Raw genomic sequence first — 72,089 nt, 5'->3', positions numbered from 1 at the left:
GCTGAAAACAGTTGAGCTCTTTAGAGAAGCTATAAAACTGACCTTCCTTTGAGCAGATTGAGTTTCTGGAGCATCACATTTGTGGGGTCGATTAAATGCTCAAAATGGCCAGAAAAATGTCTTGACTATATTTTCTATTCATTTTACAACTTATGGTGGTAAATAAAAGTGTGACTTTTCATGGAAAACACAAAATTGTCTGGGTGACCCCAAACTTTTGAATGGTAGCGTACATAACTTTACTAAAATGTAATTTTTTTTTTTTACTTGACATAATCTATGTTAGCTTAATTTAGTATCAGGACAGTAACTATGTTAACTTAAAATAAGGATAACTTATTGCCATATAAAATTTATTACCTACATAATAGTAAAATACTCTAAATAACTTCACACCTGTGAACTGTTATTCCCTGTTGTTTGGTTTTAACATTTCATTAGAACACCCAAAAGGAGAACAAAAGTCTGGCATTTTCTACTATTTGAACGTGCCTGAACACCTCCTGCAAGATGGCGGAGGCAGAGACGCATCTCACAAACCCCCATGCAGCATTTGCTGTATATATCTGTATATATCAGGTGACATTGGGCATACCTAACAACCTGTGCTTTCTTTCCCTCCCTTCCCCCACCCCAAATCTGTCCCTCTGAGTTACATGGAGTCAACAGGAAATCTTTTGGTGGAGAGGGTGGAGACCTCGACTGGCTATTGTAGCCTGCAGGGAATCAGCCGTCAGACTTTCTGTCACATGTCCCAGACCTGGTGAAATGTCACTGAATTGTCTTGGCCAGCCCTAAGGGTCCCATCTGCATCTCATCATTGCTGAGGAGTGTGTTCCCATCACCCAATCAAGCATCCAGCCAGAGCAGGTCATGATATATTTTTTACCATATTAACATGCCATTGTTGTGTGTTATGCCTGATGTAAAGACTCTCGTCTCTGCGAGCCTACCACACAGATTTAATACTTGTCATTTTTAGGGCATACCTAACATGTGGTTTTCTTTCTCTCTCTCTTCCCCCCCCCCCCCCCCCCCCCCCAATCTGTCCCTCTGAGTTACATGTCGGTCCTGGGATTGAGATGCTGGCCTCTTCTGCCCCTCGGACCTGCTTGATCCATCCTGGTGCCCTGTGTCTGGTCGGAGTTTTATCGCACCGCTCCTGTGAAGGACGGCCCCATGAGGACAGTTGAGGGTTATACCTGGAGGATGCTCTGGATTCTTACAGTAATGCTTTTATGGCTGAGGACTACAGTTGTCTTGCTAACTTTAGGACTGCAGTTATCATGAACAGTTTTGCACTCAAGTTTCCATCAATGAAGAGTTACAACATCAACGAAACTGTCCTCATGTTAAAACTGTTAATATTATAGTCAGGCTGTCTGTTATTGCCCAAATGAGGATGGGTTCCCTTTTGAGTCTGGTTCCTCTCGAGGTTTCTTCCTCATGTCGTCTGAGGGAGTTTTTCCTTGCCACCGTCGCCACAGGCTTGCTCATTGGGGATAGATTAGGGATAAATTAGCTCATGTTTTAAGTCGTTCAAATTCTGTAAAGCTGCTTTGCGACAATGTTTATTGTTAAAAGCGCTATACAAATAAACTTGACTTGACTATATCTATGTTCAAACACAGTCAAAGCAGCTAACGATAGCTAACAAGCCAACAATAATCTATTAGGCTAGTCACCTGACAAAATCACTGCCACTAGTCTAAGTGTTAGTCGCAGATTCCAAACCTGAAACATCTTTCCATGGTTCACTGATCAGTGTTGATGCTGCTGAACCTGAACCACTTTCTGTGGATGGTGTCTGAGGGGAAATGCTACAAAATTTAAGTTATTTTATTTTTTCATTTATTTTCATTTATGGCGGCACGGTGGTGTAGTGGTTAGCGCTGTCGCCTCACAGCAAGAAGGTCCTGGGTTCGAGCCCCGGGGCCGGCGAGGGCCTTTCTGTGCGGAGTTTGCATGTTCTCCCCGTGTCCGCGTGGGTTTCCTCCGGGTGCTCCGGTTTCCCCCCACAGTCCAAAGACATGCAGGTTAGGTTAACTGGTGACTCTAAATTGACCGTAGGTGTGAATGTGAGTGTGAATGGTTGTCTGTGTCTATGTGTCAGCCCTGTGATGACCTGGCGACTTGTCCAGGGTGTACCCCGCCTTTCGCCCGTAGTCAGCTGGGATAGGCTCCAGCTTGCCTGCGACCCTGTAGAAGGATAAAGCGGCTAGAGATAATGAGATGAGATGAGATTTTCATTTATTTATTCATTCATCATCAACAGACCCTGCAGATCCAGTTACAGCGATGATAACAATAAAAACATAAAACCAACACTAAAAAGTAACAGATGTAAAACAGTAACTATCCATCCATTATCTGTAGCCGCTTTATCCTGTTCTACAGGGTCGCGGGCAAGCTGGAGCCTATCCCAGCTGACTACGGGCGAAAGGCGAGGTACACCCTGGACAAGTCGCCAGGTCATCACAGGGCTGACACATAGACACAGACAACCATTCACACTCACATTCACACCTACGGTCAATTTAGAGTCACCAGTTAACCTAACCTGCACGTCTTTGGACTGTGGGGGAAACCGGAGCACCCGGAGGAAACCCACGCGGACACGGGGAGAACATGCAAACTCCATGCAAAAAGGTGACAGTGCTAACCACTACACCACCATGCCGCCAAAACAGTAACTATAAAATACATAATGTAAAACAAATGATGAGACCAAACAATTATACATAACTTAAAACATGAAAATATACCAAATAAAATTAAACCATGTACATAGTGGTTTCAGGTAAATATATATAGAAAACATACTTGTCCATATCAGACTAAAAAAATTTTTTTTTCATTAATTATTTTACATTTCATCTTAAAACAAGTCAAAGAAGTAAATAAATCAATATCATTATATTTCTGGAGATAATTAAAATTTATCTGCACCCTAACCATTATATTCTCTTCTCTTCTTTCTTCTTCTTCTTTCTTTTTTATCTTATTCTTTTTTAATATTTGTATATGTAAATACTTAATTTAATTTATCTAGAAGTTTTCTCTATTTTCTATTCTCTGTTTATCCTGTAATGATGCTGCTGAAATTTTAATTTCCCTGAGGGAACACTCCCAAAGGGATCAATAAAGTGTGAAGCAAGAAAAAATAGCAGAGAATTTAGGGCCACATGACCCTAAATTCATTAAAAGTAGACTGTCTTTCAGATTTTTCAACTTTAGGTCATAAAAAGAATTTTCCCTGGCACCCAATTATTTTTGTTTAGTGGACTGAAAGCTACTGAATTCAAATCACAGACTTCCAATTTTATTAGTTTTTTTTAAATAGAACAATTAATTAATTTAGGGCCACATGGCCCTAAACTCTCTGCTATTTTTCTTGCTTCACTATGACCCAATTCAAGATCCTACATCATGCATCACATGGTGGGCTTTCCCCATCACACAAGGCATTGTGGGATACAAATTTGAAACAGGAGAGGAAAATGGAGGACGCGAATGAAACGTGAAAGACCGACTACAGTAACGGAAAGCGAGAAGAAAAGACGTTATGTTGCGAAGGAAAGGAAATGCAGGACCAAACTAATAAATATCGGTGGTCAGCGAGCACCTCGGTGTGATCAGCTGTTCGTTTAGTGACAGAATGATGTATCTGTCAGTACATGGTCAAGGTAAACCTGTAGATGGCAGTAATGCAACACTGTGGATGCCAGCTGCTGTAAAACCCAAAAGATGAAGAAAAAGGAGAAAATAGTAAACCTGCGCATGCGCACACAGACTTCCTCCGTCTGCTTGACTGCGTGAAGCAAGCAATTTGATGCACATTATTTGCTTGGGAATCTCCTCAAATTAAATAACTTCCCAGCCACAGAATGTCCTGATATGTTTAGATATTACAGAAATAAACATATATCATTCTCATCTCATCTCATTATCTCTAGCCGCTTTATCCTTCTACAGGGTCGCAGGCAAGCTGGAGCCTATCCCAGCTGACTATGGGCGAAAGGCGGGGTACACCCTGGACAAGTCGCCAGGTCATCACAGGGCTGACACATAGACACAGACAACCATTCACACTCACATTCACACCTACGGTCAATTTAGAGTCACCAGTTAACCTAACCTGCATGTCTTTGGACTGTGGGGGAAACCGGAGCACCCGGAGGAAACCCACGCGGACACGGGGAGAACATGCAAACTCCGCACAGAAAGGCCCTCGCCGGCCCCGGGGCTCGAACCCAGGACCTTCTTGCTGTGAGGCGACAGTGCTAACCACTACACCACCGTGCCGCCCTAAACATATATCACAATGACCAAATTTCAGAGGGAACTAAATTTCACCGATTTTATGAAATCGAAAGGCCGTTGTCCTATTCACAACAACAACAAAAAAAAAAAAAAAAATGAATAAAATTGGAAGTCTGTGACTCGAATTCAGTAGCTTTCGGTCCACTAAACAAAAATAACTGGGTGTCAGGGAAAATTCTTTTTATGACTTAAACTTGAAAAATCTGACAGGCAGTCTACCTTTAACAATGGACTGCCCACCAACCAATGGAAGATTCATTCCCGTCTTCTTTTTCTATCATCTCATGCTTTCCTGTCATCACAATGCAACTTTTGTAAAAAAAAAGTGCTCTAGGGAAGCAAAATGGATGTTTTTTTGTTTCATGACTCTTTTTACATTGTTAATTATTTGGAGTCATTTTGTCACCACGGCCCTCTCACATGCCGCACAGGCTTATCAGTTCTGCAAGTCACTGATTTTCAAAAAAACTTCCTGCAAGAATAAGAAGATTTTTATCGAGGCAACAGACATTGAAGGAGGAATTCACAGCTTTACTCACTGACGACAATTCACGGTCATCAATTATGTAAGAACCAGGCCCGTTATTAACCCAAATTCTCAAATTAATTGAAAAGTACAAAATGCTTGTTTCTGTCAATTACTTTTGATGTCACAGCATTCAAGTTCTGTGCTTGGGCGTGGTTAGTGATCACACTGTGCACGAGCCTAAGTGAACCATGCCCAAGCGCACCCCTTCTAAGCGGTGCAAATGAACTCCACTAGAGCGTGCTACACAACAATCACACTAGTCAAACAAATTGGACTTTGAGGATCAAATGTGCTCGAGCACAGTATTATGAGTACAAGCTTAGAGAATATAAATGGAGCAATACAACCTCTGGCAGACCCTCCAGGATTCCAGGCACAGGCAGAAATGGTTAAAGACTATTTTAGAAAACAAGAAAAGAAAAGAAACACCTGAACAGGCTGCAGAAAAGATTACAGATATATTTTAATCATGGTTTTGATTTTAGTGAAGAGAGAGAGTGAAAGTAGAAATGCCAGTCTTAGCAGAAATACAAAGCAAAGGGGGTAATTATAAGAAGTAGAGAAAGATGTCAAAGAAGGAGAGAAATGCATCGGTACATTTTTAAGAAAATAACAGCAAGGGGAGAGGCAACCACCAGTATAAACCAAGATGGGATAGATGTTAACAACACAACAGAAAAAAATGAGGATAAGGATACTCGAGGGCTCCAGACTCCAAATTACAGCCCGTGGGCAGGGTCTGGCCCGCACCAACCCCTTGGCACTAAAACACCTGTCATAACGTTATATAAAGTGTGCACTGCTCTACTTTGACCTCATCCCACGGCATACACTTAACCTTCAACCTACTCCATAAAATACACGTAGACGTCAGAAGACATGCACGCTCACTATGGGTCTCAACAAGCTAGCTAAAGCCTCCTGTCATATTTACCTGTTATTACCATTAAGTCACAGATAATTATTAATTGTTCTAAACCAAGAACAATATGGCCTGCATATAACAAGTGTAAAGTTGACCAGGAATACTGTTAGTCCAAATCTGACTGGCTAGTTTTTGTTTTATTTGACTAGACGACACCAACGCTAAACTGACATGCTTGATACGCATGCAGACCGTAGCTATCTGTATAAAAGCAGATTACAGTATACTGTTTGCCACAGGAAATGCAAATAATACAATTTGATAGTTATAGCCTGATATTATTTGGTAAGCACATATCTTTAAAGGCAAACTAATAATAATGTGTTGGTGTTTTATAGTATTTAACCTCATATTTTAAAAGTTACAAATTGAAAATCTCTCTCTCTGTCTTCCTCTCTCTTTCTCTTTCTTTGTGTAAATGTCCTCGAGCCTGACTCTCACTTGCCTCTACTTCAGGGGAATATGGTTGTAGAGGAGCGGCTTATAGCTGTTTATGTGGAAAGCTGTTTGGACATTTTGCAGATGTTTGCACTGTTTAATAATCAGCACTAAAGCTGTTGGTATTCATAAATATGTCAGACAATTGTAGAAATGTGGACACAGTAATCTTTGCCTCAAGATATTCAGTCCTTTCCCGCTGTGTGCCACTCGTTGTAGTGCCATTGTTGATCACTGTTTTTGCTATCTGAAGTGAGTAAATAAAATTGTTTTTTGTTTTCACTAAACACGGGGGCCCCCCAAGGATGTGTGCTAAGCCCCCTCCTCTTCACTTTGCTGACCCACGACTGCACACCAACATCCAGCTCAAATCTCTTCATTAAGTTTGCGGATGACACGACTGTGGTGGGTCTCATCAACAATGGCGATGAGACAATCTACAGGAGTGAGGTGAGCCGCTTGGCCATGTGGTGCAAGGACAACAATCTCCGCCTGAACGTGGAGAAGACGAAGGAGATTGTTGTGGACTTCAGGAGAGCGCACACCCAGCATGCTCCACTATCTATCGACGGTGCTGCAGTGGAGAGGGTGAGCAGCACCAAGTTTCTGGGTGTGCACATCTCTGAAGACCTGTCCTGGAGCAACAACACCGCATCACTGGCCAAAAAAGCCCAACAGCGTCTCTACTTCCTCCGCAAACTGAGGAGAGCAAGAGTCCCAGCCACCATCATGCACACATTCTACAGAGGCACCATCGAGAACATCCTGACCAGCTGCATCACCGTGTGGTATGGCACCTGCACCAAGACTCTGCAGTGCATCGTGAGAGCAGCTGAGAGGATCATTGGTGTCTCTCTCCCTTCTCTTATGGATATATATAACTCCCGCCTCACCCGCAAAGCCATCAGGATTGCAGGTGACCCCACCCACCCATCTCACAGCCTCTTCAGCCTGCTGCCGTCGGGGAGGAGACTGCGGAGTCTCCGGGCCAAAACCAGCAGGCTCGAGAACAATTTCTTTCACCAGGCGGTCAGGAGGCTCAACTCCCTCCCTGTTCTGCCCCTCCTCCCCCCTCTGCCCCCTGCCACAGATTCTGCTCGCACACACCCCTGCCCCCCCTTCAGCATCTGACATGTCATCCTCACAGTTCCCCAACACACACACACACACCTCATCGTTCATTCACACTGAACTCAGGGACCGCACATCTCACTTTACCTCGCTCATCTGCACTATTCCGCACTACCTCACCTTAACAGCTGCTAGTTTGTTTAAACTGCTTATTTCATGTTTCATGTTTACCTGCTATGCCTCAAGTGCCCTTGACTGTTTGGTTATTTGTACCAGTGTGTGTGTGTGTGTGTGTGTGTGTGTTTAGTCTAGTTAATATCTAGAGTATTTATACTGTTTATATTGTCTGTTTGAGTGTTTAGTCTGTCTTGTTCTATCTAGTGTTTATACTGTTTATTTATTCTGTTTATATTGTTTGAGTGTTTAGTCTGTCTAGTTCCTATCTAGTGTTTATACTGTTTATATTAGGTTTTTTTTCAATTACTCTATTTTTATTTATTGCATTGCCAGTTTGCACCGTGGGTCAGAGAGGACTGATATTTCATCTGTGCTGTATGTCGAGCATGTATAGCATATTTGACAATAAAGTTGATTTGACTTGACTTGATATAAAAAGGTATGTGCATGCCAAGGTGTTAATTTTGCAGTGTTGATGGGAGTGTGAGTGTTTAAAGGAGATACGCAGAATCTTTATTTTTAAATACATTGGCTGCCTCCAGGATCCTGGGAGGGATGTCACTCTGTACGTGCATTTCCAGCAGTAGAGGGGCTAGCCGGGGTAATGGAGGAATCCCTGGTGAGAACCAATGACTAAACTACCTGGAGGATGAAGGAGATCCCCAGCAGCCGCTGGGTCAACTCTCAACCTCACCAGGAACTGCCACTTGCCATTCCAGATCCCAAACCAGCCTCGAACCCTCTCTTCAGCTGACACCGAAGAGCAGTACCTTGCTAGAAGTGCCCTGATGCCTTCATCGGCCACGAAGGGGTTGTACAGGTGGACTGTCACAGGGACCTCAGCCCTGAGAGGTATGAAACGAAGATCACAAAACACTTCCTCCTCTGGTTGCTCGGAACATTGATCAAAGAAAACAGAGCAGTCAATAAAGGAGGCAAAAGTAACATTCAGGAATCCAGATGAAGTAATATCCTGCAGGCAGAAAATCTTTGATGCCATAATTCCACAATGATCTCAAGCCAGTCCCAGTCTCAACCCAGAAAAACCCAATCCCAACCAAAGTGCTTTTTTATATCAACAGCTGCATCAGAACACCTAAGCCACACCATACAGGCTGGCTGAGTGTTGCCTTCTCTGGGCATGACTAAAAAGAAACAATAGCCAAAAGGTCGAGAAACAATACTTCAGCTGAGAAACTACAAGGAGGGACATTCTTCACAATTTTTGACCAAATAGTGTATCTTCAAATAAAATCCTACAATGTCTTTCATTCTTAATTAAGCATGTCATTAAGTAGTAGTAGGATTACAAACTGAACTTGAGCTACAATGTAAAGTAAACTTAGTACACAGAATATAATCACTTAATTTATGATAATTACCAAATTAATGTTGATTGCATAAACATTATTTTTTTAAATGAAGCCACTGCATGCACTTGAGTGATTTGGGATATACCATGGGCTGGTTGCCAATCTATCACAGGGCTAACAGAGACAAGACAAACAACCATTCACACTCACATTCACACTTATGGGCAATTTAGTGTAGAGAGTTAAAGCCAAACAAAACCCAAAAATAAACTCCTTTATACTGACAGATAATATCTACACAAGGCATGTTTGAGTGTTCACATTTGTACCTGTGTACAGCTGGCCATGAGATTCAAACCCAGAACCTTCTTGTTGTGAGGCAATAGTGCTAACCACTGTCCTTGTCCAGAACAACTTACATTTATCTCATTTATACAACTGAGCAACAACCTTTCAGTCAAAAGTCCATGTCTTAACCACACTACCACTTCTACTGTTATTCCAGAGGAGGTCTTTTGAATTGGTCCGTGTGACAGTTTCTGATTTAAGTGAAAGAACTAATGAAATAATAATGAATTTCACTGATGGCTGAATGTAATGGAGTTTTGATGGGTGTCCCAAATGCTTGCGTTTACTAACCCAGTTCCTTGGAAACTCGAATACTGTGGACTTGGAGGATGACCTGGGTGCTATTTACGACAGGGCCAATTTTTCACATTTCTTTTTGCACCAATATTTAATATAGGCATTCTTTCTGAAGGGCGGCACGGTGGTGTAGTGGTTAGCGCTGTCGCCTCACAGCAAGAAGGCCTCGTGGCCCCGAGCCCCGTGGCTGGCGAGGGCCTTTCTGTGCGGAGTTTGCATGTTCTCCCCGTGTCCGCGTGGGTTTCCTCCGGGTGCTCCGGTTTCCCCCACAGTCCAAAGACATGCAGGTTAGGTTAACTGGTGACTCTAAATTGACCGTAGGTGTGAATGTGAGTGTGAATGGTTGTCTGTGTCTATGTGTCAGCCCTGTGATGACCTGGCGACTTGTCCAGGGTGTACCCTGCCTTTCGCCCGTAGTCAGCTGGGATAGGCTCCAGCTTGCCTGCGACCCTGTAGAACAGGATAAAGCGGCTAGAGCTAATGAGATGAATGAGATTCTTTCTGAAAACAGAAGTGACACTGTGGGGACATATTTATTTCATCTACACTAACACTGGTCTCAACTTGGGCAACAACTGCATAAGGCCAAGTAGGCCTACTCCATAGGATGTTAACTAGGCACTGACATGACCATAATTTGCAAATTAGCCTAGGCCTATGTATGAAAATCATACTAAAACCGCACAAAACGAAAATACATTATGCATATTGCCAGGGTCAGTCAGGCAAATGAGTGTGTAGCCTACTGTTTTACATTGTAATATGCAGATTAAGCGCGCTTCACTGTGGATATTTTACAAAACAAATTCTCTTACCTCCACAAGGTGAATTACAAGATTAGCCGAACAACATCCATCATTAAAAAAAAGAAAAGAAAAAGAAACCTCCTCTGGCTGTACATTATTGGGGAAAGTCGAGGGGATGACAAGTACAAAGATTAAGTAAATAAATAATTCCAACTGTATTTAAAATATGGACTATGTGGTTCATCTTCTATCTTTAGCCACAATGAGGCTCGTTTTCTATAGGGGAGAGTGGGGAGACTTAGGAGAGTTTGTATTCCCATAAATTAATTTCAACTAATCAGGTTTTAGATTACATCAGAAGTGAAACGTTGCCCCTTAGAGTAACCTACTTCCCTTGGAGCCATGAAGTTGGACACTGCAGAAAAGTCTGTGCAGTTCAATATTTTTGTCACCCAAAACTTGTATTTTTGACTTCACAGTCCACCACAATTCTATGGTGTAATGTACGCTGGTGAATTCAGGATTTGTTAGGAATTAAAATATGTAGCCTAGAGTTACCATATATGAAGGATATTACACGGTGGCGCAAAGATATGAAGTTTATCTCTGAGTGGTGAATATTGGGAGTGAGCGAAGTGAACAAGTGAAAATATTTTCAACACAAGAAGATAAATTTCATATCTTTGTGCAACCATATAATGTTCTTTATATTATATGGACACATCCACACAAAAAACGCAAGTTAATCAAAAGAATTTTAATTTTGAACTGGTTCGCCATTTTGACAATGCATGTCAAGTCAGTGGGAAAACGTGTGAAATATCGGGAATTATTATACATATAGGACACTTTTTCCATGGAATAAAAATGTGTTCTATTCCCTTCTAGCAGGTTCCATTCATTTGGTTCAATAGCATGCAATATTGTTAGCATATCACTTATCCTATGTGTATTATGCCACTCTAGTCAGTGGAGAATGAGCATTGAATATGGTTTACGATATTGCATGGTTGTCAAGACAACATGACATCACTTGTCGGAGCTGATGCGAATATCCAATGAGAGTTTTCTGTTGTGCATGTGCAGAAGCATTTCTGTGTTCACTGGGAAAGAGAAAGACACACTGAACACCTGAAAGGCTACCAAAACTTCATTAGAAATTCTTCACGCATATTTACAAGCAGTGACGAACTATTACTATTAGAGCTGGGACTTCAGCTCAGTCAAAACTTAACCAGACACACCAGAAAAGCAACAAGGCAAAGGATTTTGCAGGGGATTAACAGCAGGCTGCCAGGTCGCTCCGTTGTGTGTAGTTGTCGATGTTGATTTTAAAAGTAACTAAGTAAATTACACAGGGAAATGAATACTTATGTCTGAATGAAAAATACTATGGCAAGTGTGTGTGGAAGAAGAGTCTAGAGACAGAAATCTTAGTTTCTCGTTCATTAGCCTGTGCTACTTGCTCTCGATAGCACTGACTTGACTGTTTTATTAGTGTTCACTAACACTACTGATGAACGCTACACTGGCTGGAAGGTGATTTCACTGCTGCGCTGACGGCGTCGACTCACAGGTAAGCTAGCATTGGCCTTCAAGAATGCTGATATGCGGATATGAAGAGAATGTGTAGGTATAATAATAATAATAATAATAATAATAATGGCTTTTTTCATGGTATATCAGATATATTCCATTCAGCTAGCATGATATTGAACTCGTCTTCAACTCGTTCAGTATCATGCTAACTGAATGGAATATATTTGATATACCACTCAACACCAGCCAATATTATTTAACTATGTCACTCAGATCAGCGATGTATGCAATGCAAGTTTTTCAGCACGAGAAGATAATCTTCATATCTTCAAGCCAATATGTGATTTTCTTTTTTATTACATAGACACATTCACAAACAAAAAGTACCCACATTTATCAAAACAATTCATCGATATCATGGTTTTGGTTCTCCATGACCTGGATGTAACTTGTATGAAAAATACAAGTGGTGTATTTCCCAGTAAAACACTTGTGTCCATATAATATATAGTATTATTTATTAAAATTAAATTCTGGGGAAAAACATTGAAGGATTTTTTTTTTTTCAAAATGTCCAGATGAGAACAGTTGGGACAGTTCATGTTACAGGTTTTTTCTTGTGGTTTACAAATATACAATTGTTTACAAATGTTTGTTAAAAATGTAGGAGTGTACCTGCATGAGGATTAAGCTTATTTCATTCCTTCTTGAGAATGGAACTGTTTTGTCAAGTCAAGTTTTGGGTAAACTGACATTTTTCTATCGCTGTACCAGCATTGTGTGTTCGTACAGTTCATATATTACAAGATTTGACAATAAATAAAAATTAAACATGTAGGCCTAGCTATTTTATTTTTGCTCATGTCTCCCCACTAAGTCCAAAAACTCCCAACATATCCCATATATCCCCTCAATGTCTCATGTCTCCCTGAAAAAAAAAAGTGAAGTCTGAAGGCCAGTATATGTGACAAGCTGAGAAACTAATGCTGTGGTAAGAGGATATAGTAAGTATTTTCTAATGCAATATGAATATGACGCAACCTGCAGAGAGTTTCACACAAGCTGAAAACTTGTTCCAAGTCTCCCTGCTCTCCCCTACTCAAGTGTAAATAAAGATTCATTCTTTTCATTATACAAATATGAAAACAAAAATTTGCCTGACACGAAAAAAAATAGGCAAGAATTTGGCTAATCATCTGCCATAGGCTAATAATGATATCCGTCCATCCATTATCTGTAGCTGCTTATCCTGTGCAGGGTTGCAGGCAAGCTGGAGCCTATCCCAGCTGACTATGGACCCTTTTCAGTCACGTGACCTTCGTAAACGCGACCGCCATTTTGGACATGTAGTGGACTTCGGCTCAAATCGGTTTGAATGCGAGGAAGGCGACAAACATAAAAGAAAAAGGAGCGAGATGCAGAAAACTGTATTTACTAGTTTACTGTAATTATGATCTGGCAGCTATTTACACCGGATCCAGTGTAAATAGCTGCCGGAGCCAACGTCCGGCCAGGCCGCGAGCGAGCGTGCGCCGGCTCCGCGGCCGCCGGCTCCGGCCGGGCCGCGAGCGCGCGCGCGCGCCGGCTCCGTGGCCGCCGGCTCCGGCCGGGCCGCGAGCGAGCGCGCGCCGGCTCCGCGGCCGCCGGCTCCGGCCGGGCTGCGAGCGAGCACGCTGGCTCCGCGGCCAATGGCTCCGGCCGGGCCGCGAGCAAGCGCGCTCCGGAACCTCGGATGTTGGCTCCGGCGGCTATTTACACTGGATCCGGTGTAAATAGCTGCCAGATCATAATTACAGTAAACTAGAATGGAATGTTAACAGCAATGTAATGCCTTTTCTGGCTAATTTTATTCGTCTTACCTCCAACAAAGTGGTCACTACACAAGCGCTGGTATGCCGCTATCCATCTTCTCCGTCGGTCAGCATCTACCGGGATCCGATAAAATGATAACCCTTGCCTTGTTTGTTGATGGTTACTACATCCAGGTGCACAACAACATAGTGGCATGATGGAAGTCTTGCTGAAAATAAACACTTTCTTTGCTGCCATTCCTCAATGCTGGCTGTGGTAAACTACTGGTAGTACATGTCCAAAATGGCGGCCGCGTTTGTCGTGACGTCACGTGAAAAGGGTCCATAGGCAAGAGGTGGGGTACACCCTGGACAAGTTGCCAGGTCATGGCAGGGCTGACACATAGAGACAAACAACCATTCACGCTCACATTCACGGTCAATTTAGAGCCATCAATTAGCCTAACCTGCATGTCTTTGGATTGTGGGGGAAACTGGAGCACCCAGAGGAAACCCACGCAGACACGGGGAGAACATGCAAACTCCGCACAGAAAGGCCCTCGCCGGCCACTGGGCTCAAACCCAGGATCTTCTTGCTGTGAGGCACTACACCACCATGCCGCCCTAATAATGATATTATCATGCTAATCCATGCGTAGCCTATCATAGGAAGTTTCATGTGAAAACTCAAAGGGGTCAAAGGTTATTTAACAATTTTATGGTAATTAGTGGTAAAAATATGATGGGCTGAAAATAAATAACACAATGACAACAGAATATATTTTTTTCAGTTATTTGCTAACTAAAGTTTATTATACTATTATAGCCCATAACTATAATATTTATTTCATATAAAATAATTAAGCATGGGCGGCACGGTGGTGTAGTGGTTAGCGCTGTCGCCTCACAGCAAGAAGGTCCTGGGTTCGAGCCCCGTGGCCGGCGAGGGCCTTTCTGTGCGGAGTTTGCATGTTCTCCCCGTGTCCGCATGGGTTTCCTCCGGGTGCTCCGGTTTCCCCCACAGTCCAAAGACATGCAGGTTAGGTTAACTGGTGACTCTAAATTGACCGTAGGTGTGAATGTGAGTGTGAATGGTTGTCTGTGTCTATGTATCAGCCCTGTGATGACCTGGCGACTTGTCCAGGGTGTACCCCGCCTTTCGCCCGTAGTCAGCTGGGATAGGCTCCAGCTTGCCTGCGACCCTGTAGAAGGATAAAGCGGCTAGAGATAATGAGATGAGATAATTAAGCATTGTCAAAAGTCATATTTCATCCCTTTAATGCTCTTGGAGAAATTTACAATTTATCCAAGAATTAATTTTAAGCATTTTCTTCAGGGAAAATAACATTTTCCATGGTCACATATAAGCCACCCTTAACAATAATGTGTATCCTCCTGGGAACCAAGAAAAATATGTGTCTCTCAGTTTCTCTTTTGTTGTGATTTCCTTATTAGGAATTTTCCAGCAACCCTCCTAGTCACATGATATATCATTGGAAAGCCCAGGATGTACTCTTTACAAGACACCAGGATTCAAGTGAACAACTTGAAAGAGTAAGAGGGTGTGCACGTAAAACAAATGTCAACTACAGAGGACACAAGTCTATGGGTTGGTTCTCAGGAAGATATAGAATCCCATAAAAACTTATTATGTAGAAATTAAATATTTACTTTATTTATACTGCTTTATTTAGTCAAGTTTATTTTTATAGCACTTTTAACAACAGACATTGATGCAAAGCAGCTTTACAGAAAATTAAAGGCTTTAAACATGAGCTAATTTTATCCTTAATTTATCCCTGAGGAGCAAGCGTGTGGCAATGGTGGCAAGGAAAAACTCCCCGAGACAACATGAGGAAGAAACCTTGAGAGGAACCAGACAAAAAAAATCCTCATTTGGGTGCTAAGAGATAGCATGATTATAAATAATTTGCGTCTATAACTGTGTTCTATATAGTCATAAAGTGCAACTGTGTAACCAGGAAATTCATTATAGTTTTAGCATGAAGTCTATTTTGTTGAAGTTATCAACTGTTCATTGATGGAGACTTGAGTGCAGGATTGTTCATGACAACTGCAGTTCTAAAATTAAGTCAGTATAGTCAGTTGTAGTCCTCTGCCATAAGCAGTGATGGGAATAACGGCGTTAGAATAAACGGCGTTACTAACGGCGTTACTTTTTTTAGTAACGAGTAATCTAACTAATTACTTTTTACATCGTTATAACGCCGTTCCCGTTACTTACAATAAAATACTATGCGTTACTTTATTAAAGCTGTTCTCATCTGGCACGCTGTTCGTTCAGCCTTTCTTTACTCTGCTTTAGTGTGGGGCGGGGAGACACGAGACAACGGCATAGTCAGCCAATCAGAGTAGATTTGGACAACATATGTAGGTAGGCCACGCCTACTGCACTACTGCGCACGCTTTCAATCGGAAGAGCCAGCGATGGCGAGCGGTCAGCCCAGCACTGCGCTTTCACACTGGAAATACAGCCAGGACTTTTCATTACTTTAAATAAAAGGCAAGAGTGTTTACGTGCAATGCACATTATGTCGAGGAACAAAGCGTTTGTCCTCGTCAGTGGCCAGTAATTAGTAACATAATTTTAATAACTGCAAAAATATATTATATTTAATAGATGTCTTATCTCACATTGTCCCACAAAAATATTAATATAGTGTAGATAATGTTACTAACTGGTTCTGTTAAGTGTCCATTTCAGTCATTAAACACATTTAACATTCACTTTTATTATGATTACACTAATTGAATTTGATTTTTTTTGGGGGGGGAACAAAATGTAACGGAATAATTACTTTCCCTGGTAATTAGTTACTTTTATGACAAAGTAACTCCGTTACTAACTCAGTTACTTTTTGGGAAAAGTAACTAGTAACTATAACTAATTACTTTTTGAAAGTAACGTGCCCAACACTGGCCATAAGAGCAAAACTGTAAGTGTCTAGAGCCATCTTCCAAGTGTGACTTTCGACTGTCCTTATGGGGCCGTCCTCCACAGGAGCGACGTGATGAGACTCCAGCCAGATGTAGGGCATCAGGACGGATCAGGCAGGTCTGAGGAGCAGAAAGCATCACTGGTGTCTCAGGATCGACATGTAACTTGACAGATAGAGGCAGGTAGAGGGAAGAGACGAGGGAGAAGAGAAAGAGAGAGAGAGAGAGAACGAACACAGGTTGTTAGGCATGCTCAATTAATTTACCATTACCATCTACACTGAACAAAAATATAAACGCAGCGGTCCATATTTTATGAAATACAAATGTTCAGATAGAAATTTATTTTCATTTTTATTTTCTATGTGCCCGAGCCCAGTCCAGACGAGAATGTCGTCGCCCAGCAGTCAGGTCCAATCCTCGATGAGGTCTACATGCATGGAGGCCAGCTTCTCTGAGTCGGTTTCTCACAGTTTGACTGCTGACCCTGCGATTGTATCTCCCCATGGTCTCATCTGCGTTCCGTGTTGCAGTCTGGCACCGATCACGCAGGTGGGTCAGACGGATATGCCGGTCTTGTGCTGGAGTGGTGACACGTGGCCTGCGTGCATGTGGCATGTTGTCTGTGGTGCCATGCTGCTGAAATCGTCGTCGGAGGCGGACTATCGTGGAATAGCACCCCCAATTGATGCCCTACAGCTCTGATGGACATTCCAGCCTGCAGCATGCCAATGGCTCGTTCCCGGTTGATTCTGGTCATCTGTGGCATCTTGACATTTGAACATTTTTGTCATTTTAGGGTGGCCTTTTATTGGCCCCACATAAAGGATGGTCATGACATGCATTACTCAGTGAAATTTTTGTCTGCAATGTTCACACCCGACTGGATCATGGATTATCTCAAGTCTGGGCACTGCTCAGAACTTGAGTAGAGGGACATTTTTTTTTTTCAAAAAATGTTTACTGGTATGCTATACTATCATTTGATGTGGGCAGAAAAAAAAATCAGTATCGGATGTACAAAATAAATAAAATCTTTAGGTGCTGCGTTTATATTTTTGTTCAGTGTATAAAACACTAATATATTATATTGGTATATTACTACGTACAGTTGGTATATTATTATATACAGTATATAAATATATACCCATAGTTTATTATTTGCATTGTTTGTAGATGATGAAAAATTGTACTTGGTTTCCATTTGGGGGAAAATACATTAATTAGAATTGGTTAGCATAGCTCTGACAAGAAAATATCAGAAGTAATCCATCCATCCATTATCTGTAACCGATTATCTTGTGCAGAGTCGCAGGCAAGCTGGAGCCTATCCCAGCTGACTATGGGCGAGAGGTGGGGTACACCCTGGACAAGTCATCACAGGGTTGACACATAGAGACAAACAACCATTCAAACTTCTGGTCCTCTATGACCCGCCATGCCTACTTAGATCAAAAGGTGCAGGCTATCTGCTGGTACCTCGTATAGTGAAGGCTACATCAGGGGGCAGAGCCTTTTCTTACAAAGCCCCACAGTTATGGAACAGCCTTCCAAGTAGTGTTCAGGAATCAGACACAGTCTCAGCGTTTAAGTCTAGGCTGAAAACATATCTGTTTAGTCAAGCCTTTTGTTAATGGTGTTTATGAGGTAAAGGAGTAGATCTGGAGGGTCCTCAGACAGAGTGTTTTGGTAAACTGGGATGTATGGATGCCGTCAGTCCCCACTCGCTTGCTCACTCGAGTTTGTTGATGGTGTAGTGGCTGCTGTTTTATGTCCCGGGGCTCCCTCATGCCTGTGTTACCTTCTGGCTCTCCCCTTTTAGTTATGCGGTCATAGTTAGTTGCCGGAGTCCCTGCTTGTACTCAGTGCAATATGTATACTGTTCCTACTTATTCAGGTGACATTGGGCATACCTAACAACCTATGTTTTCTCTCTCTCTCTCTCTCTCTCTCTCTCTCTCAAATCTGTCCCTCTGAGTTACATGTCGGTCCTGGGATCGAGGTGCTGACCTCTTCTGCTCCTCGGACCTGCCTGATCCATCCTGGTGCCCTGTGTCTGGTTGGAGTTTCATCACATCGCTCCTGTGGAGAACAGCCCCATGTGGACAGTTGAAAGTCACACCTGGAGGATGCTCTGGACACTTACAGTAATGCTTTTATGGCTGAGGACTACAGTTGTCTTGCTAACTTTAGGACTGCAGTTGTCATGAACAGTTTAGCACTCAAGTTTCCATTAATGAAGAGTTTATAACATCAAAGAAACTGACTTCATGTTAAAACTGTTAATGTTATAGTCATGTTGTCTGTTGTTGCCCAAATGAGGATGGGTTCCCTTTTGAGGCTGGTTCCTCTCGAGGTTTCTTCCTCATGTCGTCTGAGGGAGTTTTTCCTTGCCACCATCGCCACAGGCTGCTCATTGGGGATAGATTAGGGATAAAATTAGCTTGTGTTTTAAGTCATTCAAATTCTGTAAAGCTGCTTTGTGACAATGCTTATTGTTAAAAGCGCTATACAAATAAACTTGACATTCACACTTATGGTCAATTTAGAGTCACCAATTAACCTAACCTGCATGTCTTTGGACTGTGGGGAAAACCGGAGCACCCAGAGGAAACCCATGCAGACACAGGGAGAACATGCAAACGCCACACAGAAAGGCCCTCGTCGGCCACGGGGCTCGAACCCAGAACCTTCTTGCTGTAAGGCGACAGTGCTAACCACTACACCACCGTGCTGCCTATAGCAGAAGTAGTCAGTGGGGAAACCCATGTTCCCATGTACCTGGAGTGATCAGTAAATCATATAGCAGCCTGTTTTATATCATTTACACTCAACTGCAACCTGTCCCTTTTATTACACACACATACTCTCACCTATGTTAACAAACCATAAATGACACTGATAGTAGATAAGTAAATATCAACAGATATCAAAGGTCATGCAGGAGTTTTAGATCTCTACTGTGTGTCCTTCATTAGCTGAGGCACTCTTCTACATTTGCTGTTTAATACACAGCTCCTCTTTGACTTTGTTCACAATTTGGGCACAGAGACACGGGTGTTAATCTCAAGTTTATACGCAATCAGTCTTGGTTCTGTCTTTAGGGTCTTAAATCAGGTGAAATAACAGTCAAGGTTAAAGAAAAAAGATGTGTTGTACAGGAAAGTGTGCACGGTTAGTGGGTTTAATATTGTTGCCCTCTGCATTTCTGTGTATGATAGCCAACCTGCTGTTGTTCTTCCCCAATGGCAATGTTTTGGAAAATGATCAGATCTCCCTACAGGTCTGGCTGATGGGAGGATTCTTCGGTGGAGGCTTGTTTGTAAGTAAATAACAGAGTCCTTTTCTGTTTCATGGTTGTATCAGAAAAAGTTATTTTAATGTAACTATGAACCAAACTTAAATGGATATATAAACCACTGCTCATTCACTGGCATGTCTCTTAAGTGTATTTCGTGTTTTCTTTAATTATGTCACAATCTCTAGATTTTGTAAATATAAAGCATTTTTCTTTAGATTTCTGATTTCTCTTGTAGTGTTAGATGATTATTCTCTTGCATGGGTAACACCATTTGAAACTGTAGTTATTCTGGAGTATATAAGATTAAAGTTTTTAACCATGTCATCATCATGAAGTCAAAAGATCGTAAACAGCTGGTATACAATCAATCAGTAGCACCCGGTAAAAACCTTGTTATATTTATTTACGAAGCAGAAGTACTGTATAAGCAGTTATTTTACAACAGATATAATAACTGTCATTGTAGGAGTCCTTTTATATTTTTATTTAATGATATTTCATTGTCTATCAGATGCTCTGTCCAAGCTGTTCGGCTATCAGAGCTGGTGGAAAAGGTTGCTGTGGGAAGGGCTGCTGTGGAAATCGTTGCCGTGTGAGTAAAACTACTCCATTGTGGGGAGTTAAACTCTTGTAGATCTGGGGAAAAAAGGAAAATTTGAATACTGTGAAAGCAGAAACAAAGCGAACTGATATTTGAATAGTACGTAGCCTCCAACGTTCCGCAAATCAATCAACTTTGTAAATCAGTAACTGACTCAGTGTAACCTTTTACCTTTGTAAGCTTGTGCAAAGCTGTAATTTTGAGAACTAATGCAGCCCAAATAATTAGAGTTACTGAGGATTAGTTTTAGGCATTGCACTATTTAACTACAGTAATACATAGGCCATTTGAAAACAGCCCTATGTAGGATTAAAATATTATTAAGCTAAATGTGTGTTTGTATCTGACTGTCTGTTTTTAGATGCTGAGCTCTGTGTTTTCCTCTGCATTTGGTCTAATTGGGGGAATATACAGCACCAGCGTGGCATCTGCAGCACTGGCTATTGGCCCAAAATGCCGTGTGGACTCAGAGAAATGGGATTATCCTTTTGAGAACTTGCCCCACAAGTAACTCAGCTCTTGACTCTAGTAAAATAAATCCAATTTTAATTATATTTATGGTTCAGTAGACTGTAAAAAAATTTTCAAACTGGTTAAACCTAGAAACAAAAGTTCAACTCTTGCCTTAAAAACCTAAATAAACTCAACTGGAAGATAACTTTTTGTGTTGAAACAAAGGTTAAGTTATACACGTCATTTAACTAAAGATCACTTGTTGTTTCAAGCTGATACTCCGAGTTAAAACAACTTACTATGTTACATTATCGATTCAAGAAAACTCACTTTATCTTGTCAAATAAATGTAAACTTCCTCACTGTTTCCACTCACACTTTCAAGTGAAGAAAACTTAAACTATATTCATATCTATTGCTATTTTAAATTAAGATTACTGATGTTTATAAATTGTTTCTACTTAGATTTATTTCTCATCTCCTCAAATAATGGCAAGTTTGCCAGTTTCCTTAAACCTCACACTGAACCACTTCTGACTCGCGGTACATTTTCTGTCGGCTTCACACCTCCTCGTCCTCCTCCTCCTCCCCCCACTTTCTGTTTTTGAACTTATAACTTACAGACATGAGCTAAATTAACATTGACAACCCAGACAAAACTCACAAGTCATCAAGGCAGTGGATTACTTTAAGTTTAATTTTTGAAAACGTATAAACTCAACTTCAATATCCAAAACTTGTCTTCCATCCATCCATCCATTATCCGTAACCACTTATCCTTTGCAGGGTCACAGGCAAGCTGGAGCCTATCCCAGCTGACTACGGGCGAAAGGCGGGGTACACCCTGGACAAGTCGCCAGGTCGTTGCAGGGCTGACACATAGAGACAAACAACCATTCACACCTACAGTCAATTTAGAGTCACCAGTTAACCTAACCTGCATGTCTTTGGACTGTGGGGGAAACCAGAGCACCCGGAGGAAACCCACGCGGAGAACATGCAAACTCCGCATAGAAAGGCTCCCGTCGACCACTGGGCTCGAACCCACAACTTTCTTGCTGTGAGGCGACAGCGCTAACCACTACACCACTGTGCCTGACAATTGGAATTAAAGAGAAGAAATACATTCATATAAATTAATGTGGTTATAATTTTTTACAGTGTACTTATATCTATGTGTGAATGTGCCATTGATGCCAAATACCCCCCCAAAAAACTTTTCACATACATGTTTTATTGGTGTGTACAAATTGAGTACATTGAATGCTTTTATTCTGAATCATCCTGATTGGGATTTTAAGTATCTGAATGCAAAAAGGTACAACTTATCTACTCTCTCTCTCTCTCTTTGTGTCTGCAGTACTTCCAGCTACTTGGTGAATGAATCTCAGTGGTCTCTCTGTGTTTTCCCGGAAAATGCTGTCCTCTGGCACATTGTTCTCTTTTCCATTGTACTAGGTCTGGGGGTCATACAGGTCGTGCTGCTTGGGATCCAGGTCATTAATGGCTGCATTGGCTTTATATGCGGAGACTGTCGAGAAAGCCCTAAGGTAAATATTACAGCAGTGTTTCAGCAAAGTTCTGTATTGGTCTATTGGGAGTTGGAGACAAGTACATGCGTCAATGGACTTAATTATCAGTAAAGAAAAAAAACTTTATGGGCAATTTGATGTATGAGGTAAAAGGAGTAAGAGAATAATCAATAGAAGGTTGACCATTAAACCCTAAGCTAGTTTATGGTTACACATTCAGTGATAAGCAGGGTATAAGCATATTATTTGCACTTTGTCTCAGTGGCTAAAAGCTAGTTAAGTGTGCTCTCAGTATGTAACACTGAAAGCTGTCATTAGTTCATGGCCAAGGTTTGTTATGCAAGAGTGGGATGCCTTTTTTATGAGAAGATACATATGAGAAGGCAGACAATAGATTATAGATATATCTGACTGATAAGCAGTATAGATAATGGGTGTATATCAGAATTAACATTTTTAACATAAATAGTGAAGTGCATGTATAAATTTAAAGCAGTATTGACTTTATTTTAAATAAGTCCATTTTAACTTTTTAAATATTTCCAAAAATAAGTAGGTTTTTTTTTTTGACAACAGGAGAATCAATCAAAATACAAGATCCCACACAGAGTAGTCTTTAGGCATTAAATGGAACATGTTTATTTCTCTTTTACAGGATGATGGAGGATTGTGAATGGAAGATATTATCAAGACAAAATCAAGGACTCAAATTCCATAATTCATATTTTGTTCCCTAATAGATAGCAGTTGCACACATATCTATTTATTATCACGAGTTACATAATCAATATCTGTATAAAAATACATCTGCAACAATTTTGTCTTTGCAGCAATTTTGTCTACACTGTGCTATTTATATCGCTACAATCAGTTATTACATTTAATAAGTCATACATATGGATTAATTATTGACTAAAAGTGAATGATATCTTTATACAGAACTTGGTCTCAGGCTGGATAATAAAATTTGTTGTACCGCTTACCCTTCAAAATACACAAAGAGTGTGTTGTAAATTTTTTTCTTTTTTTTTAATGGATCCATTTTGATACAACAATAATGTTTACATGATTTCCATGGACAAGGACATTTTATCACTGAAATATTCAGAACACTAAAAGTAAAAGTTCATTAATTAACATCTTGATCTGTATTTATTTAGTCGGCCAGCTTAAAGTAACAAGTAATAAGTAACAAGTACTGAATCTGTAATCACAATAAATCATAACAGACTATGCCTGGATCAGTAATGCTTTTCAACACTCAAAGACTTCAAAACAGACAGGGGGGAAATGCACATTCTGGATCAGGATTCACACTTTGAGGAAGCTACAAATCCCAATGGTGACTTAACAGAGGTGATATACTGTCTAGCTGTGCTCCACTCTGAATAAACACCCATCAGCTAATAAACATAAACATACCATGCATGGTTTGGCCATATCTGGTGAGAAGAACTGTGAGTGCACTTGCTCTGTCTTATGGGTTCAAATCAGCTATAAGACTCAAGGAGACTTATGGAAAGTCAGAAGGCTGTATTATTGTGGACTGTATCTTCCTGGGAACCAAGAAAAAAATGTATCTCTCAATTTCTCTTTTGTTGTGATTTCCTTACTAGGAATTCCCCAGCAACCTTCCTAGTCACATGATATATCATTGGAAAGCCCAGGATGTACAACCCTGATTCCAAAAAAGTTGGGACAAAGTACAAACTGTAAATAAAAACGGAATGCAATAATTTACAAATCTCAAAAACTGATATTGTATTCACAATAGAACATAGACAACATATCAAATGTCAAAAGTGAGACATTTTGAAATTTCATGCCAAATATTGGCTCATTTGAAATTTCATGACAGCAACACATCTCAAAAAAGTTGGGACAGGGGCAATAAGAGGCTGGAAAAGTTAAAGGTACAAAAAAGGAACAGCTGGAGGACCAAATTGCAACTCATTAGGTCAGTTGGCAATAGGTCATTAACATGACTGGGTATAAAAAGAGCATCTTGGAGTGGCAGCGGCTCTCAGAAGTAAAGATGGGAAGAGGATCACCAATCCCCCTAATTCTGCACCGACAAACAGTGGCGCAATATCAGAAAGGAGTTCGACAGTGTAAAATTGCAAAGAGTTTGAACATATCATCATCTACAGTGCATAATATCATCAAAAGATTCAGAGAATCTGGAAGAATCTCTGTGCATAAGGGTCAAGGCCAGAAAACCATACTGGGTGCCCGTGATCTTCGGGCCCTTAGACGGCACTGCATCACATACAGGCATGCTTCTGTATTGGAAATCACAAAATGGGCTCAGGAATATTTCCAGAGAACATTATCTGTGAACACAATTCACCGTGCCATCTGCCGTTGCCAGCTAAAACTCTATAGTTCAAAGAAGAAGCCGTATCTAAACGTGATCCAGAAGCGCAGACGTCTTCTCTGGGCCAAGGCTCATTTAAAATGGACTGTGGCAAAGTGGAAAACTGTTCTGTGGTCAGATGAATCAAAATTTGAAGTTCTTTATGGAAATCAGGGACGCCGTGTCATTCGGACTAAAGAGGAGAAGGATGACCCAAGTTGTTATCAGCGCTCAGTTCAGAAGCCTGCATCTCTGATAGGGTTGCATTAGTGTGTGTGGCATGGGCAGCTTACACATCTGGAAAGACACCATCAATGCTGAAAGGTATATCCAGGTTCTAGAGCAACATATGCTCCCATCCAGACGACGTCTCTTTCAGGGAAGACCTTGCATTTTCCCACATGACAATGCCAAACCACATACTGCATCAATTACAGCATCATGGCTGCGTAGAAGAAGGGTCCGGGTACTGAACTGGCCAGCCTGCAGTCCAGATCTTTCACCCATAGAAAACATTTGGCACATCATAAAACGGAAGATATGACAAAAAAGACCTAAGACAGTTGAGCAACTAGAATCCTACATTAGACAAGAACGGGTTAACATTCCTCTCCCTAAACTTGAGCAACTTGTCTCCTCAGTCCCCAGATGTTTACAGACTGTTGTAAAGAGAAAAGGGGATGTCTCACAGTGGTAAACATGGCCTTCTCCCAACTTTTTTGAGATGTGTTGTCATGAAATTTAAAATCATCTAATTTTTCTCTTTAAATGATACATTTTCTCAGTTTAAACATTTGATATGTCATCTATGTTCTATTCTGAATAAAATATGGAATTTTGAAACTTCCACATCATTGCATTCTGTTTTTATTTACAATTTGTACTTTGCCCCAACTTTTTTGGAATCGGGGTTGTACTCTTTACAAGACACCAGGATTCAAGTGAATAGCTTGAAAGAGTAAGAGGGTGTGCACGTAAAACAAATGTCAACTACAGAGGACACAAGTCTATGGGTTGATTCTCAGAAGGATATGTCACATGATTGCAAAATTATAACAACTGGGATAAATCAATTTGTTTGAAAAAGCCAGGCTACTTAGGGCTGAGGTCTGGGTTTGCATGCATACAGCACATTTTTTATAACTTAATTTGTATAAAATCATAACACATTGGCCTAATTTGTTTGCATTCCTATGTTTTTTTCATATATAGAAAACAAGGGCAAAAAAAAAACAGCTAACAGGAAGAATCATTCAAGAAAAATTAAGAAAAAACATTCTTTTGTCATGTTGATCACACATCCACTAGAGAATGTAAAGGGCGGCAGGCTGATGGGAAGAGGAGAAAGGGGAGCTTAGAAATGTTGAGTTGGGTTGAGAAAATTTTTAAAAAGTGCCAGTGGTGTTCACTCAAAGGAACTAATGCCAGTTCACCACTCTGCCAATAACACACACACACACACACACACACACACACACACACACACACACACACACACACACACACACACAAACGCACACCCCTCCGCAATGAATCTGCAAAGAACAGAACAGAACAAAACAGAACTGGAGCAGACCAGTTAGTACACATGAATGAATCTGACGGAAATAGCTAAAAACAATCCCTGATGTTGTGCATACAGTAATTTCTGTGTTGTACATACTATTTTAACTTTAATCCAATCCAAACATTTTTTAAAAATGACAAAATAAATAAACAAAACGAATTAACAAACACTGTTATTTAGAGGGGTGGCATGGTGGTGTAGCGGTTAGCACTGTTGCCTCACAGCAAGAAGGTTCTGGGTTCAAGCTCAGCGGCTGGCGAGGGCCTTTCTGTGTGGAGTTTGCATGTTCTCCCCGTGTCCGCGTGGGTTTCCTCCGGGTGCTCCGGTTTCCCCCACAGTCCAAAGACATGCAGGTTAGGTTAACTGGTGACTCTAAATTGACCGTAGGTGTGAATGTGAGTGCGAATGGTTGTCTGTGTCTATGTGTCAGCCCTGTGATGACCTGGCGACTTGTCCAGGGTGTACCCCGCCTTTCACCCGTAGTCAGCTGGGATAGGCTCCAGCTTGCCTGTGACCCTGCACAGGATAAGCGGCTACAGATAATGGATGGATGTTATTTAGAGAATTATGTTTTGATACACACTCGACATATATTTGTGTCATTTTATACACACTGACATGAAACTGCCCATAATTGTCAGGTCGTGCACAAATAAACCTACCACACAGTAACCACAACTTCTTGAGGTGTGACTCAACACCTCAGAAGAGACATCACATCATTGGTGTTAGCTAAGCCCTGACAGGGTAAAAATTCAACATAGCCTTGCAGGAAGTGAAATGAAAGACAAGCCAGCACTGATCGTATGAAAGAACATCACTGAGACAACCAGGAAAGCTATATCATGTATCTTTCAACCTGATATATAATAAGAACATGTGATCAAGAGAAAGAAATGGTTATAAGAATAAGCAAGGATAGGGTTAAAATAGGAAGAAGTGGGGTGGGAATGCAAGACACGGGAAGGAGGGGGTATATGAAGTAACAGAACTGAAAAACTGGTCTGAGGCTACTTCAGCTGGAGTGTGCCAGTAATAACTGTTTGCTTCTGCGCTCAGTAGAGCTTCAGTATGAATACAGCATTAAGGCTTAGGAATGTATGGTTACACCACTAATAAGTGCAGGAACAAACATGTCGTTTTCTTCTGTGAAATACAGTTGATAGCCAGATCTTTTTTTTTCACTAATGTAGTTTCTCTATTGCAACTTGATATGTTTTGCTTATTTAAGGCTGATAATCATGAAAAAGTATATTTAATATGTTAAAAATATTTTATTAAAGATGTAATTAATTAATATGGCTATACATGTAACACCTATGTAACACACACACACACACACACACACACACACACACACACACATATAAACAGTTATTACACAAAATTGAGTTGTACTTGAGCTGATAGCTGACAAGGTGTGTAGTGCCGAGTTGGCTATAAGCCATGTACGACGAGATTGAGTGGAATAACTGTTTTATTCTATCCACATTCACTGGATTTTGAGACCCAATATACTCCGCCATTTTGTTTTTCTCTACTCACGGTATATGAGCTGATATCCTAGTAGTAGAGTAGCCAGTCAGAGCATGCGATTGCTCATATCCAGTGAATGTGGATAGAATATATATATATATATATATATATATATATATATATATATATATATATATATATAGTTTTGATGTCTTATTCTAAAATTAACTCTATGTCAGAGATGTGTAATCCTAATTACTGCCAACACTAACACTTACTACTGCCAACATTACTACCTATGTTTATGCAGTTGCTATTCTTATCGGTTGCTATCTGACTCCAGTGGTTGCCAGTTGTTGAATAACAGGAGGGCCAAAGATTTGCCAAAAGAATTCTTCCAAAAGACATGGATACAGCTTTTCAAAACAGAGTTTTGGAACAGCTTAAATCTTCTTTGTATGTAATGTATGTATGCTTGTATCATAATATACAGTTAATGCCCTCTGTGATAAATAGGAATTATATTGTGGCCTTGCTGTTTTTTACTGGGTGAGAACAATAAATCATACTGCACTGTTTATTGTGCATTTGAATGTCATTCTTTCATCATGATACATTCATAACAAATTGGCTTGAGACAGTACAGTCTTTAAAACATCAAACAAGGATTTGCATAACAGTTGCATATTCCATATTCAGTATTCAAACAACCAGACAAATGTTGAACTCTGACCAAACCCAGAATGTTTCTGAAAGCCAATGCTTTACATTTATCTGAGGTCAGTTATTTTTCAGGAATGAACCCCTACAGGGAAGCTACTAGGCTCTGGACCTTATCAAAGGCCCAGAGTTCATTGTTAATGATTGACTACTCTCTTGCATATCACTAAGACATAGGGTCCCGCTTCGTATCTCCAGAACTGACTAAACCACATCACTTTTTCACTGAGGCTTAAAATAAACAAATAGGAGAAAGCAATAAAAGACAGATTGGTGGAAGATCCGGAAGATCAGTGAGAAGTCCGGGGGTGGGGGTGGTGGGGGATATCATGAAAGTGGACATCAGAATAAGAAAAAGGAGAGAATTTATGCCTTGTTTCTCAGAACTTTACAGTCTCAGTGAAATACATCGGGCTCATTCAGTACATCTAATCCTACACATACTGTGCTTGTATTTCTATAATCTCCACACCTACTAAGATACACAAAAAATAAAATAAAGTAAATTTCCTGCTATTACACTGTTCTCAGACCAATTGTAAGGCATACTTCAGAACTTGTTAAAGATCACGAATTAATCCAAGTTTGTCACACTATACCAAGAAGCCAGTATTTAAAAATGAACCCAGACCCTCAGTATGGGTGGCACCACAAGGGAACCTGGACTTCACCCCAGATTGTGTAGCAGGCATGTTGGCCTGCATTCTAATCTGTTTCTCCTTTAGAAATCAACTGCATAAAATGTCCACTGGACTCAATCCATTGGCAATGTGCCTGACAGACTAGCCAAGATAACAATGTCAATGAGAATACAGGGTCAGTTTGTAAACTTGTTACATTTCACAAAGCTCATGCAAGAAGATCACCATTTATGATGTTTCTACAAATAATGATACTATTGGAATAATGAAAAATTACTGAAATAACTATTAAATGCTCAGTAAAAATGAGAATTGTGAGTGTGCATGGACAAAGTTGGCAAATAAACTCCTACTCATATACTCAGGGACTCAATAAAATTCACTGTTTCTGTTTATGCCTCATACCCAAATGGACACTTCCCGGTTAACAGTATTCACTTTAGCCTTTATTCAGGTCATACATAACCCTAAATAAGAAAGGGCTGGGATGGTACGGAAAATGCAAATAAAAAAAGAAAGTGATTTCTAAATTTCCTTTGACTTGTATTTCATTGCAGGCAGTATGAACCCAAGATATTTCATATTTCATCTGGTCAAATTCATTTCATTTGCTAATATATACCCATTCCTGTGTTTCAGGCTTGCAACACAAAAAAAGTTGGAACGGGGGCAATTTAGGGCTAGTAATGAGGTAAAACAATTAAATAATGATGCGATTTGAAATAGGTGATATCAACAGGTGATTGTAATAATGATTTGATTAAAAAAAAGCAGCATCCAGGAAAGACCAAGTCTTTGAGGAGAAAAAGATGGGCCAAGGATCTCCAGTTTGTCAACAAATGCATGAAAAAATTATTGAAATGTTTAAAAACTCAAAGAAAGACAGGAAGGGATGTGAATATTTCACTCTTTACAGTGCATAATATTATTAAACGATTCAAGGAATCTGGAAATTTTTCAGTGTGTAAAGGGCAAGGGCGCAAGCCTAAGCTGAACACCCATGATCTCCGATCCCTCAGATGGCGCTGCGTCAAGAACCATCATTCATCTATAGCAGATATAACCACATGGGCTTGGGATTACATTGGGTAACCTTGTTAAGCATTACCATACAGAGTTACACCCACAAATGGCAGTTAAAACTTTACTGTGTAAAAAGAAAACCTTATGTTAACTGTGTCCATTAGTGCTGTCAACTTCTCTGGCCTTGGAGGCATCAGGGATGGACCATCACACAGTGGAAACATGTACTGTGGTCAGACAAATCGGTATTACAGGTCTTTTTTTGGAAAAAATAGATGCTGTGTGCTCCATAACAAAGACAACAAGGATCATCCAGATTGTTACCAGAAACAAGTCCAGAAGCCAGGGTCTGTCATGGTATGGGGTTGTGTGCCCTTGGCAAAGGTAACTTACACTTCTGTCATGGCAGCATTGATGCAGAAAAGCACACTGATTTTGGAGCAACATATGCTGCCTTCAAGATGGCATCTTTTCCAGGGATGCCCATGCATATTTCAACAAGACAATGCAAAACCACATTCTGCACACATTACAAAGGCACGGCTGTGGAAGAAGAGGATGCGGATGCTTGGCCTATCCCCAATAACGAATGTGTGACAAATTTTGCAATGTGAAATGTGACAACGACGACCCTGTACTGTTGCACATCTTAAGACTTGTTTGCAGGAGAATGGGACAAGTTTTTTTTTAATGTTTTGCAAGAATCAAAATTAAAATATGTTTTTATTTTGGAAAAACAATAAAATTTATGAGGTAAAACATCAAATAATGCGCTGTTGTATTGTTTTGTGTGCGATACAGGTCAAATATTATGTACAAATTGTTGTTTTCAGTTTTGATTTCAGTTTCAACATATTGTCCAAATTTCTTCTGATTTGGGGTTGTCAGTCTAATGCACATATACATGCTTTTTTCAAAGCATCCCAGGACTTTGGTTATAGATGGTGAAGATGTGCTTGTGTTCAACAACCAGTCTTACTTTATGAAGTGTAGATCAACTGTGCAAGTCATAAAACCAGTTCAGAAATGTAGGTTTTTAGCAGCTCAAGAAAGAAACAAGTATCACTGCATCACACCTCAGAGTTCCCGGTATGATCCTAAACTCAGATTACTGTCTATGCGTAGTATTACATATCCTCCCTGTGTTCACATCAGGGTTCTCTAGTTGCCTCCCACTTTCGACTAACATACTGGGTTTCCCAAAAGTCTGGATCCATAGGCAATTATTTATTTGCCTTTATTACTTATCAGATGAAACAACATCAGTTCTGATACATTAAGAAATGTTCAACGATGATGTATTCAGTGTATACACAAGTGTTACGAAGTCCAAGACCATCAATTTCAGTATTTGTTGTACTATCTGTATTTACAACCCCGATTCCAAAAAAGTTGGGACAAAGTACAAATTGTAAATAAAAACAGAATGCAATGATGTGGAAGTTTCAAAATTCCATATTTTATTCAGAATAGAACATAGATGACATATCAAATGTTTAAACTGAGAAAATGTATAATTTAAAGAGAAAAATTAGATGATTTTAAATTTCATGACAACAACACATCTCAAAAAAGTTGGGACAAGGCCATGTTTACCACTGTGAGACATCCCCTTTTCTCTTTACAACAGTCTGTAAACGTCTGGGGACTGAGGAGACAAGTTGCTCAAGTTTAAGGATAGGAATGTTAACCCATTCTTGTCTAATGTAGGATTCTAGTTGCTCAACTGTCTTAGGTCTTTTTTGTCGTATCTTCCGTTTTATGATGCGCCAAATGTTTTCTATGGGTGAAAGATCTGGACTGCAGGCTAGCCAGTTCAGTACCCGGACCCTTCTTCTACGCAGCCATGATGCTGTAATTGATGCAGTATGTGGTTTGGCATTGTCATGTTGGAAAATGCAAGGTCTTCCCTGAAAGAGACATCATCTGGATGGGAGCATATGTTGCTCTAGAACCTGGATATACCTTTCAGCATTGGTGGTGTCTTTCCAGATGTGTAAACTGCCCATGCCACACGCACTAATGCAACCCCATACCATCAGAGATGCAGGCTTCTGAACTGAGCGCTGATAACAACTTGGGTCGTCCTTCTCCTCTTTAGTCCGAATGACACGGCGTCCCTGATTTCCATAAAGAACTTTAAATTTTGATTCGTCTCACCACAGAACGGTTTTCCACTTTGCCACAGTCCATTTTAAATGAGCCTTGGCCCAGAGAAAATGTCTGCGCTTCTGGATCAATTTTAGAAACGGCTTCTTCTTTGAACTATAGAGTTTTAGCTGGCAACGGCAGATGGCACGGTGAATTGTGTTCACAGATAATGTTCTCTGGAAATATTCCTGAGCCCATTTTGTGATTTCCAATACAGAAGCATGCCGGTATGTGATGCAGTGCCGTCTAAGGGCCCGAAGATCACGGGCACCCAGTATGGTTTTCTGGCCTTGACCCTTGCGCACAGAGATTCTTCCAGATTCTCTGAATCTTTTGATGATATTATGCACTGTAGATGATGATATGTTCAAACTCTTTGCAATTTTACACTGTCGAACTCCTTTCTGATATCGCTCCACTATTTGTGGGCACAGAATTAGGGGGATTGGTGATCCTCTTCCCATCTTTACTTCTGAGAGCCGCTGCCACTCCAAGATGCTCTTTTTATACCCAGTCATGTTAATGACCTATTGCCAATTGACCTAATGAGTTGCAATTTAGTCCTCCAGCTGTTCCTTTTTGGTACCTTTAACTTTTCCAGCCTCTTATTGCCCCTGTCCCAACTTTTTTGAGATGTGTTACAATATCAGTTTTTGAGATTTGTAAATTATTGCATTCCGTTTTTATTTACAATTTGTACTTTGTCCCAACTTTTTTGGAATTGGGGTTGTAAATAAATAATTGTCTATGGATCCAGACGTTTCAGACACTTTGTAGATTGGCTAGATATACTCACTGGTCAATTTAATAGGAACTTGTTCTTGATTCTGAGATTCCTGTTCTTGGCTGCAGATGTGGAACCCAATGTGGTCTTCTACTATTGCATGCTGAGATGCTTTTCTGCTCACCATAGTTGTTAAGAGTTGCTATATCCTTCCTGGCAGCTCAGAGCAATCTGGCCATTTTCCTCTGACCTCTCTTATCAACAAGGCGTTTGTTTCCACCCACAGAACTGTCGCTCACTCAATGTTTTTTGTTTTTTGCGCCATTCTGTGTAAACTCTAGAGACTGTTGTGTGTGAAAACCCCAGGAGATCAACAGTTTCTGAAATACTCAAACCAGTCCATCTGGCACCAACACCCTGCCACAGTGAAAGTCACAGAGATCACAATGTTTCCCATTCTGATGTTCAAAGTGAACATTAACTGAAGCTCTTGAATTGTATCTGCATGATTTTATGCATTGTGCTACTGTCAAGGGATTAGCTCAGGGATGTCCAAACTGATCCATAAAGGGCCGTGTGGCTGCAGGTTTTCATTCCAGCCATGCAGCAGCACACCTGATTTGGCTTATTCAATCAACTGACACACCCACCCTTTAATCAAGGGTGGGTGTGGCTGCAAGTATTTGACTGTGTGAAGACAGTTCAGTTGATTGAATAAGCCAAGTCAGGTGTGCTGCTGCATGGCTGGAATGAAAACCTGCAGCCACACGGCCCTTTATGGATCAGTTTGGACATCCCTGGGTTAGCTGATTGGATATCTGCATAAAACAGCAGGTGGATGGGTGAACCTAATTAAGTGGCCAGTGAGTATACGTGTAATAAAGTATACGTGTGTGTGTGTGTGTGTGTGTACGTACATGACGGACTGGCATCTAATATGAACTGTAAAGCAAATGGGGGGGGGGGGGGACTTGTTTCTCCAACCATCCATTATCTGTAGCTGCTTATCCTGTTCTACAAGGTCACAGGCAAGCTGGAGCCTATCCCAGCTGACTACGGGCGAGAGGCGGGGTACACCCTGGACAAGTCGCCAGGTCATCACAGGGCTGACACATAGACACAGACAACCATTCACACTCACATTCACACCTACGGTCAATTTAGAGTCACCAGTTAACCTAACCTGCATGTCTTTGGACTGTGGGGGAAACCGGAGCACCCGGAGGAAACCCATGCGGACACGGGGAGAACATGCAAACTCCACACAGAAAGGCCCTCGTCAGCCACTGGGCTCGAACCCAGAACCTTCTTGCTGTGAGGTGACAGTGCTAACCACTACACCACCGTGCTGCCCAAGACTTGTTTCTTCCATCCATCCATTATCTTTAGCTGCTTATCCTGTTCTACAGGGTCGCAGGCAAGCTGGAGCCTATGCCAGCTGACTATGGGCGAAAGGCAGGGTACACCCTGGACAAGTCACCAGGTCATCGCAGGACTGACACATAGACAAACAACCATTCACACTCACATTCACACCTACAGTCAATGTAGAGCCACCAATTAGCCTAACCTGCATGTCTTTGGACTGTGAGGGAAACCGGAGCACCCGAAGGAAACCCATGCGGACACGGGGAGAACATGCAAACTCCGCACAGAAAGGCCCTCGTCAGCCACTGGGCTCAAACCCAGAACCTTCTTGCTGTAAGGTGACAGTGCTAACCACTACACCACCGTGCCCAAGACTTGTGTCTATTATTACAAATTTGTGTGGAAGTCTACTACAGATTCCAAAGGTGCACAAAGTATGTCTATATGGAAAAAAGGACGCCTGTAATCCCAACATTCAATGGTTTTGCCTGTCTTGCCACAGTCAGTCAATTCAAGGGGCTTCTTTCTGTCTCTTCTTTCATTTACTTTTCATATGCTTAGAAAAATATGTTGGCAGGTAAAACATGCAACAACAGCCTATAAGAAGAAACGATAAGCAAAATAATAATAATAATAGTAGTAGCACAATTATATTATATGAGATTCTTATGAGTGGGAATGTTTATTACTCAACTTCGGAGGCTTGCCAAAGTGAAGGAGGAGGAGGAGGAATACTGAGCGCCTGAGGTCGCTCTAAATCCCTTTAAAAAGCGCCAGAGCTCTCCGTGCTGTGATCACACACACACACACACACACTCCAGACGACACCTACTCCTAACACCTTCTCCTGTTGTCCTGTGGAAGGACAGTACTCTGAGAGGTGAAACACCCAATCCTATTGAGTCTCTGAAATCTGAGCGACGTTGACAGCCAGTTTTGGTGTGACGCACATTTTGCGCTCTCCTCGGTCGATAAAACTGGTAAGTAGATATCTAAGTGACAATTTTCAGTGCACAAAAGAAAACTGCTAAATTGCCTATAAAAGGGAATTAAACGCCTGTTTTGTGAATTCCTTTACCTGACTGTTGTTGGAGGTGTGTCATGGTGGGCGTGTCTGCCAGCCAAGAACCCTCATCATTATACTGCATGTTTATTTGGCTGACAGCAGAGTCAAGGATATTAAACACCATAATAAACCAGCTCACCTCACTCCTATAGCTCTATAGCTTAGAAATATCAAAGCCGTTGTCTTTGTTACAATGTAAAATGAAGATGGTTTGTTGGACTCCCATTGGTTGGTTCAGTACTTTTCGGTCACAGTGTTGTGTCTTGTTGTTGCTGCTGCTTTATAGCAATTTATAACATAGCATAGCATAACATAAGCGTCCAATGCAAAGATAATCAGCTTAATCTAACAGACTAAACACCTCAAAAATGTTTTCTCGACCATTAACAGGTCTGATTATGAATTCCATGAATTATATCCCCCCCCCCCCCCCCCCCCCAGATCAATTACGTATGTACTCTAAAACTAGGCTGCAAGACGCACTTCCTGAGCATGAAAAGCACTTATAGACTCCACCATGTGTACATTCTTGTGCTCCATGTGCGTCACGTACAGCACGCGAGCAGTGGAGTAGTGAGAACTGCGCGCACGTTTGCACCAAACTGATGAGAGTATTGAGTTCTTGCTGTTTTTCTTTTATTTCATATAGTGCCTTTCCGTAACTATTGATCCCAAATCCTGTCACGTATTTGAGGCGTGTTGCTGCATGAAGCCCAAACCTATAGTGGTGCTTGAAAGTTTGTGAACCCTTTAGAATTTTCTACTGTATATTTCTGCATAAATGTGACCGAAAACATCATCAGATTTTCACACAAGTCCTAAAAGTAGATAAAGAGAACCCAGTTAAACAAATGAGACACAAATATTATACTGGGTCATTTATTTATTGAAGAAAATGATCCAATATTACATATCTGTGAGTGGCAAAAGTATGTGAACCTCTAGGATTATCAGTTAATTCTGTTAACTGATCACCCTGTTTTATTTAAAGAACAGGGATCTATCAACGTCTGATCTTCACGACACATGTTTGTGGAAGTGTATCATGGCACGAACAAAGGAGATTTCTGAGGACCTCAGAAAAATCATTGTTGATGCTCTGAAAAGGTTACAAAACCATCTCTAAAGAGTTTGGACTCCACCAATCTACAGTCAGATAGATTGTGTGAAATGGAGGAAATTCAAGACCATTGTTACCCTCCACAGGAGTGGTCAACCAACAAAGATCACTCCAAGAGCAAGGCATGTACTGTAATCGTCAGCAAGGTCACACAGGACCCCAGGGCAACTTCTAAGCAACTGAAGGCCTCTCTCACATTGGCTAATGTTAATGTTCATGAGTCCACCATCAGGAAAACACTGAACAACAATGGTGTGTATGACAGGGTTGCATGGAGAAAGCCACTGCTCTCCAAAAAGAACATTGCTGCTCGTCTGCAGTTTGCTAAAGATCATGTGGACAAGCCAGAAGGCTATTGGAAAAACGTTTTGTGGACGGATGAGACCAAAATAGAACTTTTTGGTTTAAATGAGAAGCGTTATGTTTGGAGAAAGGAAAACACTGCATTCCAGCATAAGAACCTTATCCCATCTGTGAAACATGATGGTGGTAGTATCATGGTTTGGGCCTGTTTTGCTGCATCTGGGCCAGGACGGCTTGCCATCATTGATGGAACAATGAATTCTGAATTATACCAGCAAATTTTAAAGGAAAATGTTAGGACATCTGTCCATGAACTGAATCTCAAGAGAAGGTGGGTCATGCAGCAAGACAACGACCCTAAACACACAAGTCGTTCTACCAAAGAATGGTTAAAGAAAAATAAAGTTAATGTTTTGGAATGGCCAAGTCAAAGTCCTGACCTTAATCCAATCGAAGTGTTGTGGAAGGACCTGAAGCAAGCAGTTCATGTGAGGAAACCCACCAACATCCCAGAGTTGAAGCTGTTCTGTACGGAGGAATGGGCTAAAATTCCTCCAAGCCGGTGTGCAGGACTGATCAACAGTTACCGGAAACGTTTAGTTGCAGTTATATATGCACAAGGGGGTCACACCAGATACTGAAAGCAAAGGTTCACATACTTTTGTCACTCACAGATATGTAATATTGGATAATTTTCCTCAATAAATAAATGACCAAGTATAATATTTTTGTCTCATTTGTTTAACTGGGTTCTCTTTATCTACTTTTAGGACTTGTGTGAAAATCTGATGATGTTTGAGGTCATATATATGCAGAAATATAGAAAATTCTAAAGGGTTCACAGACTTTCAAGCACCACTGTATTTCCGCCCATGCAGTGTTCGCTATAGCTGATTTTTTTTTTCAAAAATCTATGAAATTAAAATCCTGACGTGAAATCTTTGCTTGATACTTAGCATTACGCCATACTGTCAGGAGAAGATACTGCAAATCACTCAGTGTACATCTTGGAGTGCCTCAAGTATCTCCAATTTACAATTCATCTCACTTGTTATTATTAATTTAATGCTCCACTTAAGTTTTCAAATATTACAGTGCAGACTGTAAAAGAACATGAAAGTGCAGACATTTTTTTTTTTTTACAGCATAATCTATCTTGTGACTTGTTATGCATACCAATCCAGTCCACAGTTTTTGGAGAGGTAATGGCAGCATGGTGGTGTAGTGGTTAGCACTGTCACCTCACAGCAAGAAGGTTCTGGGTTCGAGCCCAGTGGCTGACGGGGGGCTTTTCTGTGTGGAGTTTGCATGTTCTCCCCGTGTCTGTGCGGGTTTCCTCTGGGTGCTCCAGTTTCCCCCGCAGTCCAAAGACATGCGGTTAGGTTAACATGGGGCGGTCATGGCCTGAGGTTGGGCTGAAGTGCCCTTGAGCAAGGCACCTAACCCACAACTGCTCCCCCGGCAGCTATAGCATAGCTGCCCACTGCTCTGGGTGTGTGTATGCATATGTGTGTTCACTACTTCAGATGGGTTAAATGCAGAGGGGGAATTTCACTGTGCTTAAGTCTGTGCTTGAGTGTACGTGTGATAAGTTTAGGCTTCTTGTCTTGTTACTTAGTACGTGGGTCTTCACAGTTCTTTGAATAGTTAATGTCTTATGAGATTAATTGATTAAAAACCTACTGAAATATTATTAACATAACAGTTCTGTTCAGGGGCGCCATCAGAAATTGTGGGCCCCCCAACTTTGCCCACCTTCGTCACAATTGCACTATTGTCATTATTTGACTTTTGATAGCCCATGGACCTTGAGTTTGTGACTTTGTTATTACATTTTATGTATTAACCTACCAGGGACTAGATGAAAACTGGTCAGTGACTAATTCTGGTGCATTTACAATCACAAATGAAAATTCAAGATTTTGCCACATGCCTTTTTGTGCTAGGACAATTGGTAGTGAAATGTGTGATGTGACTGCTAATAAATCATAGAACACGTAACCATGTCAAGCACTTGACTGGTGTCCCTTCTTAGCAGCACTTTAATCTAGCAAACTGTATATGGCACTCGCTCATTAAAAACTTCAATCCTAAAGCATTTATGGGTTGTATTGCTGCTTACCTCCTTCTCCAAAGGGGGTTCAGTGGTTTGGCAGGGCGGAGGTCCCCCTGAGGCTGAATCTGTGCATATTTAGGGCACCCCATTAGTTATGAAACTGGTTATTAGCACCAGCATAACATAATATTTCATCTTGTTTATTATCACACAAGTCAGTTCAGTTATTAAAATGGAAAAAATGTCACTGTACAAACTGTAAAAGTGTTCTCTTGATAGGCTAATCCAACCACGTTCATACTGTTCATTTACCATTCGCTAATATTTTGAACACACATGTGAGCGATAGCTACCTTTCTTTGGGAAAAACTGAGTGACCAGTTGCCTGCCTCTCCGGTCCCTCTCAGCTTTCAGCTGCCTTTCTTTACGTTTTTGACAGCCACTCTTCATATTTAGCGATCATAGACTGTACGCACTCCACTGCTGGCTGGCTGGCTGCTGCACCGCGACACAGCAGCAAGTAGCGTTGCACTGATCAGCACACAGATTTAACGCGTTGCGCTTCTACCAGAACTGGACTGTACCATTTCGCAAAAGGGGGAGGGTTAAATGACAATATGTTGAAGAACTCAAGAAATAGACAACCTTGTTCAATTAGCTCATTTTACCAGATGGAATATTGCATTGTTGTTATTTCAAAAGTCTTATTAAAATCATTAAAAGCATATTATCAGCCCCTTAAAGGGCCCCATGGCAGTGCTGGGCCCCTAGAATTGTTCTAACCTTTCCCCCCCTGGCGGTGCCCATGGTTCTGTTATAGGAAAACATTGCAGTTTTTATTACCAGTATTGTCAGTAACATTAGACCAGGATTGAACCAAGGAGGCTGGAGGGGTGAGGCAGCAGCACAATCCACTGTGCCTCTAAATCCACCGTCTAACAGACCAAATTCAGTACACAAGTTTCCAAATAAGTACACAAAATTTAAATGGCAGCAGTGCCAGTGCTGTGCTGGGCTCAGTGCCAGACCCCAAAGGAGTAAAACAGATACAAACCCACATTGGTCACAGTGCAATGACTCTGAAAATCCTACTGTAAGAAATCTCAGAGAAAACAAATCTCTGCCTATCATTAATGCAGAAATAGTAAATGCAGTTTCACATTTGAAAGAAGCCTGGAAAAGTTCATTCTAATTCATTTTCATCCCATGGTCCAAACGGCATTTTATGAATTCTGATTGTATGAGTAACAATATGATTGTTTTGGTATTTAAAATTCTGCTGTTTATACAGAAAGAGAAAACAGAACGTGAGTGGGAAACCTGCAATAGCATGAATTCTGTGTATCCAGTGGGACTTGCGTAGTTTTCTTAGAAACGATTAGAGAGTAGGTGTGGTGATGTGTTGCAAGTAAAAACTTTTGATTACTTCTTGGAAAATGTCAGTTTGAATTCCTGCTTATGTGGTAACGAAACCTATAAAAGCAACGGAACAAATACTGACTGAGATATAGCTTGAGCCTCCATTTAGTTCAGTAACATGGAAAAGTTGTTTAGACAAGTTAGACATTTTGTTTGTAAATGATTTGGACATGCAGTTGGATTTAGTTAAATTACCACTTGAGCAGCAAAACAGCTAAATATAGGATCGTGGCTTTTTCACATCATACTGAGACAGAAATATATCAGCACATTCAGCTGAATGGTCAGTCGGGGCTTTTCTCTCTCTCAAGTTATAGAAATGTAACTGAAAGTTGGCTCACTCTAGCCTTTATGTCCTCAGTTGTGATTTGTTTTGCTCCCTCTCAGTTGGGTTCTGGACTATATCCCTCTTGTGTACTGCCAGGGAATGAACAAGACCTTACAATTCCTCACCACTGATCAGGCACTGTACACCACATGTCTGATATGAGAGATAACAGATAGAAGAGCATGCTGGCTAGATTTATGATAATAGCAAGAGAAAAATTCCAATTAGCACTGTTGCTTTTCAGTTGAAAGTTTAGGGCTTAAGGAAGTGCTCAGTAGTTTCATTGACAAGGGTGATGAGGATGATAAACATTCATTTAAAACTTTAGTGCAATTTTACTGTTGTTTTGTAGCTCAAGTAATAGAAAAGCTGCTGGGGGAAATCCACTGAATTACTTACATACATACATACATACATACATACATACATACATACATACATACATACATACATACATAATATTAGAGGCAGTGCCTAAAAGCAGAGCTCCTGATGAGTGTATGAGCAAAATATTTGCAAGGACACAAAATCAATCTGAATAGAATAATAGAATTCATATTATAGAATATGAACCATCAAACTGTGTAGTGTAGTATTTTTTATGTCAATAAATTGCTGCATTGTCTTGTAACAATAATTAGATATGCATCACATTTATGAATACATATTTATTCCTTTCTTTGACACCGCATGCCATGTGCCAGGAACAACACCATGATATTTATTATGGTGTGACTCTGCTGGGTGCCTGGTGGACAGCAGTGAACCAGTGCTTTCACTTTATATCATTACTATATAGTTACAATTGAATATCAAACTTGATATGTTAAACAGTTTTCTGTTACATCGGTCACGTCCATGTGCAATGGCACTCAGAGTGCACAGCACCATGAGGACTAATTACCATGCACCTGTTCCTGATTAGAGTGCAATCACAGCACATACATATAAGGACTCTCAGTAACACACAGACTTTGTGAAGTATATGCTCTGTACCCTGTGTCTGATGTTACCAAACCTTGTATTTTGTATTGCGTTTCTGGTTTTGACCCTGTTTGTGTTTTTGGTCTTTGGCTATTGTATTACCTCTGAAATCCTGTCTGTGCCTCACTTGACCACTGCCTATTTTTCGACTCTACCTTTGTCTACATTTTGGATTTATTTGCTAGCGTGCTTTCAATAAAACTCTTCCTGTGATTACATCCATCTACTACCCTTACATGACAGAAACTATCAATTGTCCAACAAGGTAGTGGACGAACAAAACTGTTTTAACTAGTTTTATATGAAACTGTCGTGAATATTTTCCGTAAAGTGTGTTAGTAAATAATCTCACTCTATTTTTTTTAAAAAGCAAATTAAAAATATGTGCTGAATAAAAACCCATCTAGCTTATGTAAATAAAGATACAAATTTTGTTGTCCAGTGGTCATGTTTGAGATACAGTGGATATAAAAAGTGTACGGTACACACCCCATTAAAACGATAGGTTTTTCTGATGTAAAAAAAAAAGAGACCACAATAAATAATTTCAAAACTTTTCCCACCTTTAATGTGACCTATAACCTGTACAATTCAATTGAAAAACAAACAAATCTGTTAGGGGGAAGAAAAAAAAGTACAATAGGCTGGTTGCATAAGTGTACACACCCTTAAACTAATACTTTGTTGAAGCACCTTTTGATTTAATTACAGCATTCAGTCTTTTTGGGTAGGAGTCTATCAGCCTGCCACATCTAGACTTGGCAATATTTGCCCACTCTTCCTTGCCAAAGCGCTCCAAATCTGTCAGATTGCGAGGGCATCGCTTGTGTACAGCCCTCTTCAGGTCACCCCACAGATCTTCAATTGGATTTAGGTCTGGGCTCTGGCTGGGCCATTCCAAAATGTTTTGGGGGTCACTGTCATGCTGAAAGATGAAATTCAGCTTTCTAGCAGACACCTGAAGGTTTTGGGCCAAAATTGACTGGTATTTAGAACTGTTCATATGATTAAAGCCCCTGTTCCAGCTGAAGAAAAACAACCCCAAAACATGATGTTGCCACCACCATGCTTCACTGTGGGTATGGTGTTGTGCAGTGTTGTTTTTGTGCTGAACATACCTTTTGGAATTGTGGCCAAAAAGTTCAACCTTGGTTTCATCAGACCGTAACACATTTTCCCACATGCTTTTGGGAGAGCTGATGTATTTTTTTTTGCAAAATTTAGCCAGGCCTGGATGTTTTTCTTTGACCCTACCTCATAGTCCAGACATATGGAGACTACAGGAGATTGCTGTCACATGTAGTACACAGCCAGTACTTGCCAGAAATTCCTGCAGCTCCTTCAGTGTTGCTGTCGGCCTCTTGGCAGCCTCCCTGACCAGTTTTTGTCTTGTCTTTTCATCAATTTTGAAGGGACGTCCAGTTCTCAGTAATGTCACTGTTGTCCCATATTTTCTCCACTTCTTGATGACTGTCCTCACTGTGTTCCATGGTATATCTAATGCCGTGGACATTTTTTTTTGCACCCTTCTCTTGACTGATACCTTTCAACAATGAGATCCCTTTGATGCTTTGTAAGCTCTCTGTGAACCCTGGCTTTTGCTGGAGGATGCAACTGAGTAAATGTCTGAACTTTACGGTATTTGGGGTTAATCAGAGTCAGTTTAATTGATGGCAGGTGTGAACCCAAAAAGACTGAATGCTGTAATTAAATCAAAAGGTGCTTCAACAAAGTATTAGTTAAGGGGTGTGCACACTTATGCAACCAGCTTATTGTACGTTTTAATTTTTTATGCTTTTCCCCCTAACAGATTTCTTTGTTTTTCAATTGAATTGTACAGGTTATAGGTCACATTAAAGGTGGGAAAAATTTTGCAGTTATTTATCGTGGTCTCTCCCTTTTTTTTTTTTAATTTTACATCAGAAATACCTATCATTTTAACAGAGTGTGTGCACTTTTTTTTTTTTTATCCACTGTACGTTGCTGTGCACTTACAATCAGGTATCCTGTGATGGTATATGTTTGTCTTTTATACATACGGATATTGTACGGTTGTGAAAGTCTTCAAAAATCAGGTCAGTGCATTACCATATACCAAACTCTCACGGTTACCAGAGGACTAGCCCCCCACTGTAACCCTAGCTATGTAATAGGCGATAGGCCGAGGGCTACAGAAACGGAGATCAGCGCTGCCCTATGCACCACATGGGATGGGAAGGCATTACCATATTCTCTTAAGGTTGGATCACCGCTTTGCACGTGGGGAGCTCTGCTATAATATACTCCCAACAAGCCCAAGAGTCAGACTTAATCCTATGATCAACACCAGGGTTGAAGTAAAAGTCTTAACTAAGCACAGACAGCACAAGGTTACATTCCTAAAGATACGCTGCTGTGATTAATGATGTATAGTGATTGTAACACAATGTACAATACACACATAGCACTTCATCTCATCTCATTATCTCTAGGCACTTTATCCTGTTCTACAGGGTCGCAGGCAAGCTGGAGCCTATCCCAGCTGACTACGGGCGAAAGGCGGGGTACACCCTGGACAAGTCGCCAGGTCATCACAGGGCTGACACATAGACACAAACAACCATTCACACTCACACCTACGGTCAATTTAGAGTCACCAGTTAACCTAACCTGCATGTCTTTGGACTGTGGGGGAAACCGTAGCACCCGGAGGAAACCCACGCGGACACGGGGAGAACATGCAAACTCCGCACAGAAAGGCCCTCGCCGGCCACGGGGCTTGAACCCAGGACCTTCTTGCTGTGAAGCGACAGCGCTAACCACTACACCACCGTGCCGCCCCATATAGTACTTTTTATGTTTAATTGCTACACGTAACACAACTCTTGATGATTTCCAAAACAGAGAGGAGACTCTGTAAAATAAATCTTGATCATGCTGATCCATAACACTTCTGCAATCCTTTATATACTAAAACACCATAAGCAGAGGTAGATACACGTAAACATGAAAGGACATACAATGATCAATGTTCAACAGTTTCCAAGAATCATATAAAATCTAAAGCCTGTGCTTGTATTGAGTGCATACTGGTTCCTTACATAATACTGAATCTTATCGCGCATGCTTCAAAGGCAGTTTTCCCTTAGGTTTTGCATAGAACATCAGGCAAATGTAAATTCACAATTGCCACTTTTGCCTGAAGAGAAAATGACATTTTTCCAGATGGATTTTTATGGGCTAAGAATGAATTGAGTTCATTATGTACCAGATTATGAATAGTGTGAGAAAGCTGCCAGGCATATGAAAGTTTACCAAATAGCTATGGGGCGGATGGAGGGAGGGTAGGAGAAAGAAAGACTCTACAGAGGAAGAGTATATGTTTAGATAAACCAAGGTAACTCTTTAACCAGCTTTAGAGAAAACAAGAAACTTTTCATATTGCATGAAAATACTGTCATGACTGCAGTTCTGTACTGGCATAAATTTTTGGGATAGTCATTTTCTCAGGCCCTTTATCTGATGTTGCAACCTTATGCACATATACACTATATTGCCAAAAGTATTTGCTCACCCATCCAAATTATCGGAATCAGGTGTTCCAATCACTTCCATGGCCACAGGTGTATAAAATCAAGCACCTAGGCATGCAGACTGTTTTTACAGTTTGGAGCTGGCCCCTTCCTCTTCCAACATGACTGTGCACCAGTGTACAAAGCAAGGTCCATAAAGACATGGATGACAGAGTCTGGTGTGGATGAACTTGACTGGCCTGCACAGAGTCCTGACCTCAACCCGATAGAACACCTTTGGGATGAATTAGAGCAGAGACTGAGAGCCAGGCCTTCTCGTCCAACATCAGTGTGTGACCTCACAAATGCGCTTCTGGAAGAATGGTCAAAAATTCCCATAAACACACTCCTAAACCTTGTGGACAGCCTTCCCAGAAGAGTTGAAGCTGTTCTAGCTGCAAAGGGTGGACCGACGTCATATTGAACCCTATGGATTAGGAATGGGATGTCACTTAAGCTCATATGTGAGTCAAGGCAGGTGAGCGAATACTTTTGGCAATATAATGTATGTGAAGTGAAATTAAATGAAAATTTAAAAATATAAAAGTGTGTATCATGAGCATTGACGCCACAGAAATTACAATATAAAAACCCATAAGTAATGTCACAATTCTATACTTCACTATCTAGTATATTTTTCATAATATTTTCATTTCATTTCCTAAGAAGAGAGCCTGAAACCAGCTATCTCATCTCATCTCATTATCTGTAGCCGCTTTATCCTGTTCTACAGGGTCGCAGGCAAGCTGGAACCTATCCCAGCTGACTATGGGTGAAAGGCGGGGTACACCCTGGACAAGTTGCCAGGTCATCACAGGGCTGACACATAGACACAGACAACCATTCACACTCACATTCACACCTACGGTCAATTTAGAGTCACCAGTTAACCTAACCTGCATGTCTTTGGACTGTGGGGGAAACCGGAGCACCCGGAGGAAACCCACGCGGACACGGGGAGAACATGCAAACTCCACACAGAAAGACCCTCGCCGGCCACGGGGCTCGAACCCGGACCTTCTTGCTGTGAGGCGACAGCGCCAACCACTACACCACCGTGCCGCCCCAAAACCAGCTATCTCATCTCATCTCATTATCTGTAGACGCTTTATCCTTCTACAGGGTCGCAGGCAAGCTGGAGCCTATCCCAGCTGACTATGGGTGAAAGGCGGGGTACACCCTGGACAAGTCGCCAGGTCATCACAGGGCTGACACATAGACACAGACAACCATTCACACTCACATTCACACCTACGGTCAATTTAGAGTCACCAGTTAACCTAACCTGCATGTCTTTGGACTGTGGGGGAAACCGGAGCGAAACCAACTATCATTTATGTGAATTAAAAAAAAAAAAAAGATACAAATTGGTTGAGTTCATTTTACATCAGCAATGTAATGTAATAGGGAAAGTGTTGAATGTAAGCCAGTATAACTGGTGTGTGGTTCATGTTTAAACACGTTAAAGATTCTTGAACGATTTATCACTGTATTACTGATTATCACAAGGCGTTTGACATAGTGGCTCCCAGCACTGTATGATTATCATTCTAAGATTAGCAGGCCCGCTATGGGAACACGACACGCTCTGTAGACTAATGCCAATCAAGGGTTTAGCAGAATGTTGACGTAGATTCAGGCTTGCATAGCAAAAGATAGGCAGCTTGGCAGTCAAGGAGAGATAAGATTAGATATGATTATCACGCCTAATCAGTTGTAGCTCTTCCATGGAGGGGTGGACCAGCATCCCACCATATATAGCAACCATTCAGCAAATATTAATCTTTATAATCCTTATTCACAACTCCATACAGTTTAAATTTGATTAAACACTAATTAACTGCTTTAAGTGATCAATGATTTTAAAAAGTAACAATTTGACAGATATAAGCCAGCGTATCCACTGATTTTGCTTACCTTTCTAGATGCTGGACAATTGTGAGATGACACACTCACTGACTCATTTAGCTCCATAGAGTTATTATTGAAGGGTCAAAAAAAGGCATCTGCAACAAGCACTAATAGATAATAAATAGATAATAAATCATGTTGCCCCATGTTAGCTCAATGAATATTTTCAGTGTAGGAGGTGCAGTGGACGGGGTGGTTAATGACCGGGCTAATGGCATATTTTATGCCCAATTGAGCTAGTTTACAGTGCTTTGAAAAAGTATTTATACCCCTTGAACTTTTTCACATTTTTCCACCTTACAACCACGAACTTAAAAGTTTTTTATTGAGATTTTATGTGATAGACCAACACAGAGTAGCACATAATTGTGAAGTGAAACGAAAATGATAAATGGTCTTCAAAATTTTAAACAAATAAAAATCTGAAAAATGTGGTGTGCATTAGTATTCAGCCCCCCTGTGTCAATACTTTGTAGAGCCACCTTTTGCTGCAATTACAGCTGCAAGTCTTTTGTGGTATGTCTCTACCAGCTTTGCACATCTAGACACTGAAATTTTTGCCCATTCTTCTTTGCAAAATAGCTCAAGCTCAGCCAGATTGGATGGAGAGCGTCTGTGAGCAGCAATTTTCAAGTCTTGCCACAGATGCTCAATGGGATTTAGGTCTGGACTTTGACTGGGCCATTCTAACACATGAATATTCTTTGATCTAAACCATTCCATTGTAGCTCTGGCTGTATGTTTAGGGTCATTGTCTTGCTGGAAGGTGAATCTCCTTCCCAGTCTCAAGTCTTTTGCAGCCTCCAACAGGTTTTCTTCCAGGATTGCCCTGTATTTAGCTCCATCCATCTTCCCATCAACTCTGACCAGCTTCCCTGTCCCTGCTGAAGAAAAGCATCCCCATAGCATGATGCTGCCACCACCATGTTTCACAGTGGGGATGGTGTGTGCAGGGTGATGAGCAGTGTTAGTTTTCTGCCACACATAGCGCTTTGCATTTAGGCCAAAAAGTTCAACTTTGGTCTCATCTGACCAAAGCACCTTCTTCCACATGTTTGCTGTGTCCCTTACATGGCTTCTGGCAAACTGCAAATGGGACTTCTTAAGCCTGTCTTTCAACAATGGCTTTCTTCTTGCCACTCTTCCAAAAAGGCCAGATTTGTGGAGCGTACGACTTATAGTTGTCCTGTGCACAGATTCTCCCACCTGAGCTGTGGATTTCTGCAGCTCCTCCAGAGTGATCATGGGCCTCTTGGCTGCTTCTCTGACCAGTGCTCTCCTTGCTCGCTCTGTCAGTTTAGGTGGACGGCCATGTCTTGGTAGGTTTGCAGTTGTGCCATACTTTTTCCATTTTTGAATGATGGATTGAACAGTGCTTCTTGAGATGTTCAGAGCTTGGGATATTTTTTATAACCTAACCCTGCTTTAAACTTCTCCAGAACTTTATCCCTGACCTGTCTGGTGAGTTCTTTGGTCTTCATGATGCTGTTTGTTCTTCAGTGTTCTCTAACAAACCACTGAGGCCTTCACAGAACAAGTGTATTTATGCTGAGAGTAAATTACACACAGTAGGACTCTATTAACTAATTAGATGACTTCTGAAGGCAATTGATTGCACTGGATTGTATTTAGAGGTATCGGAGTACAGGGGGCTGAATACTAATGCACACCACACTTTTCAGATTTTTATTTGTTTAAAATTTTGAAGACCATTTATCATTTTCGTTTCACTTCACAATTATGTGCTACTCTGTGTTGGTCTATCACATAAAATCTCAATAAAAAACTTTTAAGTTCATGGTTGTAAGGTGGAAAAATGTGAAAAAGTTCAAGGGGTATGAATACTTTTTCAAGGTACTGTAAAAATACCAATATTATCTTGATTTATAGCAAATAATTGGAATATTAGTCTAAAATTTTCACGAACGAGGGGAAAAAATGTAAGTAGAGACAGTTTGTATTGAAACATTTATGGTATAAATGGGGGTGTAGTTTCAGTATTATGTGGTTCTTGAGACCTAGGTGGGCTGGAGATTTTGCTGACACTTGGCAGTCAACACTGCTGTATCAAATACGGCTGACCAAAGGCATGTCTAAAATTACTCAAAGCGAGTTGCTAGACTGATGACTGTATGTTGTCTATTTTTAGGGTAACTCTAAAATTCACTAGAGTGTAGCCGATAGGCATAAACCTTTCACCTTAATTTTGTTTGAGATTATGTAATGATAAACATTGTCACCAAAATCTATGGTCATGCTGCCCTTAAAGTGCATATCACGGATAAATTCAGGAGCAAGATCAATGTAATTTTCCTATTTTATATTAAACTTTGGTCAAATATCTGTCACATCTTGCACTTTCTGCAATTTTTTTGACCTTGCTCAATACCAGAAAAGTTCAGTTGAAATCAAGCCATTTGAGGCGAATTGGTCCGCCTCTGAAAAAACTTGGCATTTGGATTTCCCGGCAAACATTGATTATCGTGACGTCGCGTGCGGGACGCCTCCCTCTGAATCCTACGTCAGCGCTGGTTTGTTTATGAGAAAACGACCTGGTGGTTTTCTGCAAATTTCTTCAACGTTATCGCGTAATTATTAAAATGGTTAACAGATGTATCGTAGGAGGGTGTAGCAACACCAATCTTGATGGGATTAGTACTTATCGTTTTCCAAAAGACCGGACAATGAGAGAGAAATGGGAGCACTTCGTGCGAGGCACCCGGAAGCCAAGGACCAAAGCAGAGCCGAGAAAAAGACCAAGAAAATCGGCAATTCACAAGTTGACTGTTGCCAGGGTAAGAAATAAGAGCGACTATACTCTAAATTAGGTGTTCCTGTGTTTGTGCGGTACACGGATAATGTTATTTATTGACACAAAAGTAAACAACACGAAAGCGCTGGGCGATAATACACTTACTTCACATGCATCAAGGGATGCGTGTCAGGGCTTGAGATCTTGGGACCTGTCAAACACGACATGTATATACAACCCTGCTTAGCCGATTCCATGTGTGTAGCTTATGAAATCTTTCTCCTACAGTAGCCAGTACTCTTCTAAATGAAGAAATATATAAATACATAATAGTACTCAACTCATTATCTCTAGCTGCTTTATCCTGTTCTACAGGGTCGTAGGCAAGCTGGAGCCTATCCCAGCTGACTACGGGCGAAAGGCGGGGTACACCCTGGACAAGTCGCCAGGTCATCACAGGGCTGACACATAGACACAGACAACCATTCACACTCACATTCACACCTACGGTCAATTTAGAGTCACCAGTTAACCTAACCTGCATGTCTTTGGACTGTGGGGGAAACCGGAGCACCCGGAGGAAACCCACGCGGACACGTGGAGAACATGCAAACTCCGCACAGAAAGGCCCTCGCCGGCCACGGGGCTCGAACTCGGACCTTCTTGCTGTGAGGCGACAGCGCTAACCGCTACACCACCGTGACACCCTACATAATAGTAATTAGAAAAAAAATATGATTTATGTAGCAATAGATAGATAAGCATCGATACATGAATCCATGGGTTTAGAAGCTCAGGCGACAATTCCATATTGCAATGCAAAATTGCTTGCTGCTAAACTTGGTCTACACAGACTGTGCACTGAATCCATGCAAGCTTTCTCAGCCTGCTGGCGGATCCGCACGTGACGTCACGAATCTGGCTCCAGACTCCCTTGGGATTTTTCCATACGCGTTTTATTTTATTTTTTTCTGTTGTAGACAGATGGCCTTGTGCAAAATTACCCTTCTGGTGAGTGTGTAAAGGGACATACTTTCATTAAAAAAAAAAAACGAAATTGGTCCAGGATATGCACTTTAACATTTAAATTGTTGAAATAAGACCATGACTGAATGGTTGTTTATAGAGCCTCACCAAAAATGAATTAGCTATTTACTGTGATTGCTTTTATCTGAATTCTATAAAGTACATACTGAATTAATCTCCCTTTCACACTTCTCTCTGAACTTTCCTACCCAGTTCCTTTTTTCACAGTGTCCCCTGGAGGAATGGGTGTGAAGGTACTCCTGTGCTTCCCCTTCTACAGACGCTGCAAAGAGCGATGCAAGGACAGAGAATGTCCTCCTGAAACAGGTAGGAGGGCCATATTCATAATATAAATATGACAATTTGATTTGCTTCTTGGTCTCACTATCATGATTTATATGACTGTTAATCTTGTAGAGCTAATATACAAGGTAGAATAAAAAGTCATGATATAAGTAATTGTGTTAGTTGTAATATACTATAGTCCAGTTTATCACAGCCAGTGCGCTAGCTTTCTGCCTCTGGCCTCGGTAATTCAAATAGTAATTCTTCTTTAACTTTATAGCATGGTGGAAGTGAAATTTTCTTTTGGCATCATACTAATAGTGCTCTATGCTTTTTGTCTAAGGGTTTAATACCTAAGGGTGGATTTGCTATAAAGCAAGATTCATTATATTAACAAACTCCGAGTTAGTCCTAAGTCTCCATAAAGGTTAGATTTAACAGTAAATTTGGTTAAAACAAAAGTAGCTTTAACCCATCCAGTGAGCTGAGCTCCTCCAACATTTCCTGTTTAAAAAACAAACTGTATACATGTAATCAGTGCCTTGTCTTTTGAATAATTATAAATATAGACACAGTATGAAGTGAAATACTTGTTTCACTATACTTAAACTATCCATTCCTTCATTAGTTACATATTCAATATAAAACGTCTAATCCGTTTTCTTCTAAAAACATCAGTGAAGATCCAGCTGATATTAAATATGACAATTTGGTATTTTTCTTATCCTAGTTCTAATGATCCAGTGTTCTTTCTTAAAAGAGCTCGCAGTACCAAAAGCTGAGCCAAAGCCACGTCTCTGCTCAACAGCATCGACAGTCAGCGAGTGCGACAGTGGGAGCAACCTGGGTAGTCCTCAAGCATATTTTTCCCAGAAGGCTCGACTCTCCTTTCGACACCAAATGGATAGCAACTTTAATGCAATAGATGCCACGTATTAACTCGTCAATTGCCAAGGTTTTGAAAATGAACTCTGACCACTGTCAAGAGACAGCTGGGTGGTATCATGGATGGCAGAAATTGGAGTTGCAAGATGGTCTCTTCATGCCACTCAGGATGTCCTGAATTCTGTTCAACATGGTCATCTTATACTCTTATGAATGGAATGGTTACACTGAAGAAGCAAGAGGAGAATACAGAGTGCATTTAGGAAAAAATGTTTACAAGATTACAAAAAGTGCTTTTTATGTTCTCTTTATGTCCCACCATTTTCTGGTATGCCTCTTTTCAAACTGTCTGATACACAGAGGACCACAGATGTCTGCTTATGTCTGGTAATTCTGTGCAAATGGATAATTGTTGATAACAGAACACTTATTTCTCATCTTACTTAAGACAGTCTGCTCTTATTTCTCGAACAAAATCTGAAATTTTTACCTGCAAATTTATTTATTTTTGGTTACTATTTCCTTTTTAATGTTTATTTCTTTATTAAACACTACACACAGGTGTTTTTAGAACTCAAGCTCCATATTCCGTAGAGATTTGTTTATAAAATGATATCTGGAGGGAAAAAAAAAATTTACAGTAGTGATAGTTAGTACTGTACCTATCCAGGACATGTGGTCTACCATTATAACACTAAATACTTTGTATGTCTTTTGTATTAAAATGTTTGTGTGTATTTTTGTAAAATATCTGGACTCAATATTTCATTAAAATTCAAATTTCATGTAATTTTTAAAATTAAAAAGAAATATTTCACATTTATAAAATTAAACAAGGCACTAATGTAAACGCTTTCTTAGTTTTGTGATCTATTCCAAAAAGGTGAAAATATTAAAGTAATTTCTAAATGTCATCTTTTCATTTACAATGACAAAATGTTCCGTATGTGGTGTTAAACATTAAAAAAGGTCAATTTTGTTTGTTTTTACAACACACTTTTGTAAGAAACGACTAAAAAAAAAAAGAAAATTCACCTAGTTCTTTTATTATAAAAATCACTGACAATACAAAAAGTTTCCTGCCTTTAAATGATCCTATAACCCTGAAAGTCTCCGAGAAGACAGAACATGTAGCAGTCACTGAGCTGATTGTCTTCACATATTTTTGGGTTTGGAAATGACACCATCTGGATAGCGCTTTTTAAAGTGGGCTACTACATCAGGGTCCAACAAATGAATTCCATCCAACTGATTCCCCAAAGTTACCCTAAAAAGAAAAGAAAAACAAGGGGTAAGGTAAACGAAAACAAACAAGAAACTATACTGCAAACTTCCCACTTAAACTATTTACCAGTTTGGTTGGACGTTATGAGGCCTCCCAAACAGTTCAATCTTCCTTGTGCCAGGAGACAAACGCTCAATCATTCCATAGATCTCATCCGGTTTGTGACTGGTAGAGCGCACCTAAAAACACAAAATATGTAGAATATAACAGCAAATTTATTTCTGTAAAAATGTGCAAAACCAGCATGATATTATATTTGATAAAATTACCTCTGCAACAATCACATCACAGTCCAGGCCTCTGTTGAATCCTTGAGGGTTTCCCTTCACCCCGACCTAGTAAGAGACAGAGAAAGAAATGTGTTCCAATGATGAAAACATGGAAATATAAAACACCTAGGGCAAAAGCACACAAACACACCAAGCAGTGCTCTTTGCCGTGATTCAGCCAGTGTCCAGTCCGTCCTGTCCGAATAATACGCTGGAGCTGATTGGTCTTTACCCAGATTATCTCATCAACACGCTCATACCTGAGGAAATTAAAGAAAAATAAAAAATTAAACAAAAACATATCTGGTGTTTGAACATTTTATTTATATATGTTATTTACTAGCTGGGAGGTCCATATCGTGAAATACCGTTACCGAGGTCTTGAAAGTACTGACCGAGGCCTTGTGGGCCGAGGTCAGTATTCAAGGCCGAGGTCACAGTATTTCACCATACGGACCGACCTTAAGCTGGTAAATAATACAGTGGTGCTTGAAAGTTTGTGGACCCTTTAGAATTTTCGATGTTTCTGCATAAATATGACCTATAACATCAACAGATTTTGACACAAGTCCTAAAAGTAGATAAAGAGAACCCAGTTAAACAAATGAGACTAAAATATTCTACTTGGTCATTTATTTATTGAGGAAAATAATCCAATATTACATATCTCTGAGTGGCAAAAGTATGTGAACCTCTAGTATTAGCAGTTCATTTGAAGGTGAAATTAGAGTCAGGTGTTTTCAATCAATGGGATGACAATCAGGTGTGAGTGGGCACCCTGTTTTATTTAAAGAACAGGGATCTATCAAAGTCTGATCTTCACAACACGTTTGTGGAAGTATATCATGGCATGAACAAAGGAGATTTCTGAGGACCTCAGAAAAAGCGTTGTTGATGCTCATCAGGCTGGAAAAGGTGAGAAAACCATCTCTAAAGAGTTTGGACTCCACCAATCCACAGTCAGACAGATTGTGTACAAATCGAGGAAATTTAAGACCACTGTTACCCTGCCCAGGAGTGGTCGACCAACAAAGATCACTCCAAGAGCAAGGCATGTAATAGTTGGCGAGGTCACAAAGGACCTCAGGGTAACTTCTAAGCAACTGAAGGCCTCTCTCACATTGGCTAATGTTCATGAGTCCACCATCAGGAGAACACTGAACAACAATGGTGTGCGTGGCAGGGTTGCAAGGAGAAAGCCACTGTTCTCCAAAAAGAACATTGCTGCTCGTCTGCAGTTTGCTAAAGATCATGTGGACAAGCCAGAAGGTTATTGGAAAAATTTTTGTGAATGGATGAGACCAAAATAGAACTTTTTGGTTTAAATTAGAAGCGTTATGTTTGGAGAAAGGAAAACACTGCATTCCAGCATAAGGACCTGATCCCATCTGTGAAACATGGTGGTGGTAGTATCATGGTTTGGGCCTGTTTTGCTGCATCTGGGCCAGGACGGCTTGCCATCATTGATGGAACAATGAATTCTGAATTATACCAGTGAATTCTAAAGGAAAATGTCAGGACATCTGTCCATGAACTGAATCTCAAGAGAAGGTGGGTCATGCAGCAAGACAACGACCCTAAGCACACAAGTCGTTCTACCAAAGAATGGTTAAAGAAGAATAAAGTTAATGTTTTGGAATGGCCAAGTCAAAGTCCTGACCTTAATCCAATTGAAATGTTGTGGAAGGACCTGAAGCGAGCAGTTCATGTGAGGAAACCCACCAACATCCCAGAGTTGAAGCTGTTCTGTATGGAGGAATGGGCTAAAATTCCTCCAAGCCGGTGTGCAGGACTGATCAACAGTTATCGGAAACGTTTAGTTGCAGTTATTGCTGCACAAGGGGGTCACACCAGATACTGAAAGCAAAGGTTCACATACTTTTGCCACTCACAGATGTGTAATATTGGATCACTTTCCTCAATAAATAAATGACCAAGTATAATATTTTTGTCTCATTTGTTTAACCGGGTTCTCTTTATCTACTTTTAGGACTTGTGTGAAAATCTGATGATGTTTTAGGTCATATTTATGAAAAAATATAGAAAATTCTAAAGGGTTCACAAACTTTCAAGCAACACTGTATATTTATTTTTTTCTTTACCAAATTCTAAAAGCAAACGAGAGCGCCCGAAAGGGAAAACCGAGTCGAGCCGCTATTTTGAATCCTCATTCACGGCTGTAATGCAAATGGCTTCCTCCTCGGTATACAAGTGCACTTCCATGGCAGGAAAAAAAATACATGTTGCCGCTAGAGCCCTGCACTCCCGCGGGAGTCCCGCGGGACCCACCGCAAAGCAGTGCGGCGTGGGACAAATTTTGAAAGCTCATTGCGGGCGCGGGCGGGACCGGAAGTGCACATATGCGCGCGTGGGCGGGAGCAGGAGTGCACATATGCGGCGCGGGTGGGAGCAGGAGTGCACATATGCGGCGCGGGTGGGAGCAGGAGTGCACATATGCGGCGCGGGTGGGAGCGGTGATAAGCTGCAGTCCCGCTAACTAAAAACGTGCTTGAAATAAAATTTATAAATTATTAATTTATGTCTATCATATATAATTTGTGCTGGATATTTTATTTAGCATTAATAAAAACATTTTAAGATGCCTAAATTTGCAGAGAAAGTCAGATTGCCGGATTGAGTGAGAAATAGTATCTTAAACTTGGCATTGATCACTCTAATGACTCGCAGTTCACACCCAACTAGCAAGAGAACCATGACTGAATTGATTTATTTGTTGCGTTAGTCTACAACTTTAGCCAGAGAGACAGGTTACACAGTGACGGTAGGCTTGACTCAATGCTATCCCAGAAATCCTTCCTGTAATATGCAAATTTGGCTGTCCAATCAGAGGCGGCCAAATTTGCATATTACAGGAAGGATTTCTGGGATAGCATTGAGCGAAGCCTACCGGCACTGTGTAACCTGTCTCTCTGATTAAAGTTGTAGACTAACGCAAGCAAGAAATCAATTCATTTCTTTTACTAGCTTTGCTTTGCAATAAAAAAAAAAACAAAAACATTGGTACAAAGCAAGCCCATTCACTTTTTTATGCTGATCAGAGAATTACAATGGTTTCTCATGTGATAAAAATGTGTGATTTGCAATTAAATATTTTAATCGTTTGACAGCACTAATTATTATTATTAGAGATACTACATGCTGAATTCAGAAATAAGGTAAACAATAACAAACGTGAGCTGTAGATATTTATGCTCAAATCCACTCAAAGTAGGGGGCGGGGCACCATCACGCTGTGTCAAGATGAGAACTTTCCTGAGAAATAACGCGAACGCCTGCATCATGCGGGATTTGCGGGCGGGATTTGCGGGCGGGAGCGGGACTGAAAATCATAATTTTTTTGTGGGCGCGGGCGGGAGCGGGACTGAAAATCATAATTCTTTGCGGGCGCGGGCGGGAGTGGGACTGCACAATGCGGGCGGGAGCGGGACTGAAAAATCCGACCCGCGCAGACCTCTAGTTGCCGCCTATGTAGTCCCCTATTATACAAATAGGAGTCATTCAGGATTCAGCCATGTTTTTGCTCGACCAAAGTTATACAGTATTATGACCTTTACAATGCATAAATAAAGCCATTTGGTGAAACTTTGAAGAAGAGATTGTGCTGGCTTAAAGTTTTTACCTAACGTAATATTATGTATTCGGATAACATGGTCCAAAATGGGCCTCATTAACTAATGAAATCAAACTGTTAGCAAGTTACAGGTTTTTATCTTTCTCCTGAAAGGTTTTATTTTATTTCTTCTTCCTCAGGGTAGTAAAACTCGCTTTCGCTGTGAACAGTGTCATTATCGCTGTCCATGCTGTAAAATTAATGCTATTCTCCTGAGAAATGCTGGCAAAAATTCATAAGATTTTTGATAATCTTATAAATAAATCTTATAAAAAAAGATAAATGTTGATAAAAAATGCTACTATGTATGTTTGTTGTTGTGAACGAGCGAGTCGCCAGAGCGGACCTGCTCGCCAGCCAATCAGAGCGCAGGATTTGGACCACGAAAAAAACAAACCATTTTATTTCAAAGACAGATGTACTTACCCCCAGAGGCTTAGACACTCTCTGCCAAGCTCCATTGCTCTGTGAATGACAGTACAGTGAAAAAAAATGGCTTAAGCCTAGAAAAATCTTAAAAAATTTACACTTAGCAGTTTCATGTATCACTATTACATCCACACATTATGTTGTAACACATGGTCCTGATATTTGGGGGGGGGGGGGGGGGGGGGGATACAAGCCCTGATTTAATTTTTTTAAATAAAATTGTCATTTCACTGCTTTGGCAGTACTGTGAACGTTGTAAAATATCATGACAATAATGTTCATTGAACTGAACAAATACAGCTATCAAATTTTAAACTGGCTACAAAGAGACTTATTTTACAAGTGTAAATGCACATGAATAAAATCTTAAACTACAATCGAAGATGCATGAAACAACCAGGTGTAAAGGTTACCAATCTTGCAGCTGCAAAAAATGAATACACATTTTGTAGTTTAAATAAATAAATAGACTCATATCGACTTGAAAGAAGAATCTGTACACTACAATATTCTAAGCTTTCCCTATAGGCACATAAGGCTATTGTTAGATTATGTTGGTTTTTCACAATGGCGATTCTGTGAGCTTTCACTAATCAGATAACATCCTGGCTATCAAACATCCTGCTTCAAAACAACATTAGATAAAATCAAAATCTAATATTGCAATAGCACAAACCAAGATAACCTGTTTAAACAAGGATGGTCCTTCATCAAGACTGTGTACTGTCAAATTTGATCAGAAAACAAGCTTATGCAAATTCCACTGACTATTTATCTATCAATTTCAGCTTTAGTATATTTGTACGTTTGATCAGAGTGCCTGTAAACTGGAGCCTAATACAAACCCCATTTCCAAAACAGTTGAGGTATTTTCCAAAATGCAATTAAAACAAAAATCTGTGATTTGTTAATTCACGTGAACATTTATTTAACTGACAAAATTACAAAGAAATTATTTTGAAGTTTTACTGACCAATTTAATTGTATTTTGTAAACATAAAGTTAGAATTTGATGCCTGCAACACACTCAAAAAAAGTTGGGACAGAGGCAAAATAAGACTGAAAATTTTATAGGATATTCAAGTAACACCGTTTTGGAAGATTCTACAGTAAGCAGGTTAATTGCTAACATGATTGGGTATAAAAGGAGCAGCACCAAAGGCTCAGTCTTTGCAAGCAAGGATGGGTTGTGGCTCACTCCTTTGTGCCAGAATTCGTGAGAGAATTGTTAGTCAAGTCAAAAAGAACACTTATCACAAAACTGCAGAGAATTTAGCCCTTTCAAAATCTACAGTACATAATATTGTGACAAGATTCAGAGATCCAATGCAAAAAGGGCAAGGTCAGAAACCACTGTGTGTTACCTTCGAGCCTTCAGGCGGCACTCTGCCTGAGAAACCGTCATGTTAATGTGACAAATATAGCCACATGGGCTTGGGAGTACTTTGAAAAACCGTTCTCACTCAACGCAGTCAACCGCTGCATCTAGAAATGCAACCTGAAAATGTATTACACAAGGAGGAAGCCATTCATCAATTGTATGCACAAACGCTACTGATGTCTCTCGGCCTGAACTCATCTCAGATGGACTGAAAGACCGTGGAAACATGTACTGTGGTCAGATGATTCCACATTTCAGCAAAACCAGATATCGAGTTCTCCGTGCCAAAGGTGAACACGACCATCCAGTTTGTCATCAGAGAAAGGAGCAAAAGCCAGCATCTGTGATGGTATGGGGGGGGCATCAATGCCCATGGCATGGGTGAGTTGCACGTGTGCGAAGATACATTTGACACAGAGGCATATATGTGTCTCTAAAATCCCGATATATTGCCATCAGAGTGACGTCTCTTCCCAGGAAGTCCATGCTTACTTTAGTAGGACAATGCCAGGCCTCATTCTGCACAGGCTACAACAGCATAGGTTCCCCTAAAGCACCATAGCGTAGCAGCTCCACTACGCTTAATTTACTGCCTGATACGCTTAATGATATGCTGCCGCGATGCTTACAATTTAGGTCTACAGTACAAGGCTCAAATCGACTTGCATGTGCTTTGAGCAGGTAAGCCAATACAGCCCATGCTGTAAGCCGCTGATGTCAGAGAGCAGTAATCCGTGCCAATTGGCTGTGTGCGTGCAGTATCCCATGTTGATTGGCTGAGCAAAACGTAATTAATATTCTTAGGTAAGTTATGCAAAGATGACAGAGCCTTCAAGGCTCTTTTGAGTGGGCAAAACACCAGCGGGTTGCAGCCTAATTACAGAATTTTTCCGCAAAGAAAACTGTGGAAAATAACTCCGCAACAGTGGGAGACCATGACGGCCAGTTTGCTGCACATTGCTGGCCAGCTCGAGTCCAACAGTGAGAGCTGTGCTGCCGATGGTGATGGCACCGATGCCGCGGTCCAGGGAGCTGCCAAGAAACCACAAGAAAGCTCATCAGAGCAGAAAAAAAAGCAAAAAACTTAAATCTGGCATGAATCCAGGTCGGTTGAAGACATATGACTGGTTAGTGGTGACTCCAGGAGAAAAGGGTATGTTCAGAATGTTCAGTGAATCCTGTCCATGTGCGCATGTGGAAAAACATGTGGTCTGGTTGCTTGTTATGGTGATATGTCAGTATCAATCTGGAATGAAGCAGGCTAAACATAGAAAGTGACCAAAAAGCTCAGAAACCTAAAGGGGCACAGAATTGCTCGTGTAATTAACTCACTGCTCTGCTCCTGTGCAGCTGACTGCTCTTTTCTGACTAGTTCTGCAGCTGCAAATTTTGCCAAATGCCAGGTCATCTGACGTTGAAATTCATTTTATTGTTCACTTTAGTATTAGGTCTTTTTTTTTTTTTAAACAGTCATCCACACTATTGGCAAAATTTGATGATCAGTATTTTGAGCTTGTGCCATGTTGCATCAATATTCCCTTTGTTTGATACCAAATAAACTGCAGTCTCCTTTGGAACAGGACATTGCTTGTGAGATGCAAGTGGGTAATTGTATTGACTTTGTTTTTTTCTTTTCTTCTGTTTATAGGGTAGAAACAGTTTCTAAAAAATAAGTAAAATATAGCCAGCTTTATTTTTCAGTTAAATAAAAGGTTCACGTGAATTAACAAAATCACAGATTTTTGTTTTTATTGCATTTTCGAAAATATCCAAACTTGTCTTGAAATTGGGTTTATATTTTAACAAATGAAAAGTGCTTGACTAGCAGATAAATAAAGCAAATCAATATCTTCAGTAATTAGAGCAAGTACAGTAAGTAATACAAAAATATATAAAAAAAAGTTATGGCAATCACAATTATTCATGTGAAACTCTATGAAATGGGTTTTGTTCTAATATGTAGCTAATTTGTAAATGTGAATCAAAAGCTCAAGATGTGGAAAATGTAATTTATTAACTGGTTTAATTATTTGAATTTTAGTAAATGAGAATTTTATTCATTTTTGTTCAATTAGTTTTGTTCACCATTTTGTTTATACAACCCCGATTCCAAAAAAGTTGGGACAAAGTACAAATTGTAAATAAAAACGGAATGCAATAATTTACAAATCTCAAAAACTGATATTGTATTCACAATAGAACACAGACAACATATCAAATGTCGAAAGTGAGACGTTTTGAAATTTCATGCCAAATACTGGCTCATTTGAAATTTCATGACAGCAACACATCTCAAAAAAGTTGGGACAGGGGCAATAAGAGGCTGGAAAAGTTAAAGGTACAAAAAAGGAACAGCTGGAGGACCAAATTACAACTCATTAGGTCAATTGGCAATAGGTCATTAACATGACTGGGTATAAAAAGAGCATCTTGGAGTGGCAGCGGCTCTCAGAAGTAAAGATGGGAAGAGGATCACCAATCCCCCTAATTCTGCGCCGACAAATAGTGGAGCAATATCAGAAAGGAGTTCGACAGTGTAAAATTGCAAAGAGTTTGAACATATCATCATCTACAGTGCATAATATCATCAAAAGATTCAGAGAATCTGGAAGAATCTCTGTGCGTAAGGGTCAAGGCCGGAAAACCATACTGGGTGCCCGTGATCTTCAGACCCTTAGACGGCACTGCATCACATACAGGCATGCTTCTGTATTGGAAATCACAAAACGGGCTCAGGAATATTTCCAGAGAACATTATCTGTGAACACAATTCACCGTGCCATCTGCCATTGCCAGCTAAAACTCTATAGTTCAAAGAAGAAGCCGTATCTAAACATGATCCAGAAGCGCAGACGTCTTCTCTGGGCCAAGGCTCATTTAAAATGGACTGTGGCAAAGTGGAAAACTGTTCTGTGGTCAGACGAATCAAAATTTGAAGTTCTTTATGGAAATCAGGGACGCCGTGTCATTCGGACTAAAGAGGAGAAGGACGACCCAAGTTGTTATCAGCGCTCAGTTCAGAAGCCTGCATCTCTGATGGTATGGGGTTGCATTAGTGCGTGTGGCATGGGCAGCTTACACATCTGGAAAGACACCATCAATGCTGAAAGGTATATCCAGGTTCCAGAGCAACATATGCTCCCATCCAGACGACGTCTCTTTCAGGGAAGACCTTGCATTTTCCAACATGACAATGCCAAACCACATACTGCATCAATTACAGCATCATGGCTGCGTAGAAGAAGGGTCCGGGTACTGAACTGGCCAGCCTGCAGTCCAGATCTTTCACCCATAGAAAACATTTGGCGCATCATAAAACGGAAGATACGACAAAAAAGACCTAAGACAGTTGAGCAACTAGAATCCTACATTAGACAAGAATGGGTTAACATTCCTATCCCTAAACTTGAGCAACTTGTCTCCTCAGTCCCCAGACGTTTACAGACTGTTGTAAAGAGAAAAGGGGATGTCTCACAGTGGGAAACATGGCCTTGTCCCAACTTTTTTGAGATGTGTTGTTGTCATGAAATTTAAAAATCACCTAATTTTTCTCTTTAAATGATGCATTTTCTCAGTTTAAACATTTGATGTGTCATCTATGTTCTATTCTGAATCAAATATGGAATTTTGAAACTTCCACATCATTGCATTCCATTTTTATTTACAATTTGTACTTTGTCCCAACTTTTTTGGAATCGGGGTTGTATAAGGTTTTGTTAATTTGGTCTGGCTGGAAGCTTGTTTCACCTCAATGTAAGAATAAAGCATTTATAAAATATGAATCCAGTGTACTATACCCTACTGAAATACAAAAATGAACAGAAGTTGATTCATCAGTTCTGCTTCATGAATCAACAGTCCTAATGACTTCTCTTCTATAAGAAGTTGCTCCACAACATTGCAAGGATTCCTCAAATGTTAAACTGACAAAATGAATGAAAACTAGTAGATTCAAATAACATTCAAGTCATATTCAATAATCTGCACTCAGTCATTTGTACCTTCCAGTCACCCAGAGGAAGAGGAAGCCATCATCCTGCAGAATAGGTATATTAAGTTTCCTCATCTCATCATCTGTCAACGTTCCATATGGGAGTTCCATGTGAATGTCCCACGGAGGGTCAGCCATCACCACTGCAAACTTCCCCAGGATGGACACATCCAGGTAGCGGATATCACAACAAATCCACTGGGAAAGCCACAAGAGACAGTAACAAGTGCTTCAGATAACAGAAGTTTACCGAATACAACAAAATCTTATTCATCCGCAGATAAATTGCATATGTAGCCACTATTTAAAACCAGTTGTCCTCCTCTTCTTTACAAAAACCAGCTGGTCACCTACCTGAGCTGGAAACAGTTTCCCCACATTGCTGTCTCCGTCTCTAGCATGTAGAGTGAGCTCAGTAGTGCCGGGCTGGGGTCCCATGGAGCCGCTCTCAGCTTCAGGTGGGCTGTCAATCTCGTAGTGTACATATTTACAGGTGTCCATGTGAAAGCAGGTGTTCAGGAAGGAGCAGTCTCCAAGGCTCTCATCTGTGTGCTTGTTGATGATCCGTCTAGGGAAGTCACATGACTTTATTTTAAGTAATAATAAGTATTGCCAGGAGAAAAAAATCTTCACAAAAAATGACAGTACAAATTATTTAGTATGGTCAACAATTGGACCTGCCTGAAGTGCAGCTTGTTGCAGGGTTGTGGTGTGTCTCCATATCGCATGCACTCCTCCTTAGTCCCATGATCGCAGAATTCCTGCACCTGGGCTCGACCGCGTGAACGAAACTTCTCTACAATGGACTGCTCTCTGGCCGAGCTGGTGTTCAGTAACTCAAGGATTTCCCTGCTCACCTACCCACCCCCATTGAGACATGCAATAATAAGCACAATTTCTTATTGCTAAACAATACTTCGACAGCCAGAAGGGTGCTTGGTACCTTTTTGCTTTGTTGCTCCTTGGTTGACTGCTGGCTCAATAAGCTCTCTATTTCCATATCCAAGTGAGACGTCTTTCCCTTATTGGTTCGACCCTTTTTCTCAGCCCCAACTCCTCCAGATCCTGACTTCCAATCAGAAGTTCCAGCCAGCTGTGAACTGGAGGCTGAAGAGATAGATGACGTCGCGGGCGGTGAAGACGACGACTGAAGCAAAGGGGAGGAGCCAGGAGCCCTTTTTTGGTGAATAATATCATCTCCTTTTCTTTTTACACCAGCTTTCTGAGGTTGCGGTGTGGAACTACTAATCATTGCCCACAGTTTGGTATGATCAACAGAGACAACTAAAGTGGATGAAGAAGAGGACAATGATGAGGCATTGTTGGTTGGCTGTCGGACTTCAATCAACTCCTGAGCTGAAAATTTAAGTAGAAGACTCTGGATGCAGGCAGGCAATACTGGTGATTCAGACTAAGAAAGTTGGACAGAAAGAGAAAGTGACAACGAGAGGAAGAGGGAGAAAGTTTTATGCTTTACAGGTTTTTAATCAACATTTAGATTCTTCACGTAACACTTAATGACTAAATTCTCACATGTTTATACATACAGAGTTGAGCTGGTTGGTGATGGCCAGAGAGTCAATAGGGAGTGTGAGGCTCAGTTCAGACAAGTATTCCAGAAGTCTTCTCTCTAATTCAGGGTCAGGGGGACGCTCCTCTTCCACCTCTGTGGAGGTTTGGAGGGTTGGCCCTGGACTGTCACTGCGTGTGGGTGCCCCATCACCACCACCAACAACCTCTGACAGAGGGTTTGGGGGCAGGTTAAAATGACAGTGTCGACAATGTTTACACATAATACACAGTCAACAATATTTTTAAGAAAGGAAGAAAACAAAAGGAAAGAAAGAAAGCACAACTTTATTCATCACTTTCAACACTTGTGAAATTTCCTCTCTGCATTTAACCCATCTGAAGCAGTGAACACACACATGCGAGCAATGAGCACACACAGATACCCAGAGCAGTGGGCAGCCATGTTAACAGCACCTGGGGAGCAGTTGGGAGTTAAGGCCAATTTATGCTGATAACCCAGTCCTCGCAGATAGCGTCGCAAACAGTGTCTGCGTAGCCCCCCCCCACCTTCGCAGACACTCTGTGCGCACCTCCCAAAAATTGTGACCACCGCAGAAGCCTCGCAGACAGTGCCGCAGACAAGAGGGCTCTGATTGGTCCACTCTACATCCGCTGTACACGCACTTCCGCTTCCCTACTTTCCCGGTTTGGTTTGTTTTCACGACCGGCATTTTTAAAAACACGAGCGAAGATGGAGCAGCATGAAGAGCGGTTGATTGAGGAAGTACGTACATCTATACGACTCCAGTTCTAGTCATTATAAAAAAAAAAGTTCTAGTCATTATAAGTAACCGGAGGATAAACACTCCACTAACCACACCCACCAACTACTCCTAGCGACTTCGCGCCCCCTTGTGTTGTGCCGGTGAATAACATCGCGCATGCCTATTACTCCCCGCTCAACGATAAATTACAACTGTCTGCGAAAAGCTATCTGCGAAAGCCTTGTCGCAAGAGCATGCAGAGGCCTTTAGGTGCCTCGCTCAAGGGCACCTCAGCCCAAGGCCGTCCCATATTAACCTAACCGCATGTCTTTGGACTGTGGGGGAAACCGGAGCACCCGGAGGAAAACCACACGGGGAGAACATAAAAACTCCACACAGAAAGACCCTCGCCGGCCGCAGGGTTCGAACTAGGGATCGACCGATAATCGGCCTGGCCGATATATCGGGCCGATATTCTGCATTTTTAGGGTTATCGGTATCGGCCATAATTTCCACCGATATGCCGATAACATGCCTTTTTGCAGCCATTTCGTTCCTAACGCGACTGTCACTGCACGTCCTTTCCTGCACTTGCCTCTCTCAGTTCAAGAACACGGTCCCGCCCACCACAACATCTGATTTGTTTGGCACAAGAGATATAGCCAATCGACACGTGTAGCTAAACGCTGTGAACTGTTTCAAAGCGGCCGTACGGGCACTCGGGCAGAAGCGGCACAAGGGATACAGCCAATCAACACGCGTAGCTAAACGCTGTGAACTGTTTCAAGGCGGCCGTATGGGCACTCGGGCAGAAGCAGATCCCACTTCAAGGTAAGGACACGCTGCTTTTGCCGCAATAAGTCACAAACACACAAGTTGCAAAAGCACAACATCATTATATGTTTACATTCTTCATCTACTACTCGTTAAAATTGTCCATTTGCATCTGTGTAGCCAGCCAAACTTAGCTTACGGAAGGAAGCACTTGAATTAGCCTACAACCAACTAGTCTCGCTGAAACTACATGTAATGCTTCCTTCACTACAATATAATCCTCCTAAATTGGGAATATTAGGCTTGGGCATTAAAAGCATTAGAATGTAGATGGTTACTTGTTAAGTTGTTACATAATAGGGAGTGATAGCCTACTTTATGTTTGATTTTACTTTTTAAAAAATGCTGCAGGCAGCTCCCTACACTTGATTTGTTATTTAAAAACTACTTGAAGTTGGTAAGTCTTACTTAGTTCTTAGTGTAAAAGAATCCAGAGTGTATTTTCATTTATTTTCCACTGAAAATGGCGAGCTGTAATATAGTAGGGAGTGATTTATTTTTTTATTGGTGAATATTTATTTTATTATTATTTTATTTCTCATTTTATTCTAACTAATGTTTGACTTTATTGTACAAATGCTGCTGGCATCTCCCTGCACAAAATTTCATGTTCAATTTTACAATTAAACATACATTTCATGGATATGAAGGTCTGTGTCAGTGTGTGCTATGTTTAATTTCATGGGAATTATAATGTTTACATTTATCGGTTGCACATATCGGTTATCGGCATCCCAATTCCATAATAATCGGTATCAGTATTGGCCCTGAAAAAAACATATCGGTCGATCCCTAGTTCGAACCCAGAACGTTCTTGCTGTGAGGCGACCGTGCTAACCACTACACCACCACAGTTTTAATTCCCATAGTTTACTAAGAGGACTGATTTCAACAACTGATTGTTTAACCATGACATCAAATGAAATTATAAACGGATTTTAATCCAGATCATCAAGGCTATCGTCATCATTTTAAGACTCAGTGGATAATGGCGGTGGCACGGTGGTGTAGTGGTTAGCACGGTGGGTCTGCGTGGGTTTCCCACAGGTGCTCCGGTTTCCCCCACAGTCCAAATACATGCGGTTAGGTTAATATGGGACGGCCTTGGGCTGAGGTGCCCTTGAGCGAGGCACCTAACTCCCAACTGCTCCCCGGGCGCTGTTAGCATGGCTGCCCACTGCTCTGGGTGTGTGTGTGCATGCATGCAGAGAGGAAATTTCACAAGTGTGTAATTAATAAAGTTGTGCTTTCTTTCTTTCTTTCTTTCTTTCTTTAATGGTATGGTTGAAACCACCATATTCACCATATGCATAATTTCAAAGATTTTGTCGCTTTGGGGAATATCCAGTGCACTTGTGATAATTGTACTTACACAGCTTCCCAACCCTGGTCCTAGAGTAGTCCCTGTCCTACACTTGAGGGTTTTTTTTTAAAGCACTTTACCTGCTAGCAACTACCTAATTCAACCAATCAGCTACTGTAATTAACAGCTCTTAACTTCCTGAGTGGTAGTGGGTGTGTTAGAGTAGGAATAAAAACAAGAATGTGCAGGAGAGGGTTGTACTCCAGGCTCCTGTGGGTTACCGAGCAGGTGTTTCAGACTTTAACAACTACTACAGCACTGCAGAGTTTAGCTTTCGGATTCATGGGTTAATTCCTTAAGCCTTCATGAAGTAAACTTCTTGTGCTCAAAAAGGGTAAGCACAACTCTGTGCAGAGATGTAGAACCTGAGCTAGGACACTCCTGTCACTACTGGCATTGAATACCACACAACACATACAACCCCGTTTCCAAAAAAGTTGGGACAAAGTACAAATTGTAAATAAAAACGGAATGCAATAATTTACAAATCTCAAAAACTGATATTGTATTCACAATAGAACACAGACAACATATCAAATGTCGAAAGTGAGACATTTTGAAATTTCATGCCAAATATTGGCTCATTTGAAATTTCATGACAGCAACACATCTCAAAAAAGTTGGGACAGGGGCAATAAGAGGCTGGAAAAGTTAGAGGTACAAAAAAGGAACAGCTGGAGGACCAAATTGCAACTCATTAGGTCAATTGGCAATAGGTCATTAACATGACTGGGTATAAAAAGAGCGTCTTGGAGTGGCAGCGGCTCTCAGAAGTAAAGATGGGAAGAGGATCACCAATCCCCCTAATTCTGCACCGACAAATAGTGGAGCAATATCAGAAAGGAGTTCGACAGTGTAAAATTGCAAAGAGTTTGAACATATCATCATCTACAGTGCATATAATCATCAAAAGATTCAGAGAATCTGGAAGAATCTCTGTGCGTAAGGGTCAAGGCCGGAAAACCATACTGGGTGCCTGTGATCTTCGGGCCCTTAGACGGCACTGCATCACATACTGTACAGGCATGCTTCTGTATTGGAAATCACAAAATGGGCTCAGGAATATTTCCAGAGAACATTATCTGTGAACACAATTCACCGTGCCATCCGCCGTTGCCAGCTAAAACTCTATATCAAAGAAGAAGCCGTATCTAAACATGATCCAGAAGCGCAGACGTCTTCTCTGGGCCAAGGCTCATTTAAAATGGACTGTGGCAAAGTGGAAAACTGTTCTGTGGTCAGACAAATCAAAATTTGAAGTTCTTTATGGAAATCAGGGACGCCGTGTCATTCGGACTAAAGAGGAGAAGGACGACCCAAGTTGTTATCAGCGCTCAGTTCAGAAGCCTGCATCCCTGATGGTATGGGGTTGCATTAGTGCGTGTGGCATGGGCAGCTTACACATCTGGAAAGACACCATCAATGCTGAAAGGTATATCCAGGTTCTAGAGCAACATATGCTCCCATCCAGACGACGTCTCTTTCAGGGGAGACCTTGCATTTTCCAACATGACAATGCCAAACCACATACTGCATCAATTACAGCATCATGGCTGCGTAGAAGAAGGGTCTGGGTACTGAACTGGCCAGCCTGCAGTCCAGATCTTTCACCCATAGAAAACATTTGGCGCATCATAAAACGGAAGATACGACAAAAAAGACCTAAGACAGTTGAGCAACTAGAATCCTACATTAGACAAGAATGGGTTAACATTCCTATCCCTAAACTTGAGCAACTTGTCTCCTCAGTCCCCAGGCGTTTACAGACTGTTGTAAAGAGAAAAGGGGATGTCTCACAGTGGTAAACATGGCCTTGTCCCAACTTTTTTGAGATGTGTTGTTGTCATGAAATTTAAAATCACCTAATTTTTCTCTTTAAATGATACATTTTCTCAGTTTAGACATTTGATATGTCATCTATGTTCTATTCTGAATAAAATATGGAATTTTGAAACTTCCACATCATTGCATTCCGTTTTTATTTGCAATTTGTACTTTGTCCCAACTTTTTTGGAATCGGGGTTGTACTAAATACAGCTATTAAACCCATTCAAACGTGTGTTGTCGCCTAAATGAGCCGTGAACATGGTTTAATAAGTAACTTGTTGATAAGCTCATTCATTCCTATCCATGGTAAGATAGCGGCTGGCTAATACAGTACCATACCGATGCCCAGCTGTGTTGGATCTTTCCTCCTCCTCTGCAGCCTTTCTCTCAGGGAGTCCAGCTTCTTTTTGTGTGCCTGGATGTCGCTCCATGTATCTGACATCTTAAACACAAACCTAAGGACACCTTAGGACTAAATGATTCAAATGCTCGCTTTAATGGTGCCCAAAAAAATAAAAATAGTTCTCAAACTCCTGTCTCCAACACAGACATTAAACTTCCGCAATGTACCGGAAACTGAAAGCCGGTGGTCGCTAGCATAAAAGTCTTCACTGCTAGCATAAAGGTTTTGGAGGAAAACTTCAAAATTGTAGTTTGACTGGTGTCGGAAAGTGACTGATAGATTAATACAAGTATTTCCAAACAAGAATGAGTTTAAAAACTTGAGATACAGGCACCGGGGGGCAGAAAATATGTGTGAGTTAATCAGCTTGGTTATGAAGCTGTGATTAATGACTAAATATACAGTCACAGGAAGTGGTGGTGATGAGCTCTGATTTTTCTACCAGGAAACAGTTTTCTGTCAGTCGTGCCCCCTAGTGGCGTACTGCTTCAGTGCAGAATACTGTAAAGAAAAAGAAAGAAAACATCACACACTTGTGAAATTCCTCTCTGCATTTAACCCATCTGAAGCACACACATGTGAGCGACGAGCACACACACACACACCCAGAGCAGTGGGCAGCCATGCTAACAGCGCCCGGGGAGCAGTTGGGAGTTAGGTGCCTCACTCAAGGGCACCTCAGCCCAAGGCCGTCCCATATTAACCTAACCTGCATGTCTTTGGACTGTGGGGGAAACCGGAGCACCCGGAGGAAACCCACACAGACACGGGGAGAACATGCAAACTCCACACAGAAAGGCCCTCGCCGGCCACGGGGCTCGAACCCAGAACTTTCTTGCTGTGAGGCGACTGTGCTAACCACTACACCACCGTGCCGCCCAGATGTATGTTCCTTCACACTGCAGTTTGTATTCATTTTCTGCCCTAGTGCATAATTTACAGTCCAGGTATTTTTTTGGGCTTGGTTAAGTAAATCAGGTCGAGTAGTTCTTGTAGGTGGTATAGTGGTTAGCGCTGTTGCCTCACAGCAAGAAGGTCCTGGGTGCGAGCCCAGCAGCCGGCGAGGGCCTTTCTGTGCAGAGTTTGCATGTTCTCCCCGTGTCTGCGTGGGTTTCCTTTGGGTGCTCCGGTTTCCACCACAGTCCAAAGACATGCAGGTTAGGATAATTGGTGGCTCTAAATTGACTGTAGCTGTGAATTGTTGTTTGTCTCTATGTCAACCACGGGCGATTGCTCTAAGACAACGAGGGAGGCTCAGCCTCCTCTAAAAATGACGAACATCGTGTAGGATGAATTGCGCTAGGCTTATGTTATAGCCGACCTTATAACATTGCTATTTCAGATCCAGAATCATAGAAATATATGTGCTCAACCCAACTACAGTGCGAAATCATTCCGTTATAACTTTCCCCAGTTCGCCTAATGTGTGCGTGAGTTTCTCCCCCTCGTGACAGCGCGATGCAGCCCAGCCTCAGTGGACTTCAATGGCATTTGGGAGCTATGCGCTTTTCAATATCAAAATGCAAGACGATTATTGGACAAATACTGTGAAAACGCCCGCCCACGGACTCCCAGCCTCAATGGACTTCAATGGCATTTGGGAGCTCTGCGCTTTTCAATATCAAAATGCAAGACGGTTACTGGACAAATACTGTGAAAACGCCTGCCCCACGGACTCCCAGCCTCACAGTGGGAGGGACATGGCAAAGCTTTCCGCGAGGAGACTGGTGATTGGTGAAAGCGGCCAGATATTTTCTTTGATTGACAGCTCATTTCAAATATAGACAGGCAGCGGTGAATCTCAGTTCAGATTCGCAAGTGCTGTGGTGTATTGTAAGAGATCAGCTTACATTTCGATTTCATTCATTACATGCGGTTTCTACCAGCTTTTTTAGTTTGTATATATTTTCATTGTAAATAAAGTGTAAATATAGTGTTGTCAAGTTTGCTATCTTAGTTCCAGAAATGTCGTTTATTTGAGTGACTGAACTTGAACTTGAGGGGGCTAGTCAGCTAGCAAGAAAGCTGCGCACGGATGCCAAGCATTGCTGATTTAATTTTGGCGAAGCCATTTGCCAGTCTTCCTTTCGAGGAAAAAATTAAAATTAAAGAGCAGGGTAGACCAATGCCTCAAATTGACTTGGTGAAAAAGGTAGGGAATAATAAATTGTTCCTTTCAGCTCTCCTGGTACGAGAAAGTGAATTGGCTAACAGCAAGTGACCCACATCAACAACAGTAAATAGGCTACTTTAGTAATATGTCATGGATGGACCAAAAATATAGAATCTATTTAAAATGTTTATGCTGAGTATATTATATTGGAATATATATTTCTCTGGATATGAA

At 41.0% G+C, this 72,089-nt stretch overlaps 2 protein-coding genes and 1 long non-coding RNA gene across 4 annotated transcripts; 2 read left to right on the top strand and 1 right to left on the bottom strand.

Moving 5' to 3' along the window:
• The first annotated feature begins 19,602 nt into the window (after window positions 1–19,602).
• Window positions 19,603–23,081, top strand: tm4sf5 (transmembrane 4 L six family member 5). The gene is made up of 5 exons (XM_060924687.1): window positions 19,603–19,776; window positions 20,267–20,347; window positions 20,718–20,863; window positions 22,170–22,359; window positions 22,997–23,081. Exons 1-5 carry the CDS (start codon window positions 19,603–19,605, stop codon window positions 23,012–23,014), a joined length of 609 nt encoding a protein of 202 aa, XP_060780670.1. The 3' UTR covers window positions 23,015–23,081.
• Window positions 23,082–35,149: 12,068 nt separating this feature from the next.
• LOC132885646 (uncharacterized) lies at window positions 35,150–52,903 on the top strand. Of its 2 annotated transcripts, none has more exons than XR_009654623.1 (3): window positions 35,150–35,347; window positions 51,097–51,210; window positions 51,929–52,903. It is a non-coding gene; the product is annotated as an uncharacterized LOC132885646 (long non-coding RNA). The 2 variants fall into 2 exon arrangements; XR_009654622.1 differs by having other exon boundaries at window positions 51,899–52,903.
• A 175-nt stretch (window positions 52,904–53,078) lies between these two features.
• Window positions 53,079–69,932, bottom strand: mettl3 (methyltransferase like 3). Its single transcript, XM_060920308.1, has 11 exons — window positions 69,679–69,932; window positions 64,587–64,777; window positions 63,983–64,450; window positions 63,721–63,896; window positions 63,394–63,607; window positions 63,050–63,237; window positions 57,665–57,703; window positions 53,759–53,867; window positions 53,608–53,673; window positions 53,405–53,517; window positions 53,079–53,320 (listed from the first exon to the last, which is right to left on the bottom strand). The coding sequence occupies exons 1-11, from the start codon at window positions 69,779–69,781 to the stop codon at window positions 53,209–53,211; spliced, it is 1,779 nt and encodes a 592-aa protein (XP_060776291.1). The 5' UTR covers window positions 69,782–69,932; the 3' UTR covers window positions 53,079–53,208.
• Between the last annotated feature and the right edge of the window lie 2,157 nt (window positions 69,933–72,089).

This window comes from Neoarius graeffei, chromosome 1, assembly GCF_027579695.1.
Source record: "Neoarius graeffei isolate fNeoGra1 chromosome 1, fNeoGra1.pri, whole genome shotgun sequence".
Classification (NCBI taxonomy): domain Eukaryota; kingdom Metazoa; phylum Chordata; class Actinopteri; order Siluriformes; family Ariidae; genus Neoarius; species Neoarius graeffei.
This window is presented reverse-complemented; position numbering and strand designations above follow the sequence as displayed.

Bases quoted from the DNA above. Each gene is read 5' to 3' on its own strand.
- mettl3 (XM_060920308.1), bottom strand. From the start codon at position 69,781: ATGTCAGATACATGGAGCGACATCCAGGCACACAAAAAGAAGCTGGAC. The intron at 63,238-63,393 runs GTAGGTGACCAG...TGGCTTTCCCAG, and splicing joins GGAAACTGTTTCCAGCTCAG to TGGATTTGTTGTGATATCCG. The intron at 53,674-53,758 runs GTGTGTTTGTGT...GTCTCTTACTAG, and splicing joins ACGGCAAAGAGCACTGCTTG to GTCGGGGTGAAGGGAAACCC.
- tm4sf5 (XM_060924687.1), top strand. From the start codon at position 19,603: ATGTGTTGTACAGGAAAGTGTGCACGGTTAGTGGGTTTAATATTGTTG. The intron at 19,777-20,266 runs GTAAGTAAATAA...ATTGTCTATCAG, and splicing joins TCTTCGGTGGAGGCTTGTTT to ATGCTCTGTCCAAGCTGTTC. The intron at 20,864-22,169 runs GTAACTCAGCTC...TTGTGTCTGCAG, and splicing joins TTTGAGAACTTGCCCCACAA to TACTTCCAGCTACTTGGTGA.